Source organism: Panulirus ornatus, chromosome 57 (genome assembly GCF_036320965.1).
Source record: "Panulirus ornatus isolate Po-2019 chromosome 57, ASM3632096v1, whole genome shotgun sequence".
Classification (NCBI taxonomy): domain Eukaryota; kingdom Metazoa; phylum Arthropoda; class Malacostraca; order Decapoda; family Palinuridae; genus Panulirus; species Panulirus ornatus.
Genome location: NC_092280.1, coordinates 6,536,774 through 6,608,862, shown reverse-complemented (window position 1 = coordinate 6,608,862; position 72,089 = coordinate 6,536,774). Strand labels below are relative to the sequence as shown.

Genomic DNA, 72,089 nt, shown 5'->3' with positions numbered 1-72,089 from the left:
TTACACATGACAACTGGAGAATGGGAGTGATCAGATGTGGCCTTTTTTTAATCTGTTTCTGACACTACCTCACTGGTATGGGAAACTGCAATCAAAGTTGAAAAAAATAGTCTATGTTTGTTCTCATGCAGTGAATGTAAACTACAAAGTAGTGTCAAGGGCTTGGTTGTTAAATGATCATAAAGTATTCATTACAGTGAGAAGAGTGGATAGTTCAATGTAAACCATTAAGTAGTTTCAAGGGCTTGGCTCTTAAGTGATCATACAGTATTTCTTACAGTGAGAAGACAGGATAGGTGCTAATGATGCCAATGTTATTTTTTTACGCTTCCAAGTAGCAATAGGAAATATTGCAGACTAAAGTAATTCACAAAACACTTTATTCCTGGAAGAATACATCATTCATAAAGAGAGCGACAAGTATTCAACCAAAATATTAGGAACAAATATTACAGTATAATAAAATCTATAAAACTGTGGCCTGCATATTAGGCAATGAGGTTTTTATATGAAGTCTAAAGTTAACATGCAAAGTGATCAGATCAGGCAATATCAAAGAACAGACATCATCTTCATGCTTATGGCTATTCTTTTTACCCATTTTGTAAAATTTCTGCAGCTTACATTACATACATATCTAAAAGAAAAATATCTTGAATAAACTCAATTTTCTAAGAGTTGTATTAAGATCATTCTAGAGGTGGCAAATAATCTTGCACATTTTTTTCATTTTCACTTACAGTTGTCAGTTATATCTGAAATCCTCACATACAAAATACTAAAATATGAAATAAAAATGTAAATGTGGCAGAAATGCCTCGAGTCTTATACAGAACCATGCTCTTATTTGCACACAAAAAAAGAATTAAAATTCTCTGAAACAAAGTATATCTTTTACTATTTGAATGGCATTTGAGTATCAAGCCACAACTTGAAAAGGTTGTTCATTCAGAACCTTCATTAAAAAGTACACATTAAATCTGAGCATAAAAAAAAAATATATATTTATATATAAAGACATATATGTACATATGTATAGAGAACAGAAGAGTATTACTACATCCTGTATTATCACAAAAGTAAGACAGACTGTATCTGGCATCTTATAACAAATATATACAAAGACCAGTACAACCTGTTCCACTGTACAAAAACTCAAGACTGGTAATCTAAGTAAAGGGTCCTCTCTCAGCTAGCTTAGTTAGGATCTTGGATTTTAGCTGGGGAATGTCACTGATTTTCATTTGTTTACTGGCCTTGTATTTCTGTCTCACAGCCTGAAAAATACAACATACCATATCAACATATACATACAAAGACATAACAAATATACACATGTACATATTCATACTTGCTTGCCTTCATCCATTCCTGGCGCTACCCCACCCCACAGGAAAACAGCATCGCTGTCCTCTGCTCCAGCGAGGGAGCACCAGGAAAACGGACAAAAAGGCCACATTCGTTCACACTCAGTCTCTAGCTGTCACGTGTAATGCATCAAAACCACAGCTCCCCATCCAACTCCAGGCCCCATGACCTTTCCATGGTTTACCCCAGACGTTTCACATGTCTTGGTTCAGCCCACTGACAGCACATTGACCCTGGTATACCATATCATTCCAATTCACTCTATTCCTTACATGCCTCTCACCCTCCTGTATGTTCAAGCCCCGATCACTCAAAATCTTGTTCTCCACCTCTGAAACATGCATCCTCTTTGTCAATCTTTCCTCACTCAATCCCTCCTTATGTCCAAACCATTTCAACACACCCTCTTCTGCTCTCTCAACCACTATTTTTTATTTCCACACATCTCTCTTACCCTTTCATTTCCTAATCAAACCACCTCAAACCACATATTGGCGTCAAACATTTCATTTCTAACACATCCACCCTCCTCCATATAACTCTATCTATAGCCCACGCCTTACAAACATACAACATTGTTGGAACTACTATTCCTTCAAACATACCTATTTTTACTCTCTGAAATAATGTTCTCTCCTTCCACACATTCTTCATCGCTCCCAGAACCTTCATCCTCTCTCCCATCCTGTGACTCTCCCACTTCCATGGTTTCATCCGCTGCTAAGTCCACTCCCAGATATCTAAAACACTTCACTTCCTCCAATTTTTCTCCATTCATACTTACATCCCTATTAACTTGTCCCTCTACCCTACTGAACTTTGCTCTTATTCACATTTACTCTCAGCTTTCTCCTTTCACACTTTTCCCCAACTCAGTCACCAACTTCTGCAGTTTCTCTCTTGAATCAGCCACCATAGCTGTATCATCTGCAAACAACTGACTCACTTTCCAAGCCCTCTCATTCCCAATAGACTGCGTACTTGCCCCCTCTCTCTAAAACTCTTGCATATACCTCCCTAACCACCCCATAATTATAAAAAGTGAAACAGATCATAAGCATGCATTAAGGTGTGCTGCCACCAGCATTGTTTTAATAATTTTTTCTCGCCTTTCATAAAATGTATTGAAAATTACTTTGCTTTTAATCTCTGCTGAACATTTTTTCGTACACATGTTCATAATTTCCCATGTTAGTGAGGTAACATCAGGACCAAAAACATGGCCTCAAATATCTTTCCCACTTTAGCATGACAGTTTCAGTAACACCTGAGCAGTGCCTCATTTACAAACATTATTCTTTTGCTGTCATGTATATTATATCAAATCCATGGCCCACCATTCACAACCTTGCCACACTAACTTTGTGTACCCTGGATAAGCCTAATGACAGGACATAGCTCCTAACCCTCAAGAATGCTCAGCCCTCAGCACCCCAAAGCCCACTCCAAGGATATAGCAATTACTGTAAACTAAAACTTACTTGTTGCTTGGTGAAACTGCTCTTATTTATTATAGCAGCCATCTTGCACATAACAGGCATTAACTGATCTTCAGAGTAGCAAGAATAGTATATCAATGTGTCACTCCAGGGAATACCATCCAGTAGCCTGCAAAAATAATCAAACTGAACACAGTCATCCAAATGTACATACAATACACAATATATAACTTTTCACAATACAATAATTGCAAGCTCTAAGCCCCCTGTCTTTTAAAATGGACATACCAGCCATGATCATCAGACTTAAACACCAAACCTAAATACAACTATTAAGCCATGATGTCAGATGATACAGGTACACAGAAAGTCCAAGACAACCTTAATATATTCAGCAAATTTAGTTTGCAAACTCAGGTTAGCCTTATCTAATTGGCACACAAAGAAAATGCAAAACTGTGAACTTACTTGAGTGAAAGGCATAGAGCAGCAGCAGCCATTATTGATGGTTTATAATGACACATGTTGTACTCTGGCAGACACAATTCCATAAGGTATTTTGCCAATGTGTGTTGAGCTGCATCAACCTAGAATAAACAGTAAATCATTCAAAGAATGTTTAAATTACCACTTTTACATCCCCTACCCCCTCCCCTTAACTATGTGCTTTGGTTTTTCGAGGCTTCCACAAAAGCATTATCATAATACAACCAACAAGTCATCATACAAAAGACAAATGCATATGAATAAAATCAAGTTTTATATTTTGTCCCAGGAGAGGAGAGAAAAGAGCACTACTAATGTATCTCCAAAATGTTGTATGAGGTGACTATCAAGTGGAAGCATGGGGTTAGAAACCCCCCTCTCTTACATCATCACTTTCTAAACACTGAAAAGGAAGGAACACCAAAGTGAAGATTATACCTCGAAGGCTCATTCTAGGTTGTCTGTGTGTACACGTATATAATTTCATCAGAAAAAAAGGGTAAGTTTGGCGATATGTTTAAGAAGAGAAGCCTAAATGTTCTGGTTAAGAATGAAAAAGCTTAAAAATAAGGAGGATGAAGTGGTTCAGGAATATTCAATGGATAGAGTTCAAGGTCAGTGAGAGGAAGAACAAAATAAAGGAGTGGGTCCTCCATTCGTATCATACAGACATGCAAAACAGGGTTCATATGAAAGCTACAAGAAACACCAGGGAGTTTCCATCAAGTGAGTAACGGATGTCTGCATGTAGGAAAAGAGAAAGGAAATTACATTATTGTACAGTACAGAAAGGGAGTTTACATTACTGAGGCCCCAACTCACCAACAATCTCATGTTATTCCATTTCATTCATCGAGCACTCATACAACAATGTACTTCTTTAATTTTCTAACATTTCATACTTTAATTTCATACTAAATCCTCTGGTTATTCTCTCCCTTCAACTCTTGAAGAACTGCTAACTGTCCATGTCATCAAGGTTTTAAAAAAGTAAAGATTGCAATCAGATCACCCCTTCACATCTCCTTCTTTCATGGTGGGCAAGTAACTTATTTCTCTTGATTTCGGTTCCATCTTTTTTGCCCTCCTTTGAACCTCCCCTATGAGCTCTTTGTGCTTCTTCATGTGAAAACATGAGATGCACATTCTAGTTTTGGCTTTATGTAGGATATAAACAGCTTGTTAAATGAGGTTTATCTAATGTATCTGTGTAATTACTGATTTGTACTACATGGGGAGGGGAGGAAATGGTTTCAGGTGAAGATTAGTCTGCAGTAAGGATGTGTTATGTCAACATGGCTGTTTAATCTATTTATGGATGGGGAGGCGAGTGAGGTTCTTAGAAAGGGGCAGGTTTGCAGTCTGTTGGGGGGGGGGAGCGAGTCATTTGTTTGCTGATGACATGCCTCTGGTGACCCAATCAAGAAACTGCAGAAGCTGGTGTTTGTGTTTGGGAGTAAGTGTGAAAGAAGAAAGTCAAGTTAAATAAAAGTAAGGTTATGAAGAGAGACAGAAGGTTGGAGTGCAAGTTTAAATGAAGAAAAGCAGAAGAAAGAAGTATTACCAATAACTTGGCATGGACATGGCACCAGAAGGGAGACTGGAAGCTTAAGTTATCCATGGGGTGGATGAGTTGGCTAAGGTCATGGGAGTACTAAGGAGTGTCTGAAAAGAAAGGCTGTATTGTGAGGGCACTCGAAGTCATGTTCCCAGAACCTTCACCCCCCTTACGACTACTCAATTCTACTTCACTTCTTCCAAATTTCCTTCAAACTTACACCCCCAATAAACCTGTTCATCTGCCCTTTGCTAAACCTATTAATTTGCTTTTAATCACATTTACTCAGTTAACCTCTCTCACAATAACTCCCAAACTCATTCCCCAACTTTTGCAGTTTCTCACACAAATCTTCTACCAGTGCTGTCATCATCTACAACTGACTCATTTCCCAGGCCCCATTACCCCCTACAGCATGCATACTTACCCTTCTTTCCAGACCCTGCACTTACCTTCCTCACAACCTCAACCATAAAGAAATTAAACAGCCTTGGCAACATCACCATAGACCAACTTTCACCGGGAAGGACTGACTCTCTCTCTCTCTCTCTCTCTCTCTCTCTCTCTCTCTCTCTCTCTCTCTCTCTCTCTCTCTCTCTCTCTCTCTTTCTACTCATAAACATGTCTTAAATTCTTGATAAAAAGAATCTCTGCTTCAAGTAGCTTCCCTCTCGCACCATATTATGATCTTTCACAAGGCATCTCAACCAACCCTAGCATATGTTTTCTCTAGATCGATAAATGTCACAAGCAAATCCTTCTTTTACTCTTAAGTATTTCTCACATCTTTCAAAACAAACACCTGATCCACACACATCCTCTACCACAACTGAAACCACTTTCTTGGTCTCCAGTCTGATGCTCTGTACACATCTTAACCCTCACAATCACCACTCTCCCATACAAATGATCAGATACACTAAACAAACTTGTACCACTTTAAGTACTTTTACATACTTTTAGAGGAAGAGAACCCATAAATTGGAAATGAAATGCATAAGAATGAAATATGGATAGGTGACAGACTATGTGAGAAATATTTTCAAAGAGAGGTGAAGTACTTAGATTACCTGAGAGAGCCAATCAGGGTATACAGATGTGGTTCAAGGATATGAAAGATGAGAGATTAAGCAGATAAAAGGATGGATTAAGGGAGGCTTTGTGGTATTAAGTTTTGAACATTTAGGAAGGCAATAGCCTTACACTGGACAGAAAGAATTGGGGAGAGAATGGGGGTAATCTACTGTTAATGGGCTAGACCATGGCATTTGAAGCAGTGATAGTAATCAATGTGGCTTGGCTCATGCTAGAAGAGACTATTTTTTTTCAAACTATTCACCATTTCCCGCATTAGCGAGGTAGCATTAAGAACAGAGGACTGGGCCTTTGAGGGAATATCCTCACCTGGCCCCCTTCTCTGTTCCTTTGTTCTTTTGGAAAATTAAAAAAAAGAAAAAAACGAGAGGGGAGGATTTCCAGCCCCCTGCTCCCTCCCCTTTTAGTCGCCTTCTACGACACGCAGGGAATACGTGGGAAGTATTCTTTCTCCCCTATCCCCAGGGATAAAAAGAGACTAATTTTGGTATATTATACACAACAGCTATTGACTAGATGCATCCAATGAGAAACTTGTTTGTTCCTGATGCTAAATAATGAAAGTGGGAAAGGCAAACAGGTGTAAAAATAAGAAAAAAAATATTGTTTTTACTTACTGATCCAGCCTTGCTGTTCCTTCTAAGAAAGTGTAGTGGAAGAGGATACGACACATTGAAATTGAGCTTTGTCAGAATGCTGACTTCCATTCTGCGAATTTCCGTCTTGGTATATGCCTTGTCAGTTATGTATGCAAAGTCACCAATTTCTGGACAATACATCTCTTCATATTTGCAGGCTATAAACATGGCTGTCACACCAACTAGTTGCAATTTACTGCGGGCTACATTCCTCTCAAGCTGTAGACAAAATTAATCTATGAAATTCATAATCCTACTAGAGCTATGGTCACTTGCAGGAAGTTTTCATCACATGCCATCTTGCACTTTTACAGTATTCTTATCTTTCTCACCCCATTTCTGTAATTATCTGTCAAAACAGCTTACTCTGATGTATCCTATCCTTAACTGAAGAGAACAGCTTACACACAGCAAACATTTTCATTGCATATGAAATACACTCAACCCTAAAAAACCTCCCGCTGCATCTGTTCACCACTTTGACAGTCTGCATCTTTTCTTCAAACTTTTTTTTTTTTTTTTTTTTTTTTTTTTATACTTTGTCGCTGTCTCCCGCGTTTGCGAGGTAGCGCAAGGAAACAGACGAAAGAAATGGCCCAACCCCCCCCATACACATGTACATACACACGTCCACACACACAAATATACATACCTACACAGCTTTCCATGGTTTACCCCGGACGCTTCACATGCCTTGATTCAATCCACTGACAGCACGTCAACCCCTGTATACCACATCGCTCCAATTCACTCTATTCCTTGCCCTCCTTTCACCCTCCTGCATGTTCAGGCCCCGATCACACAAAATCTTTTTCACTCCATCTTTCCACCTCCAATTTGGTCTCCCTCTTCTCCTCGTTCCCTCCACCTCCGACACATATATCCTCTTGGTCAATCTTTCCTCACTCATTCTCTCCATGTGCCCAAACCATTTTAAAACACCCTCTTCTGCTCTCTCAACCACGCTCTTTTTATTTCCACACATCTCTCTTACCCTTACGTTACTTACTCGATCAAACCACCTCACACCACACATTGTCCTCAAACATCTCATTTCCAGCACATCCATCCTCCTGCGCACAACTCTATCCATAGCCCACGCCTCGCAACCATACAACATTGTTGTATAGTTCTTCAAACTATATTTATATTTATTTTGTTTTGTCAGTGTCTCCCGCGTTAGCGAGGTAGCACAAGGAAACAGACGAAAGAATGGCCCAACCCACCCACATACACATATATATACATACACGTCCACACATGCAAATATACATACCTATACATCTCAATGTATACATGTATATACACACACAGACATATACATATATACATATGTACATAATTCATACTGTCTGCCTTTATTCATTCCCATCGCAACCTCGCCACACATGAAATAACAACCCCCTCCCCCCTCGTGTGCGAGGTAGCGCTAGGAAAAGACAGTGTTTACATAGTGACCCTGCGGTCAATACGAAGAATGTTGGATACCCTGAGCAATGAGGAGGAACACTTATATGAATCAGTTAATGAGGAAAGTTAAGATAAATAACATGAGAAATCTGAGGAAATGAATGACTGATTTTGAGTGGGATTCCAGAACAGTAAGCCACTCCCATCATCTATGACAATCTGATATTAGTAGCAATGCCCAAGGCAAGATTGGTAACAAAGGAAGGTGTCATAACACTTTCCGAAATCAGAGCCACATGTGTAGGTTCACTGTAAGATAACAGAGTGCAGCATGGGGTGATACAGAGTACTTTAAGTTTAAATGTGGAAGTTGTGGGGTACTTAATGTACTCTGGAATATATGTGGCCATATCTTGGGCTCTGAACACAAGATAAAAAACACGAATGTGCTGGAATTGAAATGGCTCTGATATCTGGTGTCAGGTGAGTCAACAGTGCAAAGGATGAAAGCATAAAAGTGAAGTGTATTAAGAGATGGTCAACCAGTGTGTGCTCAAATGGTTCATGTATATGGAAAGGATAATGAAGGAAGACTAAAAGGATCTGTATGTCAAAAAAAGAGAGAAAACAAAGAGTTGGATTGAAAGAGACTTTACTGTATCTGGGCCTGAACATTCAGGAAGGTGAGAGGTGTGCATCTTACAGACTGAACTGAAATAATGTGACATATGGGGGGAAAGAGACATGCTGTCAGTGGACTTAACAAGCATTTCAAGTTATCCAGATAACCCACAGTAGGTTTTGGGTCTTGACTATGGATAGCAGGTTATGGATTTCATCCATTATACATGACAGCTACAGAACGGATATGTGCAAATGAGACCATTTTTTATTTGCTCCTAACACTACTTCAGTAAGGCAATAAAGGCAATTACACATAAAAATGGAACAATAATTACTGTCGGTCTTCAATTACCTACCTGTAGGTATCTGTCAATAATTGCAACAGTGAGATACAAAGTTTCCTGAAGTAGTGTGAAGCGCAGGTGCACCTGGACTAACCAGTCCACAAGAATAGCACGCATCTTTCCAGTGATCACCTGCCCTTCCAGATAACGAGGTCGTACTTTGTTGCTCTCCTGTCAAAATGTACAAGTTTAAAAGTTAAAAGGAGTTTTGAATAAACAGTATCTGGAGCACTAAAAAGTCACTGAATAATGAATATTCAGATCTGCTACAAATCCCAAAAGAGCTTGAAAAAAATCCCTCTTACACCCCCTCATTTCTTTCTTCATTCTATCTAGTCGTACTGCAGGCCCTCTCAAACAGCTCATCTCCACAGCCTGTATTCTTGACTCATCCCATGTCCATGTTTCAGCTGCATAGGTAAGGTGTCAGGAGAACTGTGTTGTCCTTCCTTCTTTTACGCAAAGCCTCTCTGCCTTTTTTTCTGTTACTCCCAATCACCAGTCCTTTTTCAGCTAACAATTCAACAGGATGTACACTATTTTCAATAATCCAGGCACCTCATGCCCTTGATTATACCATCATATACTACATCTCCAACTCTTGCATTCAGAGCACCGAGCAACAAGTTATGCACCCTTACATCAAACTTGACGAAGCACTCTTTCAGCCCATCCAAAAAGTAACCCTTTCTTCTTAACTCCTTTCACTACCAGCTATATAAATGCTAACAATCAGCCACCTCTAATAACTTATCTTCAATCAAACCTTCATCAACCTTGAACTTCCTTCCATTCTTCAACCTGTCCTATAGCTCCTCCTCCATCATAAGTGCCACCCCTTCTTTCAAAATAATCCCAAACTTTGCACCCCAAACACTACACTCTTCCCCTTCAACTCATTCTAATTCAGAGCCAGAACACCCAGATTCCTCACACTAAACATAGCACCTATGTCTTCTTTGTTCTCATCTAAGTTACATCCATGCACATTCAATATACTTCAATGAGGTTTTGAGAAGACTTTCTTGTGTTTCTTTCTTTTGTTAATGTACTCCTATCTATACCTCTGATGCCCATCCCCTTTGGGAACCTTGTTAGGTTACTGTAAGGAGGCAACTCTTAAGTGTTCCAGAGGCTCCTACTTAATGATCATACTTTCTACTTCACCTGATGTGTTTACCTAATGTTCTAACCTATTGCTTCTACCTAATGCTCCTAGCAATTACTTTTGACTAAAGTTTCTATTTAGTGCTTCAACCTATTGCTTCTATTTATTCCCAACACCATTTTGCGAAAACTTTAGGTTAGCGCAAAGTGCTCGTCACAGGAAAATCTAGAATTACGAAGAATGAGTTAGGGTTGTAAAGTGTTGTGTGTGACAAGGAGAGATTGTATGTCCAAGGAGAGTATGCCAGCAGTCCACTTATGGGTGAGCCAGAAAGACAGCTACACAAGTCAGAGGACTGCAACATAACCAATGAAGTGTTGGCTCACTAAGCAGTCGTCACTAACCCTCCACATACCCAGGCATGTATTGCCAGCAATGTATCTCCCACAGTGGCTGCCTACCAACTACTAAACTCCTATCCAATGTTCTTGTAAAGTAATAATACAAGGATTGAAGGGTCTCCAGCCCCTATCCCCCAAAACTCTTAATTTGCTTTTGCAACACATGAGATAAGTGAGGTGGGTTTTTATTACCCAATCCCCAGAGATAAAAATGCCTTCTTTAAAAGATAATTCATTTAAAAGTTATCCCAAGATTGTGCACATTATTAACCTCAGGCAGATAAATATCTCATGTTTAAGTAATAACAGCTCTAGTAACATTAAGAATGTGAAGAAGAATGTTCATTTCACCATAACTGTAAAAACATTGCATTACTTTTTAATCAACTCATTACCAATACAGTATTAATTTGATACAAGTGTTAAACAAGTAAACTGATCATCTTCCCAATACAATAAAAATCGGTGAGAAACTTGTTCGTACCAATACTCCTAGATTGTGCAGCTGTGTTAATTTACCAGTTACTGCAATAAGACACACACTGATCTTGAAAATGTCTTATTAAATTGAAACATCTATCAATGTCGATGTTTTTTTCCCCACTAAAAGTAATAACTACAAATACAACAAGTGTCCATGCAATTACAAAGAACCAATATGATTGCAAGCTAAAACCAGTTTGTAATACATACCTCCAATTCACGCAAGTACTTGTAAATGTCCATCACATACTCGGAAACTAACTGGGGATTTTTTCCATCTTCAGCATCTATGTTCTCAACATTCAAACACTGAGTGGAAAATGCAATCGATAATTCTTCCACCTCAGCCTCTTCCTCCACATCCATCTGTTCCTCCACATTCTCCACAGCATCATTTGAACACTTTGTATTTCCCTTGCCAGTGACTCTAAAAGCAAAGAACATTTACTTAACACTACAGTACCAATAAAATTGTCCTACGCTTAACATTGCTCTTCAGGTGTCAATACCAGATGAAAGTTATGAAAAACTGATCAGCTTTTATCAACCTCAAAGACTTTTATTACAGGTATTCAGGGAGGACTTAACTAAGATGCATATGATGCAGAAAGAAGCATTACATGTCAGTGAAGGATAATCATTTATAGAGTGAGCACAAGTATACTGAAAATACCTTTGACCTGAAAGACGAGATGGGTTAAAATCAGTAAGGGGGCAAGAATGTATTATGTCACCCATGTAGTTTTCTCTAAAATTGGTTATGCAAAACAAATGCTCTTATGCTGTATCTAGTAATATATAATGCAGGTAACCATAGTGCAAAACAATTTTGGAATACTGTTACAAAACACACATAAAAGGGGTTAAACTGCAACTGTTAAGCATTACTGATACATCTATACCCAAACATGCAATGTTTACACAAAACAATTTGATCTTGAAGTACTATAGAATTGGAGTAGATTATCCAGCAACACTTCTGCTTTTTAGCTGTAACAGATCTGAACAAAAATAACCTTAGCAATATACTTTCAATGCACAAAATCAGCCTTTAATAGAAAATGTCAGTATATTTGTCCTTAAGCATATTTTAATGATGCCACAGCAAAATACAGCTTAAAAACTGGGTATCAATAGTCTGGACCCTGGCAAAAGTAAATTCATCAATAAGTGATATATTCAATGACAAAACAAGATTAATGTATTGTGTAAGTTCTGCTGATAACTCCATAATTCTAAAGAAAAAATTTAAATAATTCAAGAATGAACACTGACATACAAATCCATACAAATCTTGATCCAGGAAGACATCACAAAGCCACAATTATGTGCATGGAATTTATGGATAACAAAAAACAAAAGCCCATTAAGAATTACATTTCGGCTACATACTAGAATTTTAAACATTAGAAGAGGGACTGTGAAAATTCAATATCATCACCTAGATAGTGAAGTACTAGTAGTAATCTTTGGCTTCCCTTGTTTGGGTACAATGGGCTGTTTCCTAGTAATATCAAGAGGCTTCAAAGGACCCTTGGGTCCAAGGACAGACACATTACGATTACTGACTTCTCCCAGAGCAGGCCGCTGTAGAACTGGTCCTTGCACCAACTTGGTTTCAACTTTTTTCAGTCCCTTGTCTGGCCTAATCAGCTGAAATGACATTTTTTTAAATTAAGACTATATCTCATTAAAATTAATGCTGCACTCAATCTGCACTTATGCCTGTCATTACTACTTTCATAACATACTTGTTACTCTGCATTTTTTCATGCTTCATCACCATTTCCAGTGATAGCGATGTAGTGCCAAGAACAGACTAAGAACGGCTGCATCTGCTCACATCCTCTCTCTCTCTCTCTCTCTCTCTCTCTCTCTCTCTCTCTCTCTCTCTCTCTCTCTCTCTCTCTCTCTTTTCAGTGGAGGGAACAAGAGGAAGACAGAAACCAAATTGGAGGTGGAAGGATGGAGTGTAAAAGATTTTGAGCAATCGGGGCCTGAACATACAAGAGGGTGAAAGGCGTGCAAGGAAGAGAGAGAATTAGAATGATGTGGTATAGTGGGGTCGACGTGCTGTCAATGGACTGAACCAGGTAATTTGAAGCATCTGGGGTAAACCATGGAAAGTTTAGTGGGGCCTGGATGTGGAAAGGGAGCTGTGGTTTCGATGCATTATACATGACAGCTAGAGACTAAGTGTGAACAAATGTGGCCTCTTTTGTCTTTTCCTAACACTATCTCGTGCAGGGGGGTGCTATTTCATGTGTGGTGGGGTGGCAACGGGAAATGGATGAAGGCAGCAAGTATGAATATGTACATGTGTATATATGCAGATGTCTGTGTATGTATATGTATGTATATATTGAAATGTATAGGTATGTTTATGCATGTGTGTGGGCATTTATGTATATACATGTGTATGTGGGTGGGTTGATCCATTCTTTCATCTGTTTCCTTGCGCTACCTCGCTAACACAGGAGGCGACAATTAAGTACAATAAAAATAATATATATATGTACACACAAAAAAGCACACAAGTAATATAAGTGTAACTTAGGTTGTGTGTAATTACTGACAGTCTTATGTAAATCAAATTTGTTTCACTTAGTAAATATACAAGAACAAAGGAATGTACTAATTAACTAGCTAAGAGTAGCCCAAAGTCCCTACTCTATCTATAAATGGAACACGTACAGCTATGGTAGATTATGGCAATAACGATTCCACTGGAGTATAACATATAAACTTAGATCACATGCATCCACCAATTCATGACTTACCATAATTCAATTGTTTATAAATACATCACATTTTTAAAGAATGTGCATAAAGTCTTGTAACATACCCAAAGGAACAAGATCCCACCTATAGTTTACATTCAATGTTGATAGCAAAATCAAGGAGTCGTGCATTTCTTGCATCAGCATGGAAAGATTTGTAGCAAAATTACAATATATAACAGAGTAACATCAGTACAGGACAATGAGCTCCTAGGACAACATGCGAGTTCTGAATCTTGTTTCTGCCATCAACTGTGCCTCAGTGCACCTAAAGTTGTATGAATGGTTTTAAGCAGTCCAGTTGTGCGTACACAATCCACTAATGGCTCACATACTGCTCAGCAATAGCGAAAGGTGTTGAGCCCAGCACCAGTAAACAAGTGTTCAGTAGAGGCACTGGGTCACATCACTGGGTGTAACAAAACCCCACAACATGCAAACAAATTATAAAAGGTATGCCATCCACACTGTTTGTGTTTAAAGCAGCTCGTAGAAAAAAGTTCAATATTAAAAACAAACCCTTAACACTAATTAATGAATCACTTTCCCCACAATGCAGCAGAATTAAAGTGAATTTCCTCAAATTAAACCACAAAGTACCTAAATGAAAATCACACAGCTTGTCTGTGTATTACTGTATAAGTGCACTATGTACTGCGTCTTATAACAACCTGAACTTGAGATAATATAACCTGCAAATTCGTTGACCTATGGCCTTTTCACAAATATATTTCTTCATTTGAATAAATGTGATGACATTCAATATTTCACAACTGATATTCCAAGTTAATGAATTCATTTTGACTCTACTGGAGTAAGTATTTATTCACTTATATGTATCTGCAAGCCTGATTTCGGTTAAACTTTTAGAAAAGTACTTACCTATTACAGCCGAGTACACAATGTCCGCTGAACGACTTTGGTCACTTCAGTGCCAATTTACCTCGGCTTTGGAGACTGTACGGTATTACATAAGGCCCACCCCGTATCACAGACCCTATAATCTGGCCATGAGGCTATCATCTCGGTACGCTGTGCCAATAAAGCCACCCAATACCACGAAAATCCAAGTGGTTTGCAGTATGACACTCGTGTGTTCCTACAAAATCCTCTGCAATGTTGTGTTGTTCTCGCTTCTGTTCCTGTCCCAAAACTCTGCACCACACGCCACATGGTCAACCGATTGCTAAATGTCACAAATTTGACAAAATTTACATTACATTCGTAAAAAAAAATAAACATTAACAATATTTAGAGAATACTGTTTAAGCTTCATATAAACAGGGCATGTTATAGTGTTACTGGAAATTTTAGTGGTATTTGAATATGTTAGGTATACGTGTGCTTATCATTTTCATGCTATTTTGCTTTAAAATCTCTTTGGGAGACATCGGACAAAAACACTGATAAGAACTGGGCGACCAAAGTTACAGGAACAGATTACGACTCTGAAGTTGGTTAGATAATCTTTGGGTATAGCTCCACCGCTTTCTCAAGTTTACAGTGGAAAGCCCAGTACTGTGTTTTATTAAGGCCAACCCTTGAAACAAACACAGACATTAGAATCTTTTTTGTATTAATCTTTAACAATCTCTATTGCTTATAAATCATTACAAATGTAAGACTCACTTTACGAAGCGTCTAGCTTGCAAATAACGGAACTGACGTCGCAGTGACTTAGAAATGACAGATTCACCAACAGATTTAGATAACTGGTAGTCAAATGCTAGACACAAGATCAAAATGTGGAAAATACTTCAAAAGACAGAATTCACGACACCAACCAGAAATATGCACCATTGTAGTGAAATTATCATATATAAATACATGAAATAAAGCAACCATTGCCCTGTTGACTTTTATGCTCGTGGCAAGTAATAATCACTGGAGATTTAACTTGAACATAGCCTACCAAAACCAACATGGCGAACCTTGAAAACATTTCACCGTGTTTCACACTTTCTTACACCCTTCTCCGGAAAGATACACTTACATTGAGAGGTTGTGTTGTTCTTAAAGCCATCTTCTTCACAAACACTAGTAATTAATCAATGGCTATGGCGTGTTTTCCGAAAATATCTGATGCTAGCGAGACTCAAGCTAACTGAACGGTGACTCTCCTCAACTGTTCAAACACCGCGGTGGTCACGTGATCCTTGGTTTAAATGCCGCGCTGCTTGTTGATTGGTCGAGCGAGGACCAGCGCGCAACGCTGATTGGTCAAAAGAACGGAAGCAATGGCGAGTCAATGAGAGATTTAAATTGTGACGTCACGTATATATATTCAATATAGGAAAATCAGCTTCTAATTGATACATGATCAAATCTTATTATACAAACGAGAGTCAATTATTTACTGAAATACAATTCATATGCTCTGTCTGTACACAACAACAAATTCATGGTTTGCATTCATTATGTAGCAAAGAGTCTTAAAAATAGATAATAAACTCCCATGAAAATATTAACAAAAGGTGATACTCAAAATAAGTTTTTAATCTAAGGTATTTTGACCTATAATATCCCATAATTCATTTATATTTTTCTGCTATATATCATCAGTAATTGTCTCATATATCATCAGTAATTTGTTTTACTTTATATTGAAATCCTTAAAATTTATCACATCAAAAATAAAATATCAAATACTATTTCGTTCAGTTTATCAATTCAAGGATTATAATGTCCACCACAAATCCTTCTTGTTTACACTAATCAGCTGATGGGGACCAGCGAGATGAGCAATGATTGTTAGGATTTTACCACGCTTTTGCAGATTGACACTCACTTCTGTAAATACATTCCTTTGGCAGTTTACTCGTCAGGTAAATCATAGAAATGCATGGTCATGAAACTTTCCCTGGTTGACACAACCCTCGTTGTTATTTGTGAATTTATGTTCTTAATCTTTTCGGTCATCTGTTGGCACTCTAAGTCTGACTTGTAGTCTGTATCCATTTGGATCCGTTAAAAAAATCCCGATTTTATGTGTAGATACTTTGTTGAGTTTCTAAGTTTTGTTTTATATGACTCAAAGATTAGATAAATTCAGGGATTTGAGTGCGATCTAAGGATCTGCATCTCTTTTTATTTACCTGCAGCAAATTTGAGAACAGAATCAATCAGGTAGTTTTCTCAGGGGGAAGAGCATGCTTTGGTCAATAGAATTTTACGATGTGAGACGAATTTGGTTATAACATTTTTTTATTTGATTTTTCATTTTTTATTTGATTTAAAGTTTTTTTTTAACCTACTTCCACAAGTTTATGGCTGCCAAAAAGTGGGCAGGGTTTTGAAGAGGCGGTTAATTTCTTAGGTAAAACCAACTGTTCAGAGTGTAAGGAATCAGTTGGTATAACTTTCATAAAATTCTCGAGGAGGGACACCTTTGGTGAACCAAAGTAATTTTCGAATGAGCTTTTGGTATGCGCAAGGACATTCTAAAATGATCATCCTGTGCACAGTTGAAGACAGACATTCAACTGGACTTGTTTAGATTTTATAGAGCTATATTTGGTTCGTAATTTGATATATAAAATGAGTACAACTTGTATAAAAGGGTTAGAAATGATGTTACTTACTATTTATGCCATTTTTCAGCAATTATGAGAAACTTTTGAAAGTAACATTCATGTCATGTTACAGCAGTAAAGCAGCATTTGCCATTAAATGTACTTCAGCACAACTTGGTAGCCATTGTGTGCCTAAAGGAATGAACATATTGCCTTGTTCCTGAAATAAAATAAAATTGCAAAACTTGTAAAATCACAAATTCCTCCCATGATGAAATGTCAGAAAGGATGCTAAGAATCATGTCATCAGTCATTAACTCTTAATGTCCAATATGTTGGAAAAATTCAATATTTTTCTTTGACGGATAATGTTTCCCCTCAAAAAACACATCCTAAATCATATTGCATACACTAGTCCCAGAAAAATATTTTGTTATTCCATATAAGATCAAAATTGCATAGAGATGCCAACTCCTTATAAAGATGCATGCTAAAACATACATTCCCTTGATTTCTTGTCAACACCTATTCATAATCCTGGCAGCGACTATCAATGGATATATTGGTACCTCTCTTACAGAATGAGGGAATATAGTAAATATTAGATTACACATACCATATGTACTGCAATTTTCCTCTTGATTTAACACCATATATTTTATTATTATATATTACAAGGTTTCATATTTTTCATTATTATTCAAACATTTTCCCTCTCCTTCATAATTATCCCACTGATAAGCTGTTTAATCTCACAAAATAGGATAAATGATTGAAAATGAAAAAAAACATTCTTGAATTATTATATCAAGAAAAATTAAGGAATCCATGAATAAAACAAAGACCTCAAACTTAGGAACCGTGTATCTTCTTTCTGTTATTCCATTGACCTCAGCCCACCTTGATTGTAAGTATGACTGTCATTGAGAAGATGATTGAATGCTTGTTTGATGACTTGTTCAACTTTGGTACATACAAAAAAACATGCTTATAAGAAATCACAAACAAGTGATCAAAAGGCAGATACAGATTCGTCAATCTCAACTTACCCTTATTATTATCATTCTTGGTGAGTAATTGTCGGTGATGATTGATATTAATAAAACTTGACAATTATATAAATGAATATGTACTATACTGGAGTGAGTTATGGGTGGGGATATATTTATTTATTTATTATTTATTGTACTTGATCACCGTTTCCCATGTCAGCAAGGAAGCGCCAGGAAACAGACGAAGAATGGCCCCTCCACTCACATGCATATATATATACATAAACGCCCATATACATATGTATACATATCAACATATGCACATATACATACACATACACAGACATATATACATAAATACATATTCATACATGCTTGCCTTCGTCCATTCCTGACACTACCCCACCCCACAGGAAACAGCATCGCTACCCCTTGCTTCAGCAAGGTAGCACCAGGAAAACAGACAAAATTGGCCACATTCATTCACACTCATTCTCTGGCTTTCACGTATAATGCACTGAAACCACATCTTCCTATCCACATCCAGGCCCCACAGACCTTTCCATGGCTTACCCCAGATGTTTCACATGCCCTGGTTCAATCAGTTGACAGCACATTGACCTTGGCATACCACATCATTCCAATTCACTCTGTTCCTTGCAAATCTCTCACCCTCCTGTACGTTCAAGCCCCAATTGCTCAAAATCTTTTTCACTCCTTCCTCCACCTCCAATTTGGTGTCCTGCTTATCCTTGTTACCACCCAGTACTCTTACCTAATGTGTCTACCTAATATTCCAGCTTATTAATTCTAATCAGTTCCTCCTGCTTAATGTTCTTATACACTACTTCTTCCTAATGCTCATCTAATGTTCCCACCTTCTACTTCTATCAGTTGCTTCTCCTGTTTTGCCAAAAGACTGGGCCAGTGCATAGCACTCACCACGTAAAAATCTAGTCATGAGTTAAATGTTGTGTTGCAAGGAGAGATTGTATGTTTTTAGGCAGAATACCAGCAGTCCACCTGTGGGTGAGGCAGAATGAAAAAACAGCTACCTGGGTCATAGGAGTGCAACTTGACAACCACTGAAGTGCTTGCTCAATCACAGCCGTTAATGACCCTCCTGGTACCCAGACGGTTAGTACTGTTAATATACCTCCCTTGTCAGTGGCTGCCTACCAACTGCTACTTATCAGGTAGGGACAAAAATAGGATCTCAGTTACTTCCTAGTATAAGTGACACTATTATACATGTAATGATGATTTAGTTGCTCACCTCGACTCTGTAGATTTGATATGGAATGAATTTTTTACCTTTATCTCCTACTTTCACAAGATGATATTACTGCAAAGTGACCAGGGTTTTGAAATAGAGGGAAATTATGGGATAAAACCTATCAAATGGTCGGTGTAAAGAATTAGTTCATACTTTTTTTTCAAATCCATCACCTAGAAGAGAAGGAATGCCTGTAGCATCCCAAAATAATTTGTGAAGATCCTCATATTTGCAAGGACCTTTACAGATGACCATCCTGTAGACTGTTGACACTTTGTTCAGATTCTGTAGATTTTTGTTGATTTCCTTTATTTCACTAACATTGGGCCCTAAGGAAAGTATGTGGAATTTGGATAGTGGATCATAGTAAGTGAGGATTGCTATAGTGTGAACATAATTAAAATGAGAATGGATGGTAAAATTTAGAGTGGTTTGAATGTAAGTAGAGCGAATAATCAAATAATACGGGTGGGATTATGAATATGGGAAGAGAGAACACAGTCTCATTAGTGGAGTAATCCCAATTATAATATCTTAAAGTGTATGTAGCATGAGTTTTACTACTGTTTGTCAGAATGTCCTATAAACTACAGAAACTATGAGAAGTGAATATAGGCAAATTCTAAGTACTGTACAGTATAATTTCCATGTTATGCTATGTTATTTTGTGGCATATTACTTTTGTACTATATGCATATAATTTACCAGTGCTGTATCATCAGCGAACAACAGACTGCATACTTGTCCCTCTTTCCAAAAGTCTTGCATTCAACTCCCTAACAACCTCATCCATAAACAAATTAAACAACCATGGAGACATCACGCACCCCTGCCGCAAACCGACATTCACTGAGAACCAATCACTTTCCTCTCTTCCTACTCGTACACATGCCTTACATCCTTGATAAAAACTTTTCACTGCTTCTAACGACTTGCGTCCCACACCATATATTCTTAATACCTTTCCCAGAGCATCTCTATCGACTCTGTTATATGCCTTCTCCAGATCCATAAATGCTACATACAAATCCATTTGCTTTTCTAAGTATTTCTCACATACATTCTTCAAAGCAAACACCTGATCCACACATCTTTTACCACTTCTGAAACCACACTGCTCTTCTCCAATCTGATGCTCTGTACATGCCTTCACCCTCTCATTCAATACCCTCCCATATAATTTCCCAGGAATACTCAACAAACATATACCTCTGTAATTTGAGCACTCACCTTTACCCCCTTTACATTTTAACAATGGCACTATGCAAGCATTCTTCCCATCCTCAGGCACCACACCATGAGTCATACATACATTAAATAACCTCACCAACCAGTCAACAACACAGTCAGCCCCTTTTTTAATAAATTCCATCGCAGTACCATCCAAACCCACTGCCTTGACAGCTTTTATCTTCTGCAAAGCTTTTACTACCTCTTCTCTCTTTACCAAATCATTCTCCCCAACCCTCTCACCTTGCACACCACCTCGACCAAAACACCCTATATCTGCCACTCTATCATCAAACACATTCAACAAACCTTCAAAATACTCACTCCATCTCCTTCTCACATCACTACTTGTTATCACCTCCCCATTAGCCCCCTTCACTGATGTTCCCATTTGTTCCCTTGTTTTATGCACTTTATTTACCTCCTTCCAAAACATCTTTTTATTCTCCCTAAAATTTAATGATACTCTTTCACCCCAACTCTAATTTGCCCTCTTTTTCACCTCTTGCACCTTTCTCTTGGCCTGCTGCCTCTTTCTTTTATACATCTCCCAGTCATTTCCATTATTTCCCTGCAAAGATCGTCCAAATGCCTCTTTCTCCTCTTTCACTAACAATCTTACTTCTTCATCCCACCACTCACTAACCTTTCTAATGCCCACCTCCCACGCTCCTCATCCCACAAGTATCTTTTGCGCAAGCCATCACTGCTTCCCTAAATACATCCCATTCCTCCCCCTCTCCCCTTATGTCCTTTGTTCTCACCTTTTTCCATTCCGTACTTAGTCTCTCTTGATACTTCCTCACACAGGTCTTCTTCCCAAGCTCACTTACTCTCACCACTTTCTTCACCCCAACATTCTCTTTTCTTTTCTGAAAACCTCTACAAATCTTCACCTTCGCCTCCACAAGATAGTGATCAGACATCCCTCCAGTTGCACCTCTCAGCACATTGATATCCAAAAGTCTTTCTTTCACGTGCCTATCAATTAACACATAATCCAATAATGCTCTCTGCCCATCTCTCCTACATACATACATATACTTATGTATATCTCTCTTTTTAAACCAGGTATTCCCAATTACCAGTCCTTTTTCAGTGCACAAATCTACAAGCTCTTCACCATTTCTGTTTAAACACTGAACACCCCATGTACACCAATTATTCCCTCAACTGCCACATTACTCACCTTTGCATTCAGTTCACCCATCACTATAACCCGGTCCCGTGCATCAAAACTACTAACACACTCACTCAACGCTGGTGGCTGATTCGGGTGAGAAACTGCAGAAGCTGGTGACTGAGTTTGGTAAAGTGTGTGAAAGAAGAAAGCTGAGAGTAAATGTGAATAAGAGCAAGGTTATTAGGTACAGTAGGATTGAGGGACAATTCATTTGGGAGGTAAGTTTGAATGGAGAAAAACTGGAGGAAGTGAAGTGTTTTAGATATCTGGGAGTGGATTTGGCAGCAGATGGAACCATGGAAGCAGAAGTGAGTCATAGGGTGGGGGAGGGGGTGAAAGTTCTGGGAGCGTTGAAAAATTTGTGGAAGGCGAAAACGTTATCTTGGAAAGCAAAAATGGGTATGTTTGAAGGAATAGTGGTTCCAACAATGTTATATGGTTGTGAGGCATGGGCTATAGATAGAGTTGTGTGGAGGAGGGTGGACATGCTGGAAATGAGATGTTTGAGGACAATATGTGGTGTGAGGAGGTTTGATCGAGTAAGTAATGAAAGGGTAAGAGAGCAGAAGAGGTGTTTTGAAATGGTTTGGTCACATGGAGAGAATGAATGAGGAAAGATTGACAAAGAGGATATATGTGTCAGAGGTGGAAGGAACGAAGAGAAGTGGGAGACCAAATTGGAGGTGGAAAGATGGAATGAAAAAGATTTTGAGTGATCGGGGCCTGAACATGCTGGAGGGTGAAAGGTGTGCAAGGCATAGTGAATTGGAATGATGTGGTATACTGGGGTCGACGTGCTGTCAGTGGATTGAACCAGGGCATGTGAAGCGTCTGGGGTAAACTATGGAAAATTTTGTGGGGCCTGGATGTGGAAAGGGAGCTGTGGTTTCGGTGCATTATACATGACAGCTAGAGACTGAGTGTGAATGAATGTGGCCTTTGTTGTCTTTTCCTAGCACTACCTCATGCACACGCAGGGGGTAGGGGGTTGTCATTTCATGTGTGGTGGGGTAGCGACTGGAATGAATAAGGGCAGACTATGAATTATGTACATGTGTATATATGTATATGTCTGTGTGTGTATATATATGTATACGTTGAGATGTATAGGTATGTATATGTGCGTGTGGACGTGTATGTATATACATGTGTATGTGGGTGGCTTGGGCCATTCTTTTGTCTGTTTCCTTGTGCTACCTCGCTAACGCAGGAGACAGCGACAAAATGTAATAAATAAATAAATAGCATGTAATTTAATATTAGATGCCAAATGACATTAATGTAATTCAATGACATTCATGTAATTCTATTTTTGCAGCATTTGCACACAATGAAATTTGGAGAGAGTCAGATGTCTGCAGTCCTGCGTCCAGGAGTCAAGAAATTAGCAAGTATTTTTGATGACCATGGGTATGAGGTGCGAATAGCAGGAGGAGCAGTGAGGGACTTACTCATGGGCAAAGTTCCCCATGACTTAGATTTTGCAACAACGGCAACTCCAGAACAAATGAAATCAATGTTTGAAAGTGAAGGAGTGAGGATGATTAATGCTGGTGGAGAAAAACATGGAACAGTGACTGTGCGTCTTGAAGAAGAGAACTTTGAGTGCACAACTCTGAGAATTGACCTGGTGACTGATGGTAGGCATGCAGAGGTACAGTTCACCAAAGATTGGCTGTTGGATGCAAGCCGTCGTGATCTCACCATTAATGCTATGTTCCTTGCTTTGGATGGCACTGTGTTCGACTATTTTGATGGAAGTAAACATCTTCAAGATAGGTTTGTCACCTTTGTTGGTGAGGCAGATAAGCGGATTAAAGAAGACTACCTGCGGATACTCCGCTACTTTCGTTTTTACGGCCGCATTGCAAATAGCCCTGATAATCACAGCAAAGAAGTTTTAGAGAGTATCAAGGCTAATGCAGAAGGTCTTAAAAAGATTTCTGGAGAGAGAATATGGGTAGAACTACAAAAAATAATCACAGGAAATTATGGAGGTGATATTCTAATCAAAATGGTAGAGTGTGGTATAGGACCATTCATTGGTTTCCCAGAAAATTTTATGTGTGATAATGTTAGATCTGTGTACAAAAGATGTGAGGAAGCAAATATAACAATAAAAGAAATGCATCACATGACTCTTTTAGCCTCGGGATTTTCAAATGAAGAAGATTGCATCAAATTCATAGCAAGAGTTAAGTGTTCTAAAAAGGAGCAAGAGTTATTGTTTCATATTGTTGATTACAGAGACTTTGCAATGCAAGCATCTTCCTTCAGGGAAATAAAAGATCACATTGTGGACCTTGTGATAGGTGAGAAAAGAAACAAAGACATTGCATTTTTATATGTTAGTGAACTTCTGAAATATGCATGTAGAGTGGAATATCTAAAGGAGATGAATCAATGGGTCATACCAAAGTTTCCTGTAAATGGCAACATGGTTGGAGAAAAAGGTATTCCACGTAAGAAAACAAAAGCGGCCCTGAATGATATGCTACAGGAATGGAAAAAGTCAGATTTTTCATTGGATACTGAACAACTCTTAAGTACGTTAGATGTTACTCGATATCAGTGATGTAAGGAAAAGTGAAAGGCAACTATAGGGCATCCTCAGCATCCCATTAGAATGTCAAATTCTGCCATTTTGCATCATGCATGTGTCATCACACCCTCCTTAGTGTTAAGGTGATAAACCACTGGGTTTGACACATTAGATCATGATTTCATATTTCTATATGGAGCCACTTAAATTTAGTCTTTGGTTATAAGTTTAACCAAGTAATATGTTTTATAGGTAAAAGAAAACTTGACATACCATGTATCTAGACTAAATATACTTTCAAGTTAGTGCAAGTATTTTTAATATGGCTTTATGTATTTGCCACTTCCTACTAGATCACTGGCCAACATGGAAACTACAGAATATAACACATAATTTGCTTTCTTTAGTTTATCTATTATTTATCCATTTCCAGTTCACTTGGGTGAAATCGGGTTCACAAAACCTGTGCAAAATGGCTGCAGCCATTCCATTTTCACTGAAGGTCACTTGCATCTTTGGCGAGACTCTTACAGATTTAGTGTCCCATCTCTGAGGTAGACTTCCCACATTTCAGAAGTGATAGACATTCAGGTTCTGCTAAGAGGCCTCTTACAAATCATTATCACCATTAACACATTTTTATTTGCTAGAGACACAACATTGTCTGTTGCCATGTGTTTCATAAACATTAGTGGAAAAAATAATTAGGGTCTAAGACATGGAAGAATAACTACAAATAGTCACAAAACATTAATAAATGAAATTTTGATAATGGAATTTGTTTTAAATGCTAAAGTCTCAAGAGGTGTGCCTAGTGACAAAGTTGCTTACAGGTGTATAAAGAATATCACATTTATGTTTAGATCAGCTTAACATTTGGTAATAAAAACTAATAAATTTCAGATAGATATTCAGTTAAATCACTTAATGAATCTGAAAAATGAGGAAATGTCTTAATGCAGTGAGTAATGTGTCAATGCCAGAGACGCATTTAAGATAAATGTTTGGCAAAATATCAGCATGTATGTCAGCTCATATTCATTTGCTTTACCTTTTACCAGCTTTTTTTTTTCATAAATGCACATCCAACTTTGGAGCATCACTATTGCTACCACAATGAGGATAGTTATTACAATGAAATTTCTACCTCCTTACCCAATTACACTTTCATTCTACCTCTGCTTCAGGATAATGAAGTGTTCCTCTGGTTGTTTTTATGGACGCATTTTAATGTAAAACAAGTGCAGCTCATTTATAAATCTTTCGAGGAACCATGGAAAGTGACAAGGACTCTAAGCAGGTGATACTGTAAGCAGAATAATTTGAAAAGATATGTACCTAACTGCAAGAAATTATTTTGCCATGAAGCAAGGTTAGTGCATAGCACTTGAGGTACATTGCATTTCATGGTATTCTTATTCACTGCCACACACATTTAACCATTTGAAATTTTGTCATATTTAAGCAAAACTAATTTTTCTTGCTGGGAGGCATTTTGGCAGTACTTACAGGGATGCAGGTGTTTGGGAAATGTTTAAGAGAAAGTGGCAGGTCAAGAGGAGGAAACAGGATTGAAAAAGAGGGCAAACAAGTTGGGAAAGCACCTGTAAACTTTAGGGAGAATGTATTGAAAGGAGGTAAAGTGCAAAAAGTAAAAAAAAATGGAAACATCATTGAAGGGGCAAAATAGGAGTTGAAACAGGTAGTGATGAAGAGATGGAGATGGAGCAACTATTATGAAGGCCTTTTTTCTTTTCTTTCATACTATCCGCCAATTCCCGCGTTAGCGAGGTAGCGTTAAGAACAGAGGACTGGACCTTTGAGGGAATATCCTCACCTGGCCCCCTTCTTTGTTCCTTCTTATATATATATATATATATATATATTCTTTTTTTCTTTCTTTCAAACTATTCGCCATTTCCCGCATTAGCGAGGTAGCGTTAAGAACAGAGGACTGGGCCTTTGAGGGAATACCCTCACCTGGCCCAATTCTCTGTTCCTTCTTTTGGAAAATTAAAAAAAAAAAAAAAAACGAGAGGGGAGGATTTCCAGCCCCCCGCTCCCTCCCCTTTTAGTCGCCTTCTACGACACACAGGGAATACGTGGGAAGTATTCTTTCTCCCTTATCCCCTATGAAGGCCTGTTGTACATTTTAGCGAGATAGAGGCAGTGCTAGGATCAAGTTGTTTATGAAGCAAGAGTCAGAGGGGCTTGGTGAAGAAATCCTTACCCAAGATAAAATGTGGCAGGCAGCTCAAGTGGATGGTATTGCAGTTGAATTCAATAATTAAAGGGTCGCTGTATTGATATGTTGGGATTTTCAGTGTTTGTATGGATCATGGAGAGGTGCCTGAGGATTAGCAGGATGGATATATAGTGCCATTGTATATGGCAATGGTTTTCAAATTCCAGAGGTGTTTGTTGCATTTAACAGGCAAGTTGTATGGGAGAGTATCATATTGGGCAGGGTGGTTTTAGAAGTGGAGAGGAGTGGATCAGGCATTTGCTTTGAAGAATGATGAAAACCTAGAGAATTGACGGATTGGCATGTGGCACTTATGGACTTTCAGAAAGCATATGGTTGGGTTATAATGCCTTATAGTAGGTCCTAAGAACGTAAAGTTGGAGGAAAGTTGCCAGAAGCAGTAAGTTTTAATCAAGGATGAAAGGTGTGCACAAGAGGGGAGGAGAGCAAGTGGTTCCAGGTGAAAGTTGGTCTGCCATTTTCCGCAATTGAGGCAGCACCAAGAACAAAGGTATCTAAGGAAAATCCTCACTTGGCCCATGTTTCTGTTCTTTTGTGAAGGTAAAACAGGAGAGGTAGGATTTCCAGCCCCCCCCCCCCCCCCTCCCTTGTTACTCAAGATATCCAGGGAATACATGGGAAGTATTCTTTCTCCCCTGTCCCAAGGAATATACATACAGGTCTCTTGCCTACTACTGTTCGAGTATACAGGCTTAAAATAATTTTACGTATATGCACTCTTTCATGCTTGCAGTCATCAGTTCCTGACTCCATCCTACCCCATAGGAAATGCATTAAAAATTTCTTTTATTATACTCAACCGCATCAGCAAGGTAGCGCAAAGAAGCAAATGAACGGGCCAAAGCACCCACAATGTATATACAAACGTCCACACATGCACATATTCATAACGTATACATACACATACATACACATGTACATATTTATACTTGCTGCTTTCATCCATTCCCATCACCAACCCACCACACAAGAAAACAGCCTATCACCCTCCTGTTTGTTCTGGCCACAATCGCTCAAAATACTTTTCACTCCATCCTTCATCTAATTTGGTCTCTTGCTTCTCCTTCCCTCCATCACTGATACTCGTATCTTTTTGTCAGTCTTTTGTCACTCATTCTCTCAATGTGAGCAAACCATTTCAACATCCTCTTCTGCCTCTCAAACACACTACTAACACACATCTCTCTTACCCTTTCATTACCTAATCAAACCACCTCACACCACATACTGTCCTCAAACATTTCATTTCCAACACATCCACCCTCCTCCACACAACCCTATCTATAGCCCATGCCTCAACCATATAACATTGTTGGAAACGCCATTCCTTCAAGAATACCCATTTATGCTCTGAGACGACATCCTTGCCTTCCACACATTAACGCTCCCTCCCTCAACCAGCGCCTCACTTCCATGGTTCCATCGGCTGGTAATTCCACTCCCACATATCTGAACACTTCACTTCCTCCATTTTTTCTCCATTGAAACTTACCTCCCACTTAATTTATCCCTCAACCCTACTGAACCTAATAACCTTGCTCTTATTCACATTTACTCTCAACTTTCTCCTTTCGCACACTTTATCAAACCGTCACCAACTTCTGCAGTTTTTCACCCAAATCAGCCACCAGCGCTGTATCAGTGAACCTTGCTCTTATTCACATTTACTCTCAACTTTCTCCTTTCGCACACTTTATCAAACCGTCACCAACTTCTGCAGTTTTTCACCCAAATCAGCCACCAGCGCTGTATCAGTGAACAACTGACTCTTCCCAAACCTCTCATCTACAAAAGACTGCATATTTGCCCCCTTTCCAAAACTCTTGCATTCACCTCCCTAACCACTCCATCCATAGACAAATTCAACCATGGTGACATCACTCACCCTACCACAAACCAACATTCACTATGAACCAATCACTTTCCTCTCTATCTGCTTGTACACATGCCTTACATCCTTGGTAAAAACTTGTCACTGCTTCTGACAACCTTCCCCCCACACCATAATTTCTTAAAACATTCTACAAAGCATCTCTATCCACCGTACCACATACCTTCTCCAGATCCATAAATGCTACATAACGTGTCCATCTGTTTTTCTAAGTATTTCTCATACATTCTTCAAACACCTGACCCACACATACTCTACCACTTCTGAAACCACACCCTTCTCTTCCCCAATCCGATGCTCTGCACAGCCTTTACCTTCTCAATCAATACCCTTCACCATTTCCCAGGAATATTCATACTTATGCCTCTAATTTGAACACTCGTCTTTATCCCCTTTACCTTTGTACAATGGCACTAGCATGCATTCCACCACTCCTCAGATACTTCATGATCCATACATCAATGAATATCCTTAACCAATCAAGTAACTTTTTTTTATAAATTCCACTGAAATACCATACAAACCTACCACCTTTCATCTTCCACAAGCTTTCACTACTACTTCTCTGTTCACCAAACTATTCTCCCCAACCCAGTTGCTTCACACATCAACCCATCAAAACAAGCTTTATCTGCCACTATCATCAAACACATTCAGCAAACCTTCAAAATATTTACTTCCTCTCCTCATTTCATCAATACTTGTTACCTCTCCATTTGCCCCCTTCAACAATGTTCTCGTCTTACAGACCTTACCTCCTTCAAAAACATTTTATTCTCTAAAATTTAATACTATAACCCCAACTCTCATTTGCCCTTTTTCACCTCTTGCACCTTTCTCTTGACCTCCTGCCACTTTCTTTTATACATCTAGTCATTTGCACTACTTCCCTGCAAAAATTGAAAAATTCTTAAAATCAATACCTCCTAACCCAATCACCACCCTTTGCTTCAGCGAGGTAGCCCCAGGAAAAAAATGAAGGTCACATCCATACAAGAGATTTTGTGTAATGCACTATATAATTTTTAAGACTTTCTTTCAATATATTGCCAATCATATGGCAATATTTGACTACGCCATTTCAGCACACAATGATCCTCTCTCATCATACTTCACCTACTATCAACCATCTCTCAGATTGTCATTCCTTAAATTGAACAATCCCACTCCATGTTCTCAGGCATTTTATTTCAAACATCCAACCATAAATTTGCCTACTTTGCCCTTCGCATCTATTCATTCTGGCAAAGTTCATGAATTGCCAACAACCAAGCCCTACAGGAACAGCAATCTGTCGATAGTATTTTCTCTCCTATTCCCAGTGATAAAGTGCTGGTTTTGCGACAAGATACAAAGTAAGCAAATTCAACAGTAAACTCCCTTTTTACAACTTAAGGTGTAACACCTGAATCATACATTTTCAGCCTTACAAAGTAATTCCCTTATAAAAATGATAGACTACTACATCAAAGGATCGACTGAAAGATTTTTGCATTTCTAGTTTATTGAAACCAGTTTAATCTTCATCACCACTATCATCATCTGCCTTGCCACCACCACCCTTTCGCATATTCTTCCTCTTGACACGGCCATATCGACCACCACCAAATGGACTCTTCAATGAGAAATCTATATGTTTCTGGGAGTCCAGACGCACAATGAAGGATGGCACATTTACTACTTGTTTGCGAACTCTGAAATATAATGAATTAGTATGAGAATTGTAAATCAAGCAAATACCTGCTGAAATTTAACTTTCAAATTTAGGACATACAAGTAATTAACATTAAAAATTTAAACACCTAAAATTCTAATTGGTTAGGTATAGCCAGAAATGTTCAAATCAAAGTAATGAGCAAAATTTCCCTGGTTCCTGCCTGTCACCTATGACACATACAAGATAATGTAATTTTTTCTCCAGAATCCCACCCCTGGGAAGGCCTGTTTAGACTGATTTAAGAATGTTATTCTCTATAACTTAAGGCAGTTTCTTATCACTAAAAATACCACAATGATATGCAAAAATAAAAATTCATAACCAAACATTGTTTATGGCTGTTTATAATACATGACATTCGAAGTTACTGCCTCTGCAGTAAACCAGATATGGTCATCATTCCACATTAATGCTATGCAACAATATTACGAGGCAAGATGATCATGGACAGATGCTGAAAACTTGCTATACAAACTGTACTACACATTCTATCCATTTACATCTCTGCTGAAGACTACACCAACAAGAAGGATCTGAAATTCTGGTGCAATATTCAGCCACAAAGCCTTGCAAGCTTTAAGTGTACTCAGGGACATGAATATACGCCAGCTCACCAATTTTTGACAATTCCAAAGGCTGAAACTGAAGTGACCTGTACCACAGGACATAATTCAAGGCCCAAGTACAAAATCCAGTTAATCAATGGTCTTGTCCCATTATAGAAAGACGTTGCTAGGATATACCTAGTCAAGTGGCCTTTGAGAAAGTAAACTGCTTCAATGTATCTGGTTACATGGCCTCGATGTTCAATCTAAGCAGTATCAGGATACCCTAGCCAGCAACCTTATAATTCATTCTGAACACTTTCAGGAAGCACAAGAGCTGCTTAATTTTTGGACTTGCAATACCTGCGAAAAAAAGTGGCCTTTGAGAAAGTAAACAAGAAACTGCTTCAATGTATCTGGTTACATTGCCTCAATGTTCAATCTAAACAGTATCAGGATACCCTAGCACCCTAGCCAGCAACTTTATAATTCATTCCGAAAGCTTTTAGGAAGCACAAGAGCTGCTTAATTTTGGAATTGCAATACCTGCGAAAAAAATCAACGGCAGGTTGCAAAAGCATCAGGCAGGGTTCTACAAGTAAAAACTTCTTTTGAAAAAAAAAATAAATTCCTTAGAAGCAACTCTTAGGTAGTTTCCAAATTAGTCTAACTTATTCCATTCTCATATCTTGGTAAAATATGTTACCAAGTGTAATCAATATTAGCTAATCAATACCCAGCTCTATCTTCTGAGCAAAATTATCAAAATCTACGTAATTTGTCATTTACCACCCCACACACCTGTTTAATATCTTTAAAATTCATAACTAAAAAAGGACCAATTTCTACGAGTTCCCATGTTATCAATGATCTCTAAAAGGCTCCTGCAGCCTAAGGATATACTCTTTGTAAACAGTGCCTAAACACAAAGCACACACTTGATTCTCTCCAAATCCACTATTATCTTTGATTCTCTCCAAATCCGCTATGATCATTTACTCCTTAATGAAAAGTTTACAAGTCTTCCTCTCCGAAAAAATATGCATTTCTATGATTACCAAGTTAATCCATGACTTCATTCTCTCCAGTATAAATTCGCTTTGTTGGAACCCAATGGTCTGCTGCTGTTTGAATTCAGTTGCATTCCAGTAGTAGAAAAATATAAACTCAATTGCACTAAGTTTTTTGACAATACTTCAGGTTAATTGTACAGCCTCACCAAAACCTGCCTTCACTTGTGATATAACCTCGAGCAGACAATTCATTATTCTTATGGACTAACATTGTATGTGGTGCTTCAAGTGCCCATCCATAAACTTGGAATGCTCTAGAAAAAAAAATGTAAATTTTCAACACCTAAAACACTTAAAAAATAATATATTATGGCACACTTAGGATTGGCCAATACGGTTATATAAGCATTTTCCAAAAACCATGTGCAATCAAGTCTCAATCCATCTAAGGAAAAAACTATATAAACATGCCATTGAAAGAGGGAGAATACCAAAGAAAGTCTAGTACTCCCTTTGTCCTTGTTGTCCCCCCAAGAGAGTGCAAGCCTTACACTCAAACATCATGATCTATATTGCTGCACCACAATCATTCACTTTAAAAAGGAAATTCATGTCATGCTAATGCATTCATTCACCCTTTTCTCATCAATCCACTGCAATGGACCTCTGTACAAGAGTGCAATCTCAAATGAGGCAGCTCAGAAGCTGCTGGTAGGTACCCATGCCAATCTCTTCAATACATACAGGATCAGGACCTGATCATTGCAGGACAAAGCAAAATATTCTTGCCAAGAAACCTGAATGACAACTGTCAGAGCCAGTCCAGTGTAATGTGAATGCAACAATGGTTATACCATTATTCATATTCTGGTGGTCCAGTACAGTACATCAATTGCCAGCAAGTTGCGTATAGTGTGAATCACTCTTAAAAGGTTAAATCTAAACTTCCTGCCAAAGCAGAAACCACAATCTAACCATGTACTGGACTTTGCCATGATTTTTTTTTTTTTTTTTGCTTTGTCGCTGTCTCCTGCGTTTGCGAGGTAGCGCAAGGAAACAGACGAAAGAAATGGCCCAACACACCCCCATACACATGTATATACATACCTTCACATGCCCTGATTCAATCCACTGACAGCACATCAACCCCGGTATACCACATCGATCCAATTCACTCTATTCCTTGCCCTCCTTTCACCCTCCTGCATGTTCAGGCCCCCAATCACACAAAATCTTTTTCACTCCATCTTTCCACCTCCAATTTGGTCTCCCACTTCTCCTCGTTCCCTCCACCTCCCACACATATATCCTCTTGGTCAATCTTTCCTCACTCATTCTCTCCATGTGCCCAAACCATTTCAAAACACCCTCTTCTGCTCTCTCAACCACACTCTTTTTATTTCCACACATCTCTCTTACCCTTACGTTACTTACTCGATCAAACCACCTCACACCACACATTGTCCTCAAACATCTCATTTCCAGCACATCCATCCTCCTGCACACAACTCTATCCATAGCCCACGCCTCGCAACCATACAACATTGTTGGAACCACTATTCCTTCAAACATACCCATTTTTGCTTTCCGAGATAATGTTCTCGACTTCTACACATTCTTCAAGGCTCCCAGGATTTTAGCCCCCTCTCCCACCCTATGATCCACTTCCGCTTCCATGGTTCCATGATAAAGTATTTCTACATATTCATATACAAGTTTATACTCCCTTTACATGCATCTTATACAAATATCTTTTTCACAATTATTTGCCTCTTTTTTCCATGGCATAACAAACCATACAAAAATTTAACTTGTTTAAATCTGTACATTTACCTGATGTGTCCCTGTTTGATAAGAACACGAGAATGATGGATGGACTTGGCCAGACCCAGCTTAAACACCTGGGTCTGCAGGCGCCGCTCTAAGAAATCTTCAGGTTTCAGACCCAACACATAATCAAGCTTCATGCGACCTTCTTCCAGAACTCCTGTACGTACCAGACGACGCAAAAGAGCGTTACCTGAAGATAAATCAATAACTGAAAACTCGTGTCACATTAGGGGTTAATGCAAACATAACTTACCTTATTCAGAATCAAAGTTTTTCCCTCACAACTTTAGGACAAGAAGTGTCAATAAACAATCATCATTTTTTTGGGGTGGAGGCTGGGATATAACACCTATTTCATACTGATTATCTTCAACTGAATCACCTGCCACAAAACTGCAAATTTTTTTTAAAAGCAAACCAAATTCTCATCAAACACCAAACTTATTTTAAACGAGTTTATGGTCAATCTTTTTTGTCCCATGAACTATAATAGGTGGATTTTATAGTACTTTTTACACTGAATTAGAATATGGTTTTAATGTTTTATCAGGCATGGCTTTTAAAGCTACAGCAATTAAATTTTACAATAAAAGTATATTATTCATAAATATGGCTGATTTTAAACTTAAAAAACATACTTAGTGTCCAACAGTAATCTGCCAACATAGAGGGACTCGATCTTTCCTTACAACCACTTTTCCAAAATATCCTGGTAAAATCTTTCGCAGAGTTCATCAATGACTGCCCAAAAAAATTTTCCATGAAATTCCAAGTCTAAAAATTGGATTTTTTTTTTTTTTTTTTTTTTTTTTTACTCTTGTAGTACCCCAGAGCATATATGAAATCAATACATCTCATACAACATGTTTTCTAATCTGCTATTCCCCAAAAAAATCTTTGCAAACTCTCTTAAATGTGGTTTTTTAACTTCATTTAGCTCAACGAACTTTCCAACTCAAAACAGTTCCCTCACCTGTAGTCCTACAAAAATACCATACTTGATTTTTGCATCATCAATTCTGGGGAATCTATTCCTTAAAAATGAGAATACATGGCCAGTTATATCCATACCTCTGATGAAGTTCTTCAACCTGAGCTTAATGAGCAACGGTGGCAGATCCATTTTCTCAGGATCAACAAGACAAGGGTTGATGACATTCAGTGATGTTGTTTTAGTCAGTGATTTTGGTTTAGGCCACACTTTCTTTACATAATGATTTTTCTGGTTATGGCTGTACCATTCACAGAGGAAACAACTTCATGTAACTAAGTTGCATTGAGTAAAATCACCACAACCTTTAGGTCGCCACGCATTTGAAAGAAGCTTCATGTAATCATACGTTTCCTTCAGGTTAGAAATGCGAGCCAGAGGAACAGAGGGGAACTTATTCCCTTTGTGGAGCAGAACTGCTTTCAAGCTTACTTTACAAAGTCAATAAACAACCGCCACTCATCTGTGTCATACTCATGGCCAAGTGCCTCCATAATAAAACATTACTGCAAAACACCAGACCATCTTAAAGGGAAAAAGTCATGTTTTAGCCAGCTACCAACAGAAATGCTACTCAAATTGGGCACCACTTGAATGTCCCAACATTTCCAGTTTCTGCTGGCCCCTGTTGACTCATTTATTAAAGACTGTGCTTTCAAAAATAAGCTATTGCACTTCAAACAATGAAAATATCCATGTTAAAATTTTTGTTGCAAATGCTCCGTAGAGCACTGGTACACGTTCACAATGATATGCAAGTATACTGTATAAAAAATATAAAAAAAAAGTGAGAAATTCTGAAAACATGTTTGGATTCAGTGAGCATAAGTACATAAAATTTTTACCCAAAAGAAAAATCTTTGTTGAGTGACCATTGTTATTTGAGCTCATAAACCCTACTTTAATTCTCCTTTCCTGCCACAAGAGAGAAGGACTGAGCAAACAAGTATTCATTCACAAAATTATTAGTACATCTGCAATTTGAACAAAAACACTCCCAAATTCCTTCCAAATGCATAAGTAATAATTGGTAATCTTTCGATGTTTTTTCATACCCACCCTGGAACAAACGTCGAGAATCCTTTTCATCAAGGGTCAACAGTTCACGGGCAGCCTTACGAATCTTGGCGAGGAACATCTTTACAATCCACAACTCCCTCTTGTTGCGAAGCCCATATTCACCAACCAGCTGTAAAATCCAATAAGAGTTATCAGCAAATCCACAAAAAAGTTGTCCATAACACCATGCAAGCCAACACTACAAACTTATACTTTAGCAAATCTAACTACACAACTCCCACAGATGAGGATTTAATCCTATCCAGACATTAAGGAAACAAACTGTAAAGTACTACATGCAAACTACCTGGCCTATGAGACTGATTTCCGGAGGCAATCCTGGCAGTCATACAACATGATTCGTGACTAATGTGTACAACAGTACAATTGTGGAAAGATTTGGCAAACAGCATAATGCATAGACAACACAACCTTAAACTACAACCAAAGGTGAAGTATGGAAGTCTATCTGGTTTTAACTGCCAACATGAATTTTTTCAAGTTTGTATGGATACCAAAGGACTGTATAGAGTATACAGATGACCCTTACATGATGGTTCAATTTTATGTTGGTGCGATAGCGATTTGCATCCAGTACAAACCACAATTCAAATTTTGATGTTTTCCTGGGCTAGCATCATTTGGTACAATACTATCTCATGATGCTGCACAGTGGTAGCGAGCTGCAGCTTCCAGTCAGCCACACAATCACCAGTATAAACAAGGGTTTGTCGGAACATAACCCCATCACAAGTCAAGGAGCATCTGTACTAAATAATTCAAGCCAACATATTCTACAAGACCAAAAGTAAAAGTACAGAGGTACCCTGATGGTCCTGAACAGAAAAAATTCAAATAATGTTTGTTTTATAAATACACACACACCTAAGGAATCATTGTCTGGTAATGACCCTCCTCACGGTTTGGGGTTACCAGCAAGTAAAGAAAATATGGATTAAATGATAACGGCAATACCAACATACTAACCCTTACGAATGCTTAAGTTGGTATCCTCATTATTGAAGAAACACCAATGGATGGCACTAGCACTATTCGTTTCAAGAAGTCAGCAAAGTTGACAATCAAGACCCTACAAAGGTCGTCGATTTATGTACACCACATATTTGCTTACTCATTTATAGGCTATATCCTTCGAAAACATGTCCTGCAAGCCAGAAAAATCCTTCTGCCACTTCAGAGTATATGAAGCTTTCTTCTTTAAAAGAAAACCTTTAGCAACCTGCCTACATTATTAGGTTCCGTTATTAATGAAATTCCAATGTTATCAAAACATGAATTCCATTAACTGTCATCGTTCATTTGGCTCTTAGGGTAAACAAGTTCACATCTAGTAGAGATACAGGAATCTGACCATGTGTGGAACATCTCAAAAGCATCTCTTCAATCATGCCCAAATAAGTCATATCCATGGACACTAAGTTGAAAGAATGAGTTAAACCACTGGCTATGGTCATGAATGGTCCACATCAAGGAGGGGCCTTAATTGAAAGAGAATTATGAAACCAAAATAGATAAAGACAGTGGGAAAGTACTCACAAATTAGAAATTGAAAAACCTGTCTTCTGAAATGTGCCACGTCATAGTTATTGGAAAAGACATGAATAGGTACAGGGTTCCAAACCCTTGAGGTGTATGAAAGCAGGCATCAAAACGGTCCACCCTTGAGTTGCCGATGGCCAACACAATCATTTGGTGTATCTCGTGGGGGAGGCACATAATCAGCCAGCTCGAGCAAAACCCAAAGTAATACCTATAGAAGAGGGAAGTGAACCAGTACTGCAGAGAAGAGCAAGGGGGGTCAAATCTGGAAGTTACTCTGGGACAGTTCATAAGTCAGACCACTTTTGATAACTCTCAAGGATACAGAGCAAGAACCACCCCAAACGTGAGAACAGTATACACGAACACATCAACCCTCAGTATTACTGTAACGTCAGTAGTAGTATTTAATACACTAATGGAAAAATTCAGTCCAAGACTGTAAACCATTTTAACCACCACTTTCTACAACAGAAACATCTGCAGCTTCAAAATGACATGGACAAATAGATGGACTGATATAACAAGTGGCAGTTTTAAATATCAGCAGTAAAAAAGGAGAAAAAAATTACATGAAGACCAAGGATTTCGATGCAACAAAATCTGGTGACCATAAGATGTTTGTATTTATTCGATTTAAAGGTTAAAATGCATGGCGGCACTCAATGGAATGAACCATTAATACAAGAAACTAGCCATTTCTAAGCAGTATAGGCACGTTTTCTCGTATCACACCTTCCTTCAGTATACACACGTGGTGACAATATGTGTTTTCAGAATCGGTGAGAAGCAAGGGGGATTTTGAGAAATGTAGGGGATATGTGGATCAAGTTACGATTTATATTCATTAAATGCAATCGAAAGACCTGTAATATAGGAGCACTTCTATGCATGTAAATTATCTCAACAATATTGTTGGACATATATTCGTATTCTCTGGAGCGGACACTATATTGACCCTCATTTAACTAAAATTACACTAGAATGCAAGGTAAAATGTTACTCTCAATAACGTGGTACAATAAAATTACACAATCATGATAATTCAAAACATTACACAAAACATATTAATTACCTTTAACTCCTGGTCGAGTCGAGGCTTTTCAAAGGGCCTCCTGGGAGTGGAGAACCGCTTACTCTGCACCAGCTGAATGCGGTGGTTCACCATCTGTCAAACAAACCAAATATCTGTTTCAAGTTGAACCGAATATCAATCTGCTCCAAACACGCCACCGCATTTTCAATCAACGAATATCTATTAAATCAGGTAGTATATCTCTTCAACTATCTTACAGTAGTATACTAGACATCCTATTTCAACGACAGTACTACAGTATTTATATATTGGAGAAAAAATATCAAGCAAAATCAATAAATTACCTAAGAGACCGGACAACTTGGTACGTTACTTACCTTCAGGGATTGGAGAGAGTTGTGAAGGAAGGAGGGACTACTACTATAGTTGTGAGAGAGAATTCATATAAATATTATAAATAACAATGGTCAGCAATACAAATATCAAATTAAATATAAATAAGTATAATCAAATATAAGATTATCAATACGTTGGAACTGCATATGGGTTTCTGATATGGGTCCACTGCTAATTTGCAATTATTTACACTAATCTTTGAGTGATAAAAGATGTCATTAATATAAAGTGGCTAGTAATGTTTATATAACTATTACTCATGATATTCATTATTGCATGGTACCAATCTCGCTTCAGATTAGTTTCGATTATCTAATCAAATCTTTTTTCCTTGTAACGGAAAAGGAAACGATGTGTCATTGTAATTAAATGGGAATACAATCTCGTCAAAGAATTTCTCTGCAAAGGAACCAGGATTGCCCTGCTACTGGAAGTAGTGCAGTCTTGGGCTGCAAGAGCACTTAGATAAGTCCTGGGTAACACCAGGACACTTTTCAAAGAGACTTGTCCTGAAATAATCATCAGTAAATAATATATCCAACTTGCATTTCGTTGTGAAAGTCACATATCATTCCTGTTCTAATGTTACTATGATTTCTAGAGAAAACAATCGTAATCCCCCGTATATCAAATAATAAATACTGAGTACTCTTTTTATGGCTAATTAATAGGAAATTTAGCAGTACGTTTGCCCTTACAATGGAGCGACCGACAGGTTACATATAGATTTACATACCTGAATTTTTTTGTGTGTTGTTATAGCACCAGCTCTCTTACAGTTAACTTCAAAATCCCTCCATATCTCTATATGTAAAAAAAAATATCCTAATTCTGAGTTACGCTGACGGTAAAGGATTTTTATTTAATGCATAACACATTTACCAATCATTCATTCCATTCAGAGTCGCAAAATTATGCACTCATAGTCTTTAGCACACGATATGCACTCTCTCTCTCTCTCTCTCTCTCTCTCTCTCTCTCTCTCTATATATATATATATATATATATATATATATATATATATATATATATATATATATATATATATATATATGTGTGTATTCGCAAATGAATATTGTGGGAGACATATGTCCTGGTTTTTCATCACGAGCAAGTCAATAAAAAACATTGTCATGAAACTAAAAGTGTTTTAGAGAAATATATGAGCTAACCGGGTATTGAATTGGGGTCATGTAACTCGGTGACACAGACAGCTGCAGATAACTTGGGTCACTTAATTGGCAGATTGACCTGATGTCATTAATGACAGTGACTTCGTATTCTGTCCTGTGTATCTCTCTCTCTCTCTCTCTCTCTCTCTCTATATATATATATATATATATATATATATATATATATATATATATATATATATATATATATATATATATATATATAACAAATTAGCACAACAGACTACAAACACATTGGACGATCAAAACTACGAGTAAACTCCTACGGAATATGACAAACTATTCGATCCGCACGTAATTTTGAGGCAATTTATATTACTACTGTTTTTTTGTTATTAGGGTGGGTTTTTTTGGACACTGTCATTATCAATTTAAACAATTCTTAAAGATTTTCTCAAAATTTTTTAATAATGGTGCAGTTATCGGTGTGGGATCCTCCGAGGAGGCCTCTATCAGCAGCAGACATCTATCACGCCCCTCATTACCGTCTGCAGTGTAAGTCTGACACACATTATTCACTCCTTCAAAATGTCGTATATACCGATATAAACTGCCACCATACCTCCTCGTTTATTCACATGTGAAGTAAACTGTGTGACAGGGTTTGCCGCTGAGCAGACCCGCGGCAGGCGACAGCGATTACTATGCCGCGCCTGGACGCCAAATATTCAATAGGTTTACTGCTCACTCAGGAGACCTTAGCATATCCAGGCATATGTATTTGGGCCTGAGTGACAGGCTTTTTATGACAATAATAAATCCATTATATCAATCTCAGGATGACAGTGACTTTATGGGTCGGAGGCTGTGCAATGTTTAGCTATTAATCTTTTACAGGGATGGAAATGGGGGATCCAAGCTATCAGTTCGTGAGCTACAGTTATTTCAGCGTTACTGCACTTAGAACAATAGTTTTCTCAAAATAATTGGCCATTCATATATCTCTAGTAAAAGTCTTCAATTATCTTTGTCGGTTGACCACTGCAAATTCTAAATATTTTTGTATTCCCCCTTCACCAAGGAATGTACCCAGTTCCTAAATTCTATTTCCATGACAGTCTATATTTTTCAGCCATCCAGCTAGTGGATTGTTACATAAAATTTGGTTCTGCAGGGAATTTGCAGATACATTTACTTCAGTTTACTGATGTAGGATTTAATTAATGAGCACAGTACTCGCAGTTGTCATTGATAATACTCTAATCAGTTTAATTTTTTGCTATTAGCAAATAAACTTTTGAGTATTTATTCATTTAAACTTCAAAATATTTTCAGTTCATATTTTATTTTTGGAATAAATGTGTAAACTTAATTTGTTCTTTTGAAAGTGTAATGGCTGTTGACAGAAAAGTAAAGATTTTACACTAGATCCATCTTATTCTGACCTACTTTGACTGTATTTTTACCGTACCATGTCAAATTCAGTATAATACATATGAAGACGCTACCTTGCTAACGCGGGAAATGGCGAATAGTATGAAAAAAAAAAAAAAAAAAAAAACATATGAAGGCTTGTATTTGTATAACCCCAATGGAAACAGTCTATGAGAATCTTACAAAGAACAATGTCAAAATATATCAGCAGATTTTTTGGTATGAAGTCTGTATAGGTACTGTATACAGTTTGTATAGGTATATAAACAGTCTTTTATTATTTTCATTGATTCATATGTTTGTATATTTACATACCAGATTAAAGCAGCATTATGGTTTATTTATGAAACTTACGTGTATTCTATTCATTCATCTATATACTATATACTCTTTTTCAGGAAAATTTCTTTGAGGTTGATTTACAAAACAGAAATGTAAATTTTCACAATATTCTTTATATCATTGTTTTTACTTATTTTGGGAGGTAATTCAGTAAATGAATGTTTACATTCCCAAGTTTAGGCTGTTCAATGATAATCTTTATAATGTAATTATTTTTTCCAGCTACATGTCTGAGGTGACATTGTCTGAGGAACAGCTGAAATGCCAGAAGGAGGTTGGAGTATTCCAGACATTGCCTAATAAAGAGAAAAGGTTCAAATGCGAGGAATGTGGGAAACAATTTACAAGTGAGAAATATTTCAAGAAGCATATAGATAACAACTGTGGCAAGTTGAAAAGATACGGATGTGATGAGTGTGGAAAGCTATTTGTTCGTAAGAGCATCCTTAAGAAACACATGCTTGTGCACTATGGGAAGAAAACCTGTGAGTGTGAGCAATGTGGCAAGTTATTCCTACATAAAAGTCAAATGAAAAGTCATGTATATTATGTGCATAATGAGAAGAAGTTTAGATGTGATGAATGTGGAAAACTGTTTACTGCAAATAGTGATCTTAAGAAGCATCTATTAGTACACAGTGGTGAAAGAAAGTTTGGATGTGATGAATGTGGAAAGCGTTTTGTGCAGAAAAGCCATTTGAAAGGACATTTATATATACACAGTGAAAAAAAGTTTGAATGTGAGGAATGTGGGAAATTTTATCCAACTCAGAAACATCTTCAGAATCATGTTGTTGTGCACAGTGGAGAGAAAAAGTTTGAGTGTGGAGAGTGTGGGAGGTTTTTCCTTCAGAAGAGCCATCTCAAGAGCCATTTGCTCATACATTCTGGTCTCAAGAATTTCAAATGTGATGAGTGTGGGAAACAGTTTATAATGAAGAGTCACCTAAAAAGTCATATGCTTGTACATGGTGGGGAGAAAAAGTTTGGATGTTCTGATTGTGGCAAAGTGTTTGCATGGAAAACGGCGCTTCAAAAGCATTTATTTGTACACAGTGGAGAGAAAAATTATATATGTGATTTATGTGGAAAACTATTTGCACAAAAATGCAATTTAAAGAAGCACATTCGTGTACATAAAAAAGGTGAGAAACAATTGATATGTAAAGAGTGTGGTGAGATATTTCTGTTGAAAAGTCATTTTCGTGAGCATGTCCACATGCACAGAGAAAAATGTGATGAATGTGGGAAGCTTTTTGCACAGAAAAACAGTCTTAGGCAACATATGCTTGTGCACAGTGGTGAGAAAAAGTTTGGTTGTAATGAATGTGGAAGACACTTTGCTCGTAAGAGTCATCTTGCAAGACACTCATTTGTTCATAGCAGGAACATAATCAGTCAAGCACAAACAAAAATTGGTTGTACATTTGTCTTAAACCGTAGATGTTCAAGGCCAACTAAGGTAGTAACTCAAACTCTTCAGACCGTTATTACACCACAGACGCAATCAGAACTATATGTAAAGGATGAGGGTGATTTTGAATTTACAGAAGAGATGCAAGATTCTTAATCTATTAACATATGAAAGGCTAACATTGGTAATTCATTTAGAAATTCAAAACAGATACCCCGTGTAGAGAATGGTGCTTTTAGATCATAGTTTACTTGTGAAGACCAGACCAGCATGCTCAGTACTCTGACAAATGTCAATTTAAATTTGATGAGGTCTTTGAGAAGACATTGCAGTGAAGATGACAAACTGTGAAGAGAAAGATGAGAACGTATGGATTTTTATTCAGATAAGTTTAATAAAAATGTTGTAAGCAGGTAGTTTTTCCCATGACCAATCTGATGTTCATGCATTTCTTCAATCTTTTGCCTTCTACAGTATATATTTGATCTCAGCATAAATTTTAAAAGGGGAAAGTTTGTACAAATGAATGATATAACCAGCTATATTTTTTCCTGAATGGGTAAATTCAGCATCACTGAATAGAATTTGTAAATGTTCATATATAAAGGTAAAATGCACATATACCTATTTAAATGCAATGCTTTTGTGACTTCATGGGAGAGGAATAGCAGTTGTTTTTATCTGTTCTCTGATTTAAGTGTGCACTGTGTCAAAACATGAAATAACATTAGCTATCAGAGTCAGATCATTTTTACTCGGAGACCTTGTAAGACATGTTGAAGAGCATCTTGTCCTTGATATGGATGAAGTCAGATGTTTGTAATAAGTGGATATAAAAGAATTAACTGTCAGAATGCTTACAGTACTGGGACAAGTTTTGGACAAGGAAAAGAGTCCCTTAGTACCCTGGTCATCAACACCATAAAAAATATAAAATACTTACAATACAACCACTCATCTGTGTGCTCAATGCTCATTTCATTCCAACATCACTAGACCCTTCCTACCAAAACCACCTCACAGCCAAACACTAACTCCTAAGTAGAAACAAGATTTCTTACTTCCTCACACTTTAGTAACCTATACACACAAATTCCTCATCCCACAGTAAACATGATATTGACAAAACATCTGCTCACAGTAATGACCTAACACACCCCAAATAACCATACTTCAAATACAGTCTTCAATTCCAACCTACTGAACACACAAGCATGTATGAGTTACATTGCACCATCCCATCTGCATTCTTGACAACATCCAACTCTTTCTCGTTATAATAAGCCAAGTTATTTTCAAATGTCAGCTGTCACTTATCAAAGCCATATACATGATACAAACCTTCTAGTGTTCAATATTCCAATGAAAGTACAACATGCCTTCATTGTTTACATGAAAAAAAAGTCAGAGAACCTTGTGCTGGACAACTATTCATCTGAAGAAAAGGAAAATGACAATTGCATCAGTACTACAATAATCATTTTGTATGTAATACAGTACTAGAATGTACATTACATTATTAGAGATATGATTACTATGTCAGGGAAAATTTATGATTGGTTTCATTGAACTTGGTCTGAGTGATGGGATGTGTTGGTAGGAAAATGGTTGGGTATGGGAAGGTATTTGTCCCCTTTAACAATGTTTATTACTGTACTCCATGGCAGTATTCTAATGCTGACTAGTCTATGAAATGTATTTTAGCTCATACCAAACAATATAGGAAGGGAAAGTTACTTAGAGTAATGAGCTGAAGGCACCTTCTAATATTACTGAAGTCTACCTGTTTATGCTTACGTCCCAAGTGAAAAGTCACCTTAAGGAATGTTAGATCATTGTCAGTTGACAAGAGGGAGTACAGTCTCCCTGGGGAAGATTTCGATCAAAAGGAATGTCATTTCTCCATAGACGCCCTTGAAAAGCTGCACATGTTCAACATCTTGGTACCACAGGCACCTGGTGCAGACTGAGTAAAGTTTTGGATAATTAAAATTGGATTTGCTCCACACACTCCAGTGTAACCGTACAGTTCCTAACTGTGAAGTTAACAAATCTGTCATTGACAGATATCGCTCAGGCCAAATTTTTGGCCAGTACCGTTAAAACTGCTTAGATAATTCGTCGTTCACATCCTCCGTTTTAGCTGTGCAATTTTTGCCTGTGCAGGTAAAACGAAAAAAAAAAAAAACCGTGTGTAGAGTCCTTTGTAATGGGCTAATGTCAAATGAATCTAGTTACCCGCGCCAACTCCTTGATATGTAAACAAACAGACGACAGACCGAGCGGCTGTTCCTAACACCGCTCAACCACCTCAAAGTAGCCACTTGATGCGAATGTCATTATTTCTCATTATGGTACTTGATCGCCATTTCCCGTGTCAGTGAGGTAGCGCCAGGATACAGATGAAGAAAGACCCATCCAATCACATACGCACATATATACATACACGTATGTACGTAAATCAGCTTTACGTGTAAGTTTGTTGGATTGTACTGTATTTACTTTTGGCCACCGAGCTGTAAGTCCAAGGTCAGGTGATGGACTGCTAATTCGTAGGTGTTCAGGTAACAATTAATGCCTTACTGTTTTATATTAATTAGGTACATTAAGATTTTCTCCCCCCCCCCACACACACAATTTCTAAAACGTCCATTAGGGCACTGATACGAATTAAGGAAGGGATAAGGGGAAAAAAAGAAGGCAAACTTAAATTTCCAACTTTCTTCAAACGTGAGGCAGCAAGATAATAAAACGATCGTTTAGGCGAACGCAGCCTTAACTGCCATATTTTGCCACTGCTTCCTTGGAAGTGACTGTGACAGCCTGATGCTTGCTGTGGGCCCTGAACCACAGGTATCTCAGATCACAGCTGCCGACCCCCAGACAAAAGCAGACTGGAGGTAATACCCACTGACTACAGCTGAGCCGTACTACAGCCTCCAGACTTCTTCAGTCATTCAACAAACTAATCCAGACTTTAACGTTACACTAGACAAGCAGACCCGGACCACAGTCGTTGGATAGGCAGACCCAGACCACAGTCATTGGCAAGCAGACCCAGACCACAGTCATCGGATAAGCAGACCCAGACCACAGTCATTGAACAGGCAGACCCAGACCACAGTCATTGGCAAGCAGACCCAGACCACAGTCATCGGATAAGCAGACCCAGACCACAGTCATTGGATAGGCAGACTAGACCACAGTCATTGGCAAGCAGACCCAGACCACTGTCATCGGACAAGCATATCCAGGCCAAAACCAACAGACAAGCAGACCCAGACTACAAAGTGGTAAGCATAATTACAATTATAGTATCAGGGGTTTTACCAGCCTATATTTGGTCCTAGACGACCAACAACGAGAGCAAAACTGCAAATAAAAAGTTTAACGAAATGAAGTAAATTCATTTAAAGATGAACAGCACAACGAACCCCAAAGAAAAAGTTGAGTAACCAAAATCAGTTCATGTGTACCACAAGATTTCCTGAAAGAATTTTGAAGAGCATAGATCTCGGGTTGAATTTTTGCTTAGTGAGGTTTTTGGTGGTTCTTTTGTATTCAACAATTATGTTGCCAAATTCTACTTTAACAACACAGTTTTCCTGAACTTCATACATCTCTTTAATGCTTAATATTTCGGATTTGAATGAGAAAAAATCCAGTTCTTTCTCATATTTTGTTTTTAAAATACCACACAGCCATTAAAAAATTATTAATCCAAAGATGTTAGAAGACTAGAGCTAAACTAATATTTTACTAATGTTGTTTTAATGACATTATCTTGAGGAAATGTTTTATTTATTATGCAGTGGTTATTCTGCCAACATGATGGCATCACTGGATTAAACATTTTTGTTTACTTTGTTTGTTTGCCTGTTTTTACTTCACAAATGAAAATATTGACAGGAAAATAATCATAAATGTTGATATTCACAAAAATATCAATTCTGATGAGTGAAAAGATCAGTTCTGATTTCATTAAACCCAGCAGTGTCATTCACTACTTTGAATTGTAAGGAAAGTATTAATTTACAGCAGTCAAATCAATCGAGTTCACCTAATCCCCATCCAAACCCTTACCAACCTCAATGTAGCCTAAATGTGGAAGATAAATTGAATAAATTCAAGAATAAAGTCTGGTAAGAGAAAACAGATAATGTTGGTATAATGTTGGCTCATTTTAAAAGGCAGGTACTTCTCTTCCTCCAAAATCTGTAAATGCTTTCCCTTGTCTCTTTTTTTTTCCGTTCATAATCCTTTCTATGTTTCAATTAAGGTCCAGTCTTGATGTTGACTTTTGTCTGTGAATGGAGCCTTCAACATTAAGAATGACATAGATGATAATAATACTTGTGATTATAATAATAGTTGTGTTTATTGCGTTTGATCCATAGGTGCTGATATAATTGTTATTTTTTATTCTATATTTTTGGCAAGATAACCACTACTTCATCATGGATCTTCCTGTTCTCAATTTAGGGTACAGTTGTACTTAATAGACATGGGAATTTGAATTTATGATAACCACTGAAAATCTCACTGATTGAAAGAACACTTTTACATTTGTGGAGTGACTTTGAAGTGAGCTTAGAATTTTTTATGGTAAATTCAACCTCTAAGTTGCAGAAGTTCCAGAAAACAGTTTTTATTGTGACATAATGAACTGTATATGTGGATAGGGAGCTGTTGTTTCAGTGCATTACACATAACAGCTAGAGACTGAGTGTGAAGGAATGTGGCCTTTTTGTCTGTATTCCTGGTACTACCTCACTGAAGCAGGGGATAGTGATGATGTTTTCTTGTGGGGCTGGGTAGCGGCAGGAATGAATGAAGGCAAGCAAGTATAAGTATGTATGTGTGTATGTATGTAATGTCTGCATATGTGTATGTATATGTGCATATGTGGGTGTTTATACATCTCAATGTATACATATATATACACACACAGACATATACACATATACACATGTACATAATTCATACTATCTGCCCTTATTCATTCCCATTGCCACCCCGCCACACATGAAATAACAACCCCCTCCCCCCTCATGTGCACGAGGTAGCGCTAGGAAAAGACAACAAAGGCCACATTCGTTCACACTCACTCTCTAGCTGTCATGTAATAATGCACCGAAACCACAGCTCCCTTTCCACATCCAGGCCCCACAGAACTTTCCATAGTTTGCCCCAGACGCTTCACATGCCATGGTTCAATCCATTGACAGCACGTGGACCCCAGTATACCACATTGTTCCAATTCACTCTATTCCTTGCACGCCTTTCACCCTCCTGCATACTCAGGCCCCGATCACTCACAATCTTTTTCACTCCATCTTTCCACCTCCAATTTGGTCTCCCACTTCTCCTCATTCCCTCCACCTCTGACACATATATCCTCTTTGTCAGTCTTTCCTCACTCATTCTCTCTATGTGACCAACCATTTCAAAACACCCTCTTCTGCTCTCTCAACCACACTCTTTTTATAACCACACATCTCTCTTACCCTATTATTGCTTACTCAATCAAACCACTGCACACCACATATTGTCCTCAAACATCTCATTTCCAGCACATCCACCCTCCTCCTCACAACTCTCTCCATAGCCCACGCCTTGCAACCATATAACATTGTTGGAACCACTATTCCTTCAAACATTCCCATTTTTGCTTTCCGAGATAATGGTCTTGACGTGTGTGTGTGTGTGTGTGTATGAGTGGATGGGCCATTCTTCGTTTGTTTCCTGGGTCTACTTTGCTGATGCGGGAAGCAGATTATGTATAATAAAACGAAATGAATGTTATTGTTATACTCGACTGCTGTTTCCCACATCAGTGAGGTAGTACCAGGAAACTGCAGTTTTCATTTGCAGGAAATATAATTACTTGTATTTAATCAATCTTAACGTAATATCTCTTCATATTTTTCCACTGATGAGTTTTTTCTGAATAAATAATATGGATAGCTGAATGCCCTAATCAAGACTAGTTTATGTTAGGGATTGTAAACTAACATTTTATTGATATTGTGCACCTTAATTTTGATATAAAGGCTTTAAGTTAACATGGTATTAATAAATAGGCCATATTATAGCTGTACCGAATGGTTATTACATAAATTAATACATTGGTAATTTTCAGAGGTAAAAGTGCAGCTTCACCACCATGAGAACAATAAGAAGATACTTTAAGCGTCTTATCCTTTTTCCATTCATCATCATTTTATTACAATGGCTAAATTTGATGAAGCAAGTATTTAGAATCATAACAAGTTTAATTGTAAAAGGAAAGTCTTGTAGTGTTGTCAGAACTCCTGAAGAAAGGTTCCAAGGGTTAGATGCTATTGGATATACATTCAAGCCCAATTATATTGAGTTACCAGTTGGTGGAGGAAAAACCCTACCAAGGGTTCACTATGTGGATGAAGGTTTGTATTGTCAGGAGTTGCTCCTGCCTCTATATGTTTTAACTAAACATTAAAATCCACAGGTTTTTCAAACATTTGATTTCCAGTTAAGCCTTCCATTAAACTTTTCACTAAAGCAACCTTATGACCCAACACCCATTTCCTGGGTGGCAGATCTTCCACCTTTCTTCTTCCACCTTAGCAAGATTACTTCAGAATATATGACCAATGGCCTCATTTTTGCACATCCACTCCCTTTTAGATTTTAGGAAATTATAGAAAAACAACAGTATATTCTGACTTTGTGTATACTTATCCCCAAGTAAGAATATGTAGAAGTCATTTGCATTCATTTGTAAAAAGACAGAGAACTCATTTGAATTCATTTGTTCATACTACTGTTATGAAGCATCAAAGGGTGTATGTCTTCAGCTGGTATGAGCCAGTCTTTCAGACATCATGAGTAAAGTATTGAATATTTTTGCTTCCTTTGCACCAGTGGAGTAGCATATATTAGTGTTTGTGTTAGCATTTATCACTTTATAATGATGAGCATTTCCATACTCCACCATCTTTAAGGAGCTTCTCACTTTACAGGAGTCCCTCCTTTCCTTGCTACTGACTGTAGCACTGCCTTGAAACTGGAGGAACCATTGGAGAAGAGATCATAGGGTTATGTAATAATAATAATGTGGATCTCTATTTTCAGTGAACATTTATATTGAAGATATCATTATATCCATGAAATTACATTGATTTCACTCCACTTCTGTGAAAGCTTAACATTTTTGGGATGCTCTCTCTCTAATATCTTCAGGGTAAATTGCATATAAAAGGCAGACATAACTGATCTGTTATCCACACATGGTGGGTGGCAGTGGACAAAAGTGACACTAATGCAGTAATAATGTTCCAACACCTCGGATGACTCCTGTAATACCAAGAATTCCTATTTGTACCAGCTGCATCATTTGGAAAAAAATAAGAATGAGGGAGATTGTAGTTTATGATGAAAGGCTTAAACCATGGGTCTCCTCCTCCATTACTCTTCATAGAAAAAATAAGGCGACCGTGTATGTACCTCACAAAGTTAAGGGCTTTTTGGATCTCATTCTCTGTCTTCTGTGTGTATGTACCTCACGCAGTGAAGAGATTTTTGGATCTCCTCTTTTGCTGTCTTCTTCTACCAGGAATTTCAGCATGTTTCTGTATTTTCAATTCTCTTGAGATTACCCATAACTGGACAGTGGTAATCGCTAAGTTGAATTTGTTTGGTCTTTTAGTAATCAGTATGTATAATACACCTAATTACTCATAGGTTCTTGATGACAGTAATGAAAGTAAGATTTATAGTCATATTTTTTTTTAAGTAATTTGATCAGAGCAAAATGAATTAGACTGTACAAAAAAAAATATTGGTAATTTTACTGTAGAAGGTTCAGTATTGCTTTAGTTTAGGTCAGTTGTGTTTCACACTGGGCAAAAAGATCTTTGTAAAGATTTTTTAATCTTTAAATCAGTTTAAGGATAGAATTATTTGTTTTGAATTTTTATCCCCAGGATGGCAGATAAATCAAATATGCTCTTTTCTTTCTATGTGCATCTGAATTTGTATCCTGCATTTACAAATTTTCACATTTTATATACAAACTTCTTTCTCATCCAAGTAACATTTTACAATCTTTGACATTGTCTTCATTCTTTGCTTGTGGCTATATTCTCATTGACCTGAGTTAAATTCTCTTCATGGTGAACAGACCAACATATGCAACATTTACACTTCTGTGATATCCCTGATCATTATAACTGTTTATTAGGATACTTTGCATGGTTTTTCTTTTTATGTATTCAGGACTTTATCCTAAATACACTTTATGCACTACCATTTTATTACCTTTATATGTACCTATTTTTCAGCCTTGTAAAAATATCCTAACTTGTATTTGAAAGATGATACCAGTTTAGCTAGGTTTTTCAGATGTCAGATGCCCAGTGAGTAGAAAATTTATGTATTTAGGATTTTTTTGAATTTTTGATAAGCATCTTTTGCTTTTAAGTGTCTAGCACTATTGAACATAAAGAAGTTGATTTATTCAGTGTTCATATTCTCTAAAGTATCTAACATACTTCTGAAAATTGAAATGTTTTTAAAGAACTGTGGAAATACTTAAGTTATGTGTATCCATAGGGCCACGTGATGCGAAGGAAACAATCTTGTGTCTACATGGCGAGCCCAGCTGGTCCTTTTTGTATCGCACCATGATCCATGGATTGGTCAAAGCTGGATACCGTGTCATTGCTCCTGACTTTATTGGGTTTGGCAAATCTGACAAATTTATATATCCTGAATCTTACAGCCATGATCTTCATACCCAAACCATAAGATTACTTTTAGATCACCTGGGTGTCAGTGATGTGACTCTCGTATGTCAGGACTGGGGTGGTCTTACGGGTCTCTCTGTGGTTAAGGATTCTCCCCATTTCTTTTCTAGATTGGTCATTATGAATACAGGTTTGCCAGCTGGTAGTGAATTTTCCATCTCTAATATCAGTAGAGTTACACCCTTCTTGCTTTGGCGTAGCTTTGCTGAGCTTCTTGCAACATCTCTGCCCATACATTATTTGTTTAAAATAGCATTGCTGAACCCTCATCCTTCAGTGCTAGATGGCTATAGTGCACCTTTTCCATCATCCTTGTACAAAGCAGGAGCTGCTAGGTGGCCACTCTTAGTTCCAATAACTTCTCACACACCAGTTGCCACTGACATGCAAGAAACTCGTAACTTCCTTGCCAAAGATTGGAAAAATCCAGTCTTGATCATGTTTTCAGATCGTGATCCAATTACAAAGGGCCAGGAGAAAACATTTCAAAGGCTTCTGCCTCATGCTATTACTAAAACTGTTGTAGGAGCTGGACATTTCCTTCAAGAAGACAAAGGAGAAGAACTTTCCTCACACATCATTAGTTTCATCAGTGATAAATTATAAATCAGACTCTGGTGGTGTATATTTTTTTAGAAATACTCTATCGCTGATAATGTTAACAAGCTATAATATATATTTATCAGTGTGCTGTGAATGCAGCATAAGAAATTCATGATAGAAAATAATGTCTCTCCTTACAGTAACTTCATTCATTTTCTGAATACGTATGTGGGTGAATCTTAGTACAAGTGGTGTAATAACTTGTTGATGTTTATCTATAATTAAATGCAGGGTGTGAACATATACCTTATTATTGCATTGGTTTATGATTTATTTACTTTGAATGTAAATGTTAAGTATATTCATTCATCTTCCTAACCATCCTTATCACATAGAATGACATGCAAATAATATGGGATTATCTTTATTGTGTGTGTACGGAATTAAGTCATTTTTAATGCTTTGATCATAATCTCTATATGATGCTCTTGAGAAACTTAACAAAAGCAACTAGCTTTGAAATTAAACAACTTGCAAAATTCTCAATTACACAGCCAAATATGGTTATGAGAGTTAGGAGAAGACTGCGTGGGGCAATCAGTTTAATAGTTTATTTTCATGTATATTCTTACCGAGTATGGTATGAAAATGTTAATAAAGGTTGTAATCCATAGAGTTAGTATATGTAATTCTTTTTATGTACTGCCTTTTTTTTATTTCTAGTTAAAACTAGCTATTCCTCTCCTTACCTTATTTAATGACATCTTGATACCATCATACAAGGCCTTTTTTTCCTCCTTTCCATATTATTTAATATCCTCTGGCTGCACTCTCAGGAAATTTGGTATAGTGTTTTATTTACTCCTTTTTTTCAGTTACTGCCCAGAAATACTTGTGTTTATATCCTGTTATTATACAGTGTTCCCTTTTTAGGAATACTGAGGAGAGTTATGGAACATGTCTGCAGGTGGGAAAATTGCTGGTGAAAGGAATGTTGCAGTCTGCAACAGGCCTTGCACAGCAGATAGCCTTGATATCACAGTCTTCAGATTGATTCTTTTTAGGAATACTGAGGAGAGTTATGGAACATGTCTGCAGGTGGGAAAATTGCTGGTGAAAGGAATGTTGCAGTCTGCAACAGGCCTTGCACAGCAGATAGCCATGATATCACAGTCTTCAGATTGATTCTTTTTGGAGGGGGAAGTGTAAAGAATTATCAGAAATAAAAATCTAGAGCTGAAGATGTTTGGGAAATATGCTACTGGGAAGAAGTTAATGAAGGACAGATATAGTACATAATAAAGAAATCATAAGAACATAAAACTGAGCAAAGAGTGGATGATACAGTGCAGAATCTTATGCAGAGGTGAGATGGCAGGGTGGAAAGAATGGAGAGAAAGGTCGCCAAAAAACTTGAGTAAAAAAAGATTTTTTTTTTTTTATACTATTCGCCATTTCCCACATTAGTGAGGTAGCGTTAAGAACAGAGGACTGAGCCTTTGAGGGAATATCCTCACTTGGCCCGCTCCTCCATTCCCTCTGCAACACACAGGGAATATGTGAGAAGTATTCTTTCTCCCCTATCCCAGGGATAAAAACAAAGAACTAGCTGCAAGAATAGGATGGAGATGAGGTGGAATTAATATATATCAAAAGACGGAGAGAGTTATTACAACAAATGTAGTAACACTGGTAGTCTTAAGGAAGTTCTACAAAGGTTACTCTTTTCATATAGCAGGAAAAGACATCAAATGCAACTAACATTATATACTTTTATCAGATATTATTGTATCGCATCAGATAAGCATTTGATGCATTTTTGCTTGTTTGTTTAATAAACTCTGGTAGAAATCTTTTTACCATGTCTAATAAAAAAATGTGAAGGTTTTGAAAGCTTTACATATGAAATGGATGGGGCTGCAGTTGAGTTTCTAAAGAAAGGGGGGATGAGAAAAACAGTCCCTCAACATTCTGTACATACAATTCATCTGCTCCAATGTAAATTATGCCTCACCTGCCTGGTCTTCCACTCTTTCGGAAGCAAATATTACAAACTACACAAAAAAGTGCACTCAAAACAGTCACTGGCTACCTAGTAACTGGAAACACTCAACACCAAAATGGAACAAAGTTCCACCCAATACAGACTGATCTTAACATGCTCGGCATCCAATTCTGTGCAACAGCACAAGACCCCTCCCACCCAAACTGCTATAACTAACCACCAATCCCATTATAGCAATAAAAAGCTGCCTTCTACCTCACACTTCAGTAACCTCTGCTCACAGATCCCACCACTTCCAATGAATATAAAAATAATGAAACAAAGTCACTTGAATAACCTGACAACAAACAACTGACCTCCCAACTCGGTTTTAAACTTGTCCACCTGATATTCCATCAGAAACCACAGTCTTGAGACAAACTTGAGGCACACCATCCCACTTACCTTCTAGACATCACCCGTAACTACAACACTGCAAACACCATTTCAACATCCCCAAGATCATTCATGCCCATGATGAAACTACCATAAAAAGACAGTGCTTTCAGATTAGTTGCCATGCTCTTTCTCCACATAAACACACACACACACAGTATCTAAACACCTTATGAATGCAAATACCACTCTTAGTGGAAATAATCATTGAGATTGTATTGGGGATATGAGTTTAGATGATACGCAGCCTTGGACAGATGGTTTTCAGATAGAAGTGGAAAATCAGAAGATGTAAACAGATGGTGTTTTACAGAGGGAAGATTGGATTTGAGATTGCATATGTTGTATAAATGCACAGGAAGAGAACCAGATTTAGGACCAGTGTCTAATATTAGAGATGAAGAGAGTACCTGTTACATGATATTGGTCAAGTTTACCCTTGGTGCCATCCAACCCTACTTGACTGGTGACACTGCTGGCTTGTCACTGGAGAATCGTAACATTCATGTATTGCCATAATTTTAAGTGCAAAGAGAGTAGAGAGTAAAGAACGGTGTGTTATGTGTTGTCAATGTTATGTAAGAGATGGAGTGGGTGAGAGGTTGTGGATTGGATGCCAACAACCCGCAAGTAAGTAAAGCAAATAGAGAAAAAATAACAGTGATCTGGGACAGGAATGTGACAATCATTGCAGTGCTGGCTCACTGCAGTGCATTCATGGAACATGAGAAAGTATATGACAGGACTTAGAGTGAGGCCCTATGAAAGGTGCTACATGTATTTGGTGTAATTGAGAGGTTACTAAATGCAGTGAGGAGTATTTACCTGGACAGTAAGGCATGTATCCACATGGAAAGGGAGGTGAGAGAGTGGTTTTCAGTTAAGTGGGTATGTGTCAAGGATGTGATGGTGCCATGATGGTTTAATCTGCTTATGGTTGGGGGGTGATTAATGCAAAGATCTCAAAATAAGGGTTAGATCTATAACATGCTAAGGGTGGGAGGGAATGGTGAGTGAAAAGCTTGGAAAGTATGTGAAGAGTAACTTGAAAGCAGTTGTGAATAAAAGTAAGGTTATGAGGTGCAGCAGGTAGAGAAAGGATGGTATGAGTGTTGTTTGAACTGGTACCAAGGTAAAGATGGCAGTGGATGAAATCACAAGGGCTGAAGTGTGTCCGAGGGTAGGGAAAGGGAATAAGCTCCTGGATGTATTAAGTAGTGTGTGGAGGGAAAGGATTGTGTAAAGATGAGTATATTATTATATAAATGTAAATCGTGAACCTTGAATGGTATAGAAAGGAAGAGGGTGGATGTGTTAGTGATTTATTACATGAGGACACCAAATTGTTTGAGGTACATTAATCATGTAGAGAAAGATAATGTAAGAAGGTGGTGTAGTAGCAAGTGTTTTGATGAAGAAAGCAGACCAGGATGTCCTGAAAGAAAAGAAAGACTGCCTAAGAGTGGAGGGAGAGACCATGAAGATTGCATGAAAGAAGGTTAAGGGTATTAAGGCCAGAACATTCAGTAGGGTGAGAGGTTTGCAGGGTATTAAATGACTTTGATTGATGTGGTATGTAAAGGGCAACTTGCCGTCAGTAGGCATATAAAACAGTCAAAATAAACCATGGAATAGCCTGTGGTGGTTTGCTGTCTATGGTAGATGCTAGTTTTCTGTATATCACAAATGACAGCAAAGAAGTACATGTATGCAAATGAGATCACTGCTTGTTTGCTTCTGAATTTATCTTAACAAAATGGAAGAAGCAGTTGGGTACAGCATAAAAATTATGGGTGAAATAAAATGAATTTTTTTCTCGCAGACAGGTGTCTCTTCGGCTACATTTAGAATGCAGCCCAGTTTATTGATCGCCACATTTCAAAACATTATCTTTGATGCATCCTTGTAAATATCCTTGTAAATATCCTTGTAAGTATTTACTCTTTCTCCATCAATTTGTGCTTCCTTTCCCCTTTATTACCCTGTATTAGGCATATTATGTATTGAGTTTATCCTATTCTACTACTTTATATACTTGAGCAATCCACATTCCAAGTTATCTCATTCAAGGGGGATAATTTAAGTAACCCATTTCCTGAAGTAACCCTCATTCTTTCTGCAAGTATTCTAAAAATGCACAAAGAAGAAAGAAAACAAGTGTTTTGCATATTTAACAGCTAAACCAAGAAGCATAATCTTTCTACATGTTACAACTCCTATAGACAGATTTTCAACACTTGGCCCTCTGGTGAGGATGCCTATCCAAAAGAGTTCAGGATGAATCTCCTTGTGACATTATTCTGAATTTCTTGTGTGACATGTACAGTGAAGTGATAGTTACATTATTAAAGGCACCAGCATCACTAAGGGTAGTTAAGACTTATTACACTTTAGTGGTTCTCCTACAGTATTCTGAACACAATATAAATGGTTGAAAATACTGATGCAAGTGGGCTTTATTTTTTATTAATTTCTATAAATTTAAAATCAACTAGTTGTAGAAAAGTACTTCCTAATCATCCATATAAACTCTCCATTTACTATATATGTCATTGTCATTTACGATCTATAAATAAAAATTATACCAAATAATTTCAAATTGTACAATATGATTATGAAATATTTTCAAAATTTGTTGCATACTCTGTATATATTAATCATTCACCCCTAACACTTTTTTTTCGCTATAAGCACACAGTGCTTTTATTCATTTGATTGATACCTTCACCTTTTGTCATCTTAACAGATGATTGTTTATCATTGCTTTGATTTCTTCTCTTCTTCCCTTGATTGCGTGACCGCTTTTCTTCTTGATCACTGTGAAACAGACTGGTTTTAGCCCTTGCCTTAGGCCCCCAGTTTCTCTCTGGTTTAATCTGGAAACGTAACAGTTCCTGTTTTCTTGATTCAGGATTAGCCTCTGGGTGGAGTTCAAAACTGATCATGGTTCTGGTTTCCTTTTCTAATATTCTTTTCCCAGCTCTGTCATCAGACATCTTTGCTCTGTTTACTGGATGTAACTTCTCCCATGCTCGAACAACATCCCATATAACATATGGTGGGGCATTTGTCTTGACACTTGCTTTACCTGCATGGGACATGGAAACTTGGTACCCAGCATTCAGTAAAGCAGAACGGAATTGCACCATCCTGCATGGAGTGACACCTGCCACACTTGCCAACTTATCTACAACATAATATAGAGGCACATCTGGTAGCTCTTCCTCCATCATTGTCAATATCCCATATATCCGTCGGAAGGTGGAGAAGTCTTCCTGAACCAGTGATGCTTTCAAAGTACTCAAAAACTCTCTATCATGAATAGGAGCAGACCAAAGTGGCCCTGCAACCAAATGTCTATGGCCACAGTGAGAACAAGTTTCTGTAACTGGTGGACCAGAAGACAACTGATACTTCACACTGCGACCGTTGACAACAACACGACCCAATGGATGCATGGTAGTCGTCTCGCATCCCACACACTGGTACAACCATGACACCTAAAACAGATTCCCTTTAGTTCTACATGTATTAATGGTAAGATAAAAAAAAATAACAAAATTATCAGTTATTGAGCTGAAAAATAAAATTAAGAAAATACTGACCCATGAACTTTTCAAAGTATCAAGTTATTTTTTTACACCATGATTGTTGAAATGGTTTGGACATATGGAGAGAATGAGCAAGAGAAGGTTGACAAAGAAGAAATATGTGTCAAAGGTGGAGGGAATAAGGAGAAGCAGGAGACCAAATTGGAGGTGGATGAATGGAGAAAAAGATTTTCAGCAATCAATGCCTGAACATTGAGGAGGGTGATGGGGCGAAGGGTGATACCCTTTGCCTTTGTACAATGGCACTATGCATGCATTCCGCCAATCCTCAGGCACCTCACCATGAACCATACATACACTGAATATCCTCACCAACCAGTCAACAACACAGTCACCCCCTTTTTTAATAAATTCCACAGCAATACCATCCAAACCCACCGCCGTGCCAGCTTTCATCTTCTACAAAGCTTTCACTACCTCTTCTCTGTTTACCAAATCATTCTCCCTGACCCTCTCACTTCACACATCACCTTGACCAAAATACCCTATATCTACCACTCTATCATCAAACACATTCAACAAACCTTCAAAATACTCACTTTATCTCCCTCTCACTTCACCACTACTTGTTATTACCTCTCCATTTGCCCCATTCATCAATGTTCCCATTTGTTCTCTTGCCTTACACAGTTTATTCACCACCTTCCAAAACATCTTTTCATTTTTCCTAAAATTTAATGATACTCTCTCATTCCAACTCTCATTTGCCCTCTTTTTCACCTCTTGCACCTTTCTCTTGACCTCTTGCCTCCTTGTTTTATACATCTCCCAGCCATTTGCACTACCTCCCTCTGTGTGTGTGTATATGAGTGCATGGTTTGTTCTTTTGTCTGTTTCCTAATGCTACCTCATTGACGTAGGAAACAGCGATCAATAAATAAATAAAAAATTTTCTATACATATTCGCCATTTCCCGCGTTAGCGAGATAGCGTCAAGAAGAGAACTGAGCCTTGGAGGGAATATCCTCACTTGGCCCCCTTCTCTGTTCCTTCTTTTGGAAAATTAGAAACGAGAGGGGAGGATTTCCAGTCCTCCGCTCCCTCCCATTTTAGTTGCCTTCTACGACACGCAGGGAATATGTGGGAAGTATTATTTCTCCCCTATCCCAAGGATAAAATAAATCTATTAATATTATAAGTTCACAATTTCCTGCATTAATGAGGTAGTGCTGGGAACAGATGAAGAGATAACCTCATTCACTCACTAGTTGTCATATTTAATTCACCAAAACAGAACCCCTCTCCAACATCAAGCCCTGGAAACTTTTTGTGTGATATCCCCATTTCACTTTACATGCCCTGATTCAGCTCACTGACAGCATGTCATCCCCTGTAGACTACATCACTCCAATTCACTTCATTCTATGTATGCCTTACATACTCCTGCAAGTTCAGGCCTCACACCTTCAAAGTATCTTTATGTCCACCCTTCCACCTCCTTGGTGTACCCCTTTTCCTTGTTCCTTTTACTATTCATATGTATACTTTCTTAAGACATCCTTTCCTCACTTATACTCTCCATATGTCCAAACCATTTCAGCACATTTTATTCAGCTCTCTCATACATACTCCACTTACTACCACACCTTTCTCTTATCCTATTACTTCTGTTTTGATCAACCCTCCTCACAACACATGATGTCCTCAAACTTTTCATTTACATCACATTTACTCAATTCTTTACAATCTTGTCCAAGGCCCATATCTCACATTCATACCGCACTGATGGGATTACCATTCCATCAAACACACCTATCTTTGTCCTTAAAGACTTCTTTATCAACACATTCCTCTATGTGCCCAAGAACTTTTTCCCCCTCACCCATGGGACTCACTTCAGCTTCCTTTCACAGTCATATCCACTTTATGTAAAACATTCTCCTTCCACAAGTTCTTTCCACTCAAACTCACACTCAAAATGACTTGTCTCTTCACTAGTAACATAATAACCTTGCTTTAATTTACATTTACTCTCAACTCTCAGACTCTCTCCTAAACTCTATCACCAGTTTCTGCAGCTTCTTCCTAGAATCTGACATCAGCACTGTGTTATAAGCAAACAAAACCTGACTCCCCTCTCAACCCCAATAGCCTGCATACCTGCTCCTCCTGTAAAGACCTTGCATTTACCTCCCTCACTACCCCATCTATTCATCCTTCTCTCTATCTACTCATACACAAACTCTGTTTTGATAAAAACTCCTTGCTACTTTTGATAGCTTTCCTCCCACACTGTACATCTGTAGCACCATCCACAGAGCATCTCTATCAACCCTGTCACATGCTTTCTCAAGATCCATAAATGCCACATAGAAATCTGTTTTGCAAAATATTTCTCATACATTCTTCAAAACTAATAAAAGAAATGGCAAAAAAATAGGCACGGAAAATATATAATAGTTTACCTCATAGTAAATATTATTCACCTTATTCACCACTGATGCTGTTCCTCTGAGAAGTCAAGGTAAATTGTAACAAAAAAATAATAGAAAAAACACTTCAAAGCACACCCCTTGTTGTGTCGGGATAAAAGATGCACCAGACATATCAGTGCCATGCTCTATTGCCTCTTTCAACATGCCTGCACTCTAAAACAAAGACAGATACAAACATGAGTGTTTCTGTGCACTTGTATTCATTATTTGTGTATTTTCCTTACTTTCTTTTTTCTTTTTCAAACTTCGCCATTTCCCGCATTAGCGAGATAGCGTTAAGAACAGAGGACTGGGCCTTTGAGGGAATAATCCTCACCTGGCCCTCTTCTCTGTTCCTTCTTTTGGAAAATTAAAAAAAAAAAAACGAGAGGGGAGGATTTCCAGTCCCCCACTCCCTCCCCTTTTAGTCGCCTTCTACGACACGCAGGGAATATGTGGGAAGTATTCTTTCTCCCCTATCCCCATGGATAATTTTTTTTCCATACTATTGCAAGGAAATTATCAATTCACAGACTGCACAGGGCAGGATGAACTAAGATGGGAATACTGCTGTTTAGTATTAACACAAATTCAAATTCATTACCTACCTTTGAGAAAGTCTCTTTACATCTGACCTTGCTGCTAAACACTTTCACAACAACTCTAACATAAAAGTCTGCACTCAGGGACAGCAGTGGAACAATGTGTCGCCCATAGCGGTTAGCATGGGACTCGATGCACTGCAGAACAATTCTCAATGCCTGCAAGGAAAGTAACATCTTACAGTTCAATAATATTCCAAGGAAGGCATTAGTTTCTCCTATACAATGAAAAAAATGAGATATACATGAACCTCTACAATGAAATGGTTAGCACTGGAATTCACGATTTGCATGGGCCAGTTTAATTTCCAGACAGGAAAGGTAGCTACCATTAGTAGCCTATAGGTCTTCCATTGCAAAGAGCATATAGGAAATAAGTCTGCTCTCTTCACAATTACAGGAGCAAAGCTGTCAACCTCTAGATCATGTGTACAAAGTGACCTCATGGAAAATGTATAGATAGTTGGATGATGTATCCAAAGAAATGTATCAGGTGGAAAGTAAAAAAAGATATTGAGAAAAAGGTGAAGAAATAGTGATGGAATTATTTTACTGGAATTATAACTGGAGGAGGAAGGGCATTCATATTCCCACCATCCTCATACTTGGCCGTGTTCAAGAGGAAGAAATTACATAACCACTGCACCTAATTTTCTCTTTATACAATCCTGGGGTGGTTAAAGATTTTGGTAACAGCTGACAGTAATGAATTAGAATACTTACAGAGGAAAAACACCTGAAACATCCAACCCATACTTGCTAACCACTCTCCATCCTCACAATTTCTGGTGTGAATAGTATAATATTTCTAAATGTAATCACACTAGTCACCACCAACACTATACCTGTTTATGAAATGAGAGTAGAGTGTGACATAGAGTGTGCTCCTAAGTTTGAGAGAAAGAAACAAATTCTACAACATCCTTTTCCTCATGTGCCAACCACTCTCCTTCCTCACGCTCATTTCTAGTTTGCGTACTGTAACATCTCAAGATATATTCATGTTATTCATAACCAGTGCTGTGTTTGAGTATGAAATGAAATTAAATCATGAAGACCAGTTCAAGAAAAAGCAAGTCTTTCTCCCTCGCTGGGAGCTGTCAGATGAGTCAACCACATTCCCCTCCACCTCTTGCTCTGCAGTGGACCAGGTCAACAAATAGGTATTTGGAATACTTTCTGGGTATTTCCTCTTGCATGCTAAATCATCTGTTTATAGGGAAAGAAGATTCATTTCTTTTTATTGTGCATTTGTAGAGAGGCACTGCAGCCAATTCTCTTATGTGAGGGCTAATAGATAGGCCTCCAAAAGCAAAGAATTCCCTCTCTGTTCTGTAAAATCTGGGTGATTTACATGTAGAGATACACTAATGTTTCTTTTACTGCTGTGGTTAGTACGAAAATACAATTATGACCTGGTAAGCTAAAAAAAGACTATGAGATTTTTTCCATCTGACTACTCTGCTATTTCTCTTATTGTCCGAGAGAATTTCATTTTTATCTTCAGCCATGCGATAAAATCTCAGACAGGTCAAACTGTGACTTGTTTTCCTATATTTTGTGGGTGAACTAAAAGAAAAATCAAAACAGTTCATCAGGTTAGTATTTTATGTCAAACCTTAATGCATTTCCTACTTCCATGAGACAGCATCGGGAACAGATGGACATGCAATATCCTTTGTATTTTATATACAATAGCAAGAGGCTTGACTTATGCAAATGGAATTTTTGTTCACCAGCTCTTGGTGTGACTTCATGAAGGTGGGAAACGCATTTAGGTATAAATAATTCAGACTTTTGTCATACATGTTTGCTATTTCCAATGTGGGCAAGGTAACATCTACAACAGATGACTGAGCCTTAGAGGACTAAAGATTCTCATTTGGCTCCTTCCCCTGCTCTTTCTTTTGGAAAGTACTAGAGGTGGGAAGATTTCCAACTCCCCTGACCATAAGGTCTTTTTCTTTCTTTCATACTAGATCACCATTTCCCACGTTAGCAAGATAAAGCCAGGAACAGATGAAGAAAAGCCACATCTGCTCATACCCATTCTCTAGCTGTGATCTGTAATGCACTGAAACCACAACTCCCAATCCAAAACCATGCCCTAAAGAACTTTCCATATATAAAACAATCATTAGTGAGTTAATGTAAATCTTTCAGTCCATCCTTAGAGCATTTACAAATGTCACATAACTAATCCAGTATTGAAGTTAATGGGGGACCTTTATGTAAACACTTACAATCTCATGGCAAGCTTTGCTCTTAACAGACAAAGCACCATATTTGGTGTAGCAAGTCTCAGGAGAGTTTCCACAGAGAACAGCCATATCAGTACAGGTCACAAGGAGAATACCACCATCAACAACACACTGCACAGCCCCATCTAAGAATGTGTGAGGAGAGCCATATGGATCAATGTCAATTGCATGAAATCTCTTGCTGGGTTCGCGATTCTGATACATCACCATACTGTAAATAGAAAATAAATTATGTCTTTAGAACACATGCCTTAATAATAAATCTTAATAATAAAAAAACAATATTCTCATTAACCTTAAAATTATATGAATGAAATAAATAATACTCATGTTATTCAACTCAATATAACTGCAAATTTCAATAATAATATTTGTTGAAAAATACAAGGACACAATATAAAATGATACATTTAAGACCGTTATACAAAAAAAAGGGCTTAAGAATAATTTTTTTCTGGGGTGGTATCCCATAAGCTGAGAGTCTCCAAAATCCCTGGGAGTTAGAAACCTCAAACCCCTGTCTTCTGGTGAAATCTATGCCTCTCACCCCTTTCAAACCATTGTTCAGCAGTAGCAACCTCCAGCTCTGGCTGTGTTAGCCCCTGTTAATCAGTAACCTTCACTAAACAATGATGCCATGATCCCATCAATTGACCTGTATGTCACACTGGTCCTCATAATTCTTAAAGATAAGCTAGAACCTTGTCTACTGGAAGGCAAAGCAAATCTGGCCAGGTAAACCAAGAGGCCCAAAGCCAAATGGACTTTTGATTTGGAGTACTCCACACTGAAAATGAAACCTAATTTCAGGAAAAAATCTAAGGCTAAGCTTTATCTAACACATTCCTCCAATGAATCTGCTATCTTTAAGATAAGCCACAACTATTGCTTTGGTGACATCACTTTAGTTAAGTGGGCTGAAATTTAAAATGGCAGAAATCTACGGAAATAAGATTAACCTGAAAGGTCTATACTCTGAATTATCAAGTTTCATTACCTGCCTACAAAATGATGAGCTTTCCCAACCTAAGATGAATAGGTATATGTACACAAGTGCTCTTTAAATCTACCTTTTTCTCCACAGAATGCTGCAGAAACTTCAACCACTTTCATTTTGAACTTTCAATGTTACATTTGCTTGTTTAAATCAGATCCAGAACCATTCTAGGAAAATATATAATGCATGACATAACAAGAGAAAGTAGTGATCAGACTAAATTATCAAATCAAAGTAATATCTTTATCATACTGTGACAGCTGATGCCAGTGTTGTCTCCAGGTTACGCTAGTTCTCAAGCTACAACTAAGTATTGACAATACACATCAAGGAAAACACACAAATAAAAGGTACAAATGTCAGTCCAATATCTCTGAAGGCCAGAAATAAAAGTAAAGATACCAGAAAATAAAGTCTAGCAATACTCAGTAGGTCTGAATAACACCAGCAAGCAAGTAGGAATAAATGAGGGATGACGACATGTGTCACGTCATCCCAATGTCTTGAAATCCAGTTACTGTATGATCACTGAGTTCTGTGGATGATCAACTGCTGGCTTCCTGGGCTTTATGACAGCCAAAGGAACAAGGTAAATCTATATGGATGTACCTCATTTTGGGGGATGAAATGGTGTTTTAAACCCCCCACAACCACAAGCTCTCGCTCACTGTTAATAAGGATCTGCCTGTTGGTGAGAAAACAATAAAGGTACAAATATATTCAACATTATCCCTGAGGATAGGGAAGAAAGAATACTGCTTACATATTCCCTGCATGTCACAGAAAGCAACTAAAATTGGCTGAGCAGGCAGCTGGAAATCCTCCCTTCCTGTATTGCTTTCCATAGAAGGAACAGAATAAGGACCCAAGTGAGACATTTTCTCTCTAAGGCTCTGTCATCTGTCTTTGACACTACCTTGCTCATGCGGGGAGTGGCAAGTATGTTTTTTTTTTTTTTTTTTTTGCCGCTGTCTCCCGCGTATGAAAAAAATTCTACACACTCTGACAAACTGTTAGCCTTTTATCAAGATAAAAATTTGTTACAGCATAACAAGACTATCCCTGAAAATGTAGTATAACAGAGCTTCAATATTCTTGTTTAGTACATGTGAAAGTTAATTCTGGAGGAAAACCTTTCTCCTTTACACTATAAACACTTGCCTGGCATCATTGTGGCTTGGAATAACAATATCTGCTACTTCATTATGTTTTATGTTTTGCTTCATACACTCCAAAGCTTGTTTAGATATGTCATTGGCAACAATCTCCTTGACACCTCCAACCTCACGGGCATAACGAATCGATCTTAAGCCAGAAGCTGCCAGACCTTCCAAAATACGAATGCCATCATCATCCTTAACCCCTGGAGGTAGAATAAAACTTTTTCTGTCTTCACAAGCTATTTCTTCACCTGATGATTCTTTGCCAACAGACTGCCCTTCTGCATTCTCTTCTTCAATTAAAGTGTCTGGATTTGTTTCCTTTTGAACAGTTACCACTTTCTTTATCTCTGTTTTCTTTTTGTCTAGTCTTTCAAGTTTCTTATACTCTGCAGCAAAGACTCTTAAAACAGCAACACTGTAATGTGAAAGAAAAATGGGTTACAACTCACTTTCAAGCAAATGTCCATAAATCATTTTCTAAAGATAGTATACCACTTAGAGGCAAAGTTACTTAACTATAAAATTTTACACAAGTTGAACATAACCAATTGCCCTAGCAACTCATACAGATGAATACAGAATTTATCTTTCCTAATCACTTGAATGATTAGAAAATGAAAGTATCTTATCGATCTCGCATAAATCTTATGAGACTCCAAGTAAAAAATCTACCACTGGGTACCATTGCGCTATGACAAATGTAACCTTGAAAACAAAAACCATAAGATAAGTGTGATTTTAATCTGATTAAGTGAAAAAAAAATTCAAATCCTAAACAATTAAAAATTCAAAACCCAAAATTAAGCCTATTACTCATAAAATCATTTCAAAATGCTGTTTGTGCACTATAGAGGAAGGTGGTCCAAGCAAATTGGACCATGAGGGAGGAGGGGGTTGTTATTCCGTGTGTGGTGTGGTGGCGATGGGAATGAATAACGGCAGACAGTATGAATTATGTACATGTGTATATATGTATATGTCTGTGTGTATATATAAGTATACACTGAGATGTATAGGTATGTATATTTGCGTGTGTGGACGTGTATGTATATACATGTGTATGTGGGTGGGTTGGGCCATTCTTTCGTTTGCTTCCTTGCACTACCTCGCTAACATGGGAGACAGCAACAAAGCAAAATAAATAACTAGATATAAAAAATATATATATAAACCATTCTTTAACTTTACATCAATTGTATGTCTATCTATTCCTAGCTGCTTCACATACATTCAAAGTCTGAGTCTTTATTTCTACAACTATTTTCCCAAGACATCCATCACTCAACTCTCTATTGTCTGTCTTCACATCCACTTCTTCCAGCAATGCAAATGCTGTTAACTTTTACCAACTTCCTTAATTTTCATTCTACACCTTAACCTCACATATATCTCTAAAATTATCCTATGTAAATGCTATCATCTTGCTAAACATTTCACTACAGCAGAACTATATCATACTTACATACAGAGATAGGAAAGGGAAGAAACACTCCTCCTAGTACACCAAACTTGGTTAAACATACTTCTCTTCACTTTTCTTCTCTAAGCTCAAGCAATTTAACAATATTTCAACATTTTTCTCTCGTACCTTAACCCCAATTCCAATATCTTCAGCAATTCAACAAACCATTCCCATGCTTTATATATAGTCATAATTCAAACACCCAACCCTTATCCCCTTCTAACACAAGTTTACTAACATCTACAGTAAAGACCAGCTTACTCCTCTTACATTCCCAAGGTTCACAAAAAAGTTTGCAAAATGAACCAGTTAACTTGTCATTATTGTAATATCTCCAAAGAACAAACCAAACTTTTAATACATTCTCACATTTTCTATTTTGATTACACACTATCACAGCAAATCACATTAGGCAGTTCTGTTTTACTTTAGCATTGCCCAGAATCATCTGACACTTCTTGCTAGGATTTCTGGTTTTACTTTGTCTCATTAAAACCAGCTACTCGGCTGGACTTAATATCTCTCTTCACCTTCTAACAAGGTTATGTTCATGAAAGATGTGTCAAAGTCCAAACACTGTTAGTCTTTTGTCTTTTTCATAAACTATTTTCATTTCTTTAAAACTTTTTACTCCTTTTCTTTTCCAGAGGGAATTCTGCTTGTGACTAATAAAATATAAGAATTTTCTCTACCCAATCAGTGTATACCTAAAACATGGAAACTTCTTGCACCCTTGCATTACTCTGTAAACTAGTCACTCAAACCTCTAGTATTTCAAACACAATCTGTACTTTCCTCTCATGTAAATTTCATAGCTTGATTTCATCCTGAACCACATATCTAAAATGTTCTGTACAGTAATCATCCCTGATTATCCTGTTTCCAATAATTCCAGAGAAGTGAAATTCAAAATAATTTTGATAAAGATCTATCATTAATTATGGTATGCTTTATATACAGATAGCAAATCAGGAGGGAGCACACTTTCAAGCGTGAAGTCACAAGGTCCAAGCTGATACACAATTTTTGGTGAAACAAAATGTAAATAAGAAACAATGCCATCAGATAAATTGACAACTCAGCACTCACCTCAAGTCCCGGTTAAACTCTTGTACTGGGTTGTAAAATACATCATGAGAGGATGGGAAAAGAACCTCAGCTTTTCCCTCAGTTACAGATGTGAAAGGCTGTTTATCCACGACATATCCTATTTCTTCGGGTATGTCAGTTTTAATTGGAATACTACCATCTGCATTTCCATCTGAGGCCATTGTTCTCACTAAATTCCTGTATCTTAGGTGTCTGACCACAGTCCTGTAAAACAATAATAAGGTATCACAAGAATATATTTCATACCACAAGAAAGCTTTATTTCACTTTGCTGTACATCAAGAAAGCCTGAAAAAACAGAGATTGGCTCTGAAAGATCATGATCAAAAGTGCTTATGAATAACCACTCCATTCTTTAAAAGAAAAAATGGAAAATGTGAATTTATACATAAATGGTATCAAAATACACCTACTAGGTCAAACATAGGAAGGATGCTTAACACTATAACAAAAATAATTTGCCAGGGCATCATGCCTGTTTCCCTTCATAGATTATGGGTTCTGAGGACAGCTAACAACATTCATTCACCTAGCACCTTGTCCAGATTCTAAAGAGTTTTACTTGGTTTGTAAATCAATTTAAAAACCTTTAAAGCTTTACAGAAACTCAATAAAGCACCAGGTGAATATATCCTGTCAACTAACCACAGGATGACCTGAAAAGTCCCTGGGCAAATCACTATCAGGACACCAGTATGCATCCTTCCTGCAGTTGGCACAATGTAACATTTGCTCTATGGAGAAATGCCATATAACATGTGATCAATGACAGATATTTCATAAGATTTATGTAATCAAAAACAATTATAATCAATAGCAAGTAGCTGTTTCCCCCTTTTTCACCTGTAGATAGAATCTAAATCCTACTTGCCATTCCTATTTTTTAAAAACAAAACTGTTGTTTCATCTATGTCACAGAACAAAACTGCATAACCTAAAAGTGTCAGATTCTGTGTGAAAGATACCAAGATATATTTTTAAAAATGTCAATTTCTCTTGTTATGGAAAACCAATTAAATCATCACTACCTTATTTTCACATTTCATACCATATGGTACACGGCACCATCCACTGAATACCAAACAAAGGTGCATCTCCCCTGAAACAAGGGATATTAAGCAATACTAGACTACAAATTTCATCTTTAATGCTCCCTGAGGGAAGTACGGTTTTTTAATATCTTTTCAGGCAACATACATTGTTTAATATTTAACTTCACAATTCTCTCCTTTATAACCCTTCTCACTACTAAATCATATATCATTGAATAATACAAAATATATTTACATCAAACAACAATTCCATAAGAATGCAACAAGGATCCTGAAGCTAGAAATGCACCCTTAGCCCTTAGAGGGTGACAGACCTTACTGGGGATCATATACTAAGCATATGACCTCATATGAGAACTAATTCTTAAATCAGCCGCCTTTACCTTGAGATGAAATTTACAGCCATTAATATTTGTAGTGACATGCTACACATTGTTTCCACAATACAGGCCTAAGCTTTTTCTATGTACTGATCATCATATGTAAATATGTCAAGGATGCCTGTAAGAGATCTGTCCCCTCAATATACAAAATAATTCTGGTAATGGTCCAGTTTAGCTCTGAAGAGAAACAAACTTCGGGAAAGAACTCCTTACATCAAAGATACTTCATTTGATTACAGAAATACTTGTAGAGCATGATTTAGACTGTAATATTTTATTGAGCAATATCAAAAATAGGAAAATAGGGGATTAATAATATAATAGATAAAACTCATGTAAAAAAATCAAAAGAACCTATGAAGATCTCACCTTACCTCTACAGCAGGCAAGAATTATCTTAATTTTCAATAATTTAGATGAAATTTAACAACCATGCTCATAAAAGTGCTCTGCCAATGAGGCACAGAATGTAAACAATGACATGAGCACTTAACTGGATATACCTAAACAACAAACACCACCAAATAGCACCCAAAACCACACGATATGTGTCAGAATGAATGGATATACTGTACATATCTTCAAAAACCAAGGAAACACATAAAACAAACCATCAGTAGCGGGTGCTGCCTGGTGAGACAGCTCAATGCCCCACCAATATAATTCATATCAAGATTATTTTTCTATATGATCTTCCTTTTCATGAAATAAAAATCTTTCACTTTACTTAAATAAAGCCATTCTTTAGAGATATGGAAGTTCGTAGTCACATCATCACAATGGCAACTGCTAAACTACTTCAAGAATACATACAGAAAAAGTATACTGTAAATTACTTATATAAACAAAAACTTTATAAGCTAATTTGATCTCATGTTACAAGTGTATTTCACCACATCTACTACAACCATCCCGAATTTTGCTGGTTTTCAGAGGTATTTGGAGTTTAGGGATACTGTTGATATTTTACAAGTGTAGTACTTACATTTACGTTACATAAATCTATATTTTTCGTAATATATACAACTGATATCACCCTATATATTACCGTTGAATAACATATTATGGTCCAAACCATGCTATACTGGTATCTATTACCACAATATCTATAAAATACCTTTAACATAAGTGACCATTTCCCTGAGCTAGATTCGATGCAGAGTTAAACTGTTTTCTTAACACTTTATGTCAGAATAGAATACTGAACTTATAACAGGAAAGATATAGAGCCAAACTGCTACCAGAAACCCCAAAATACAAATTGTATAAAGACCAATTTAAGCCAATGTAACCCTACCCTAACATTCAGACTTAGCCACAACTTTGGGTTAGGGTAAACACTTGCCTGGACTGCTTTCAATAAACACTGCACTGTGTTGTGACCCTCCTTTGGGGTCAGGATAGCAAATTTCACTTACAATAAACATTATTCTGCAATCCACATATATGCAGCGTCAGCGGGTAAGCCACGTGATGTGCAATCCTCATTTACCTTATCTTAATAATTTTTGATATTATTAGCATTCATCAAGGGTTTTAGCAGACCTCCCTCGGTGTCAGTATATGTATTTTCGACTCCACCACTTTCAATAACAATCTCAACATGTAAGACAACAAGACAACCTGTAATTGTTTACATCAACCAATTCAGTAAGTTGAATTTCGATTAAGAATTCAAATTAAAGAACTCACCATTTGATATTCTAATATTCCTACCAAAATAAATAGAATAATGAAATCTGCAAACTTAAATCTTATTTTCTCTTCTACCTTTTTGAATACTTTTTATAATGACTTACATCGATGTTATTGGGAGTTAATCATTAAAATCTGATTTCTTGGTCGTGTTCTTTGCGTCCTCCTTTTACATCTCCCACCCCCCACCCGAGAAGAGAAGGAATCCGGATATCAATTGTTTGTCCTTCTCCAGTCATGGCGCCATAGAGAAGACATTCAAACTATATCACCCATTGTAGAGTTAAGTGTCTTTCATCAATATAGCTACATTATACAGTGTGTCAACCCTGTACCATAGGTAACCATAGAGCTAGCTCTTTCTTTTTTACCAATCAGTATATGGCACACCGCCCCTTGGCAGATTTTTGAAAAATGTAATAAACATACCTGGCTGTGGCTTGTGTTTGTGTAAGCATGATGATAGGAAAG

General features: G+C 37.5%; 5 protein-coding genes across 18 annotated transcripts; 2 read left to right on the top strand and 3 right to left on the bottom strand.

Moving 5' to 3' along the window:
• Window positions 1-365: 365 nt before the first annotated feature.
• On the bottom strand, window positions 366-15,888 carry CycB (Cyclin B). The gene is made up of 8 exons (XM_071694403.1): window positions 15,728-15,888; window positions 12,396-12,607; window positions 11,165-11,381; window positions 8,975-9,133; window positions 6,564-6,803; window positions 3,276-3,394; window positions 2,850-2,976; window positions 366-1,277 (listed from the first exon to the last, which is right to left on the bottom strand). Exons 1-8 carry the CDS (start codon window positions 15,755-15,757, stop codon window positions 1,170-1,172), a joined length of 1,212 nt encoding a protein of 403 aa, XP_071550504.1. The 5' UTR covers window positions 15,758-15,888; the 3' UTR covers window positions 366-1,169.
• A 532-nt stretch (window positions 15,889-16,420) lies between these two features.
• Window positions 16,421-24,775, top strand: LOC139766142 (CCA tRNA nucleotidyltransferase 1, mitochondrial). Of its 4 annotated transcripts, none has more exons than XM_071694399.1 (3): window positions 16,425-16,559; window positions 19,242-19,375; window positions 23,246-24,775. In XM_071694399.1, exon 3 carries the CDS (start codon window positions 23,258-23,260, stop codon window positions 24,500-24,502), a length of 1,245 nt encoding a protein of 414 aa, XP_071550500.1. In that variant the 5' UTR covers window positions 16,425-16,559; window positions 19,242-19,375; window positions 23,246-23,257; the 3' UTR covers window positions 24,503-24,775. The 4 variants fall into 4 exon arrangements, with proteins under 4 accessions (XP_071550497.1, XP_071550500.1, XP_071550499.1 ...); XM_071694398.1 differs by having other exon boundaries at window positions 19,242-19,434; XM_071694396.1 differs by lacking the exon at window positions 19,242-19,375 and having other exon boundaries at window positions 16,421-16,559.
• Window positions 24,776-30,112: 5,337 nt separating this feature from the next.
• On the bottom strand, window positions 30,113-38,784 carry RpS9 (ribosomal protein S9). Of its 2 annotated transcripts, none has more exons than XM_071694401.1 (5): window positions 38,755-38,784; window positions 38,417-38,509; window positions 35,782-35,911; window positions 33,735-33,921; window positions 30,113-30,320 (listed from the first exon to the last, which is right to left on the bottom strand). In XM_071694401.1, the coding sequence occupies exons 2-5, from the start codon at window positions 38,507-38,509 to the stop codon at window positions 30,143-30,145; spliced, it is 588 nt and encodes a 195-aa protein (XP_071550502.1). In that variant the 5' UTR covers window positions 38,755-38,784; the 3' UTR covers window positions 30,113-30,142. The 2 variants fall into 2 exon arrangements, with proteins under 2 accessions (XP_071550502.1, XP_071550501.1); XM_071694400.1 differs by having other exon boundaries at window positions 38,722-38,764.
• A 1,540-nt stretch (window positions 38,785-40,324) lies between these two features.
• On the top strand, window positions 40,325-53,210 carry LOC139766141 (haloalkane dehalogenase-like). 7 transcript variants are annotated; one of them, XM_071694391.1, is made up of 4 exons: window positions 40,325-40,461; window positions 41,905-42,029; window positions 49,239-49,524; window positions 51,692-53,210. In XM_071694391.1, the coding sequence occupies exons 3-4, from the start codon at window positions 49,263-49,265 to the stop codon at window positions 52,489-52,491; spliced, it is 1,062 nt and encodes a 353-aa protein (XP_071550492.1). In that variant the 5' UTR covers window positions 40,325-40,461; window positions 41,905-42,029; window positions 49,239-49,262; the 3' UTR covers window positions 52,492-53,210. The 7 variants fall into 7 exon arrangements, with proteins under 7 accessions (XP_071550492.1, XP_071550496.1, XP_071550495.1 ...); XM_071694395.1 differs by lacking the exons at window positions 40,325-40,461; window positions 41,905-42,029 and adding an exon at window positions 42,048-42,167; XM_071694394.1 differs by lacking the exons at window positions 40,325-40,461; window positions 41,905-42,029 and adding an exon at window positions 45,371-45,544.
• A 4,106-nt stretch (window positions 53,211-57,316) lies between these two features.
• Trm1 (tRNA methyltransferase 1) lies at window positions 57,317-71,827 on the bottom strand. 4 transcript variants are annotated; one of them, XM_071694380.1, is made up of 6 exons: window positions 71,723-71,827; window positions 68,468-68,692; window positions 65,915-66,331; window positions 63,739-63,967; window positions 61,502-61,654; window positions 57,317-58,368 (listed from the first exon to the last, which is right to left on the bottom strand). In XM_071694380.1, coding segments are annotated over exons 1-6 (1,842 nt in total). In that variant the 5' UTR covers window positions 71,725-71,827; the 3' UTR covers window positions 57,317-57,552. The 4 variants fall into 4 exon arrangements, with proteins under 4 accessions (XP_071550481.1, XP_071550480.1, XP_071550482.1 ...); XM_071694379.1 differs by lacking the exon at window positions 71,723-71,827 and adding an exon at window positions 71,416-71,590; XM_071694381.1 differs by lacking the exon at window positions 71,723-71,827 and adding an exon at window positions 71,269-71,558.
• Between the last annotated feature and the right edge of the window lie 262 nt (window positions 71,828-72,089).

What these genes read in the sequence shown, in the direction of transcription:
- CycB (XM_071694403.1), bottom strand. Translation starts at nt 15,757, where the DNA reads ATGGCTTTAAGAACAACACAACCTCTCAAT. An exon ending in TTATTGACAGATACCTACAG is followed by an intron (nt 6,804 to 8,974) that starts GTAGGTAATTGA and finishes TTTTGTCTACAG; the next exon opens with CTTGAGAGGAATGTAGCCCG. An exon ending in GGAACAGCAAGGCTGGATCA is followed by an intron (nt 3,395 to 6,563) that starts GTAAGTAAAAAC and finishes TGTTTATTCTAG; the next exon opens with GTTGATGCAGCTCAACACAC.
- Trm1 (XM_071694379.1), bottom strand. Translation starts at nt 71,447, where the DNA reads ATGCTAATAATATCAAAAATTATTAAGATAAG. An exon ending in CCAAGCCACAATGATGCCAG is followed by an intron (nt 63,968 to 65,914) that starts GCAAGTGTTTAT and finishes TTCTATTTACAG; the next exon opens with TATGGTGATGTATCAGAATC. An exon ending in GTAAAGAGACTTTCTCAAAG is followed by an intron (nt 58,369 to 61,501) that starts GTAGGTAATGAA and finishes AATCTGTTTTAG; the next exon opens with GTGTCATGGTTGTACCAGTG.
- LOC139766142 (XM_071694396.1), top strand. Translation starts at nt 16,479, where the DNA reads ATGATTGTTAGGATTTTACCACGCTTTTGCAGATTGACACTCACTTCT. An exon ending in TTTGGCAGTTTACTCGTCAG is followed by an intron (nt 16,560 to 23,245) that starts GTAAATCATAGA and finishes CTATTTTTGCAG; the next exon opens with CATTTGCACACAATGAAATT.
- LOC139766141 (XM_071694391.1), top strand. Translation starts at nt 49,263, where the DNA reads ATGAGAACAATAAGAAGATACTTTAAGCGTCTTATCCTTTTTCCATTC. An exon ending in GGTTCACTATGTGGATGAAG is followed by an intron (nt 49,525 to 51,691) that starts GTTTGTATTGTC and finishes GTGTATCCATAG; the next exon opens with GGCCACGTGATGCGAAGGAA.
- RpS9 (XM_071694401.1), bottom strand. Translation starts at nt 38,509, where the DNA reads ATGGTGAACCACCGCATTCAGCTGGTGCAGAGTAAGCGGTTCTCCACT. An exon ending in GACTCGACCAGGAGTTAAAG is followed by an intron (nt 35,912 to 38,416) that starts GTAATTAATATG and finishes TGGATTTTACAG; the next exon opens with CTGGTTGGTGAATATGGGCT. An exon ending in TTCTCGACGTTTGTTCCAGG is followed by an intron (nt 33,922 to 35,781) that starts GTGGGTATGAAA and finishes ATTTATCTTCAG; the next exon opens with GTAACGCTCTTTTGCGTCGT.